Here is a 62,670-nt window from a genome sequence, read left to right as displayed (position 1 = left end):
TAAAGCTCGCCTTATTCGATGGATACTCTTATTACAGGAATTCGATCTCGAAATCCGTGATAAGAAAGGTTGTGAGAATGTGGTTGCTGATCATTTGTCTAGATTAACTGTAGAGTCTATTGATGAATGTGAGCTGATTAGAGAATCATTCCCAGATGAACAGCTGATGTCTATCTCAGACCTTCCTTGGTTTGCTGATATTGTTAACTACCTCGCTACAGGTAGGATGCCCTCACGTTGGTCGAGACAAGACCGCTCTAAATTCCTGGCTGAAGTCGAACATTTCCTTTGGGATGACCCATATTTGTTTAAGTACTGCCCAGACCAAATCATTAGGAGATGTGTCCCCAACACTGAACAGAAAGATGTGATATCTTTCTGTCATGACCAAGCATGTGGAGGCCATTTCAGTGCCAAGAAAACCGCTGCAAAGATCTTGCAGTGTGGATTCTATTGGCCATCATTGTTCAAGGATTGCCATGATTATTGTGTTGCTTGTGAACGCTGTCAAAAGCTAGGAAGCATTTCGAGGAGAAACATGATGCCATTGAACCCCATTTTGATTGTGGAGATTTTTGATGTTTGGGGGATAGACTTCATGGGTCCATTTCCCATGTCTGACAGCAAGTTGTACATCCTAGTCGCAGTTGATTACGTTTCTAAGTGGGTAGAAGCCATAGCAACCAGAACAAATGACCACAAGGTGGTACTTTCATTTCTAAAGGAGAACATATTTGCACGTTTTGGTACCCCTAGAGCTATCATCAGTGACGGCGGTTCACATTTTCTTAACAAGTACTTTGAGTCTTTAGTACGCAAGTATGGCATAACTCACAAGGTTGCTACTCCGTACCACCCTCAGACTAGTGGACAAGTGGAAGTGTCTAATAGAGAAATTAAGCACATTCTGGAGAAGACGGTCAACCAGTCCAGGAAAGATTGGTCATTGAGATTGAATGATGCTTTGTGGGCCTATAGAACAGCTTATAAGACGCCAATTGGCATGTCCCCCTATCGTCTAGTGTATGGAAAGCCGTGCCATCTACCTGTGGAATTAGAACATCGTGCCTACTGGGCAATCAAAGAGCTGAACTTTTCTCTGGACGAAGCTGGAATTCAACGGAAACTTCAACTCAACGAGTTGGAAGAATTGAGAAATGAGGCTTATGACAGTGCCAAGCTGTACAAGCAGAAGATGAAGATGTTTCATGACAAGCGTATTCTACGCAAATCCTTCACTCCTGGTCAGAAAGTCTTGCTGTATGACTCCCGATTACATCTTTTTCCAGGAAAACTGCGTTCCAGATGGAAGGGACCGTACCTAGTACGCACAGTTTTTCCTCATGGAGCTGTAGAGCTGGAGGATGTCTCCAACAAGAACGTTTTCAAAGTCAACGGGCAGAGATTAAAGCCATTCCTTGAGCCATTTCCACCCGACATTGAAACAACCAACCTGGAGGACCCAGTCTATGTGGACTAAACTGGTCCACTCTTTCCCTAAATAACCAAAAAAAAGTTTTCCAACTCTTTCCCTAAAAACCAAAATTTTTCCTTTTCCCATCAAAACCAAAATTTGTCTTTTTCCCAACAAAACCAAATTTTTTCCAAAAAGTCCAATCCCATTAAAAACCAAATTTTCTTGTAGATAATGTGTTAGTTAAATTTCCTTTTGTGTATATTTTGTTCTCATCCATTGTGACTCCTAATATGATGGATTTTTGCCTTGAATAACGGAGTTTTAATCGAGCTTTCGCCGAAATCGGGTATTCTCTCTCCTTTTACTCTACTCAGCATGTCCCTTTCCATATGTTGCATTTTAATTCTTTCCATATTTTGAAACATTGAGGACAATGTTTAGTTTAGGTTTGGGGGTATAGAGTAGATACCATGATAATTTGCCATAATTGAAAACAAAACTCCATCTTTTTGAAAAAAATTGAAAAATTCCAAAAAAATTGAAAAATCAAAATTCAAAAAAATTAAAAAACTAAAAAATCATAAAAATGGAGCTCATTTACCTTGAAATGTTGACTCTTGTGCAAATATGTATTTTTATTAGGAGTCTTAGTCTAGATATTTAGGCACCCTGATTCTAGCACAATTCACATTGTGATAAGAAATTTGCACGCGCACGATCTACCAATACATGTATGGCCTCGATCTTCAAGGTGTTTGATAGGAAGTTACGATTGCCAATCACTTTAGAATACTGAACGAAACTTGACTAGCTTGTTCTTTGGTTGGTTGGGATAGAAGGTGGAGGTTACATTAAGAAAGACAACCATCGAATTTAACTGGGTGCATCAAAAAGGGCTACCTCTTGCAAAGTGTCATGTAATCTTTTGTTTCTTTTTGTTATGTATCAAAAGTGTTTCCTTTTGCAAAAAAAAAAAAAAAAATAAATAAATAAAAAAAAATCAAGTATTCCATCATCTCTTGTTCCAAAAAATAAAAAGAGAATAGTCAATGTAAATAAGAGTCATGTAAAGAGTCATCTTTTGTGTTTTATTGTAATAAGCAAGGAGGGTGTATGCCATTGATGTACAACGCAAGTAATTGTGAAATACCTCCAACTCATTCACAATTCTCGTAAAGTCCGGACAGCTAGCTAGATTTCGACCTTGGTTCTTAGCCTGAGAAACTATCTCTTGGTGATTAGTAGTCATAACTTCAGATCTTTCTTTACACATGTGTAGATACACTTTACACTCTTATCACATGTCTTTTTTTGTTATCAGTGCTAGGATTGTGCCTTCGATAGCTAGATTGACATCTCCATTTTGCTGTGAGCTTAAACTGTTTTGCACATGTCACATTTGATGGAATCTGAGCTTATATTTTGACCTAGAACTTTGTAGGTACGTTCTAAGCAAACCTTCACGAGACTTCAACTCGTCCACTAGGGACACTTAGTGGTTTAAAAGGCTTAGTGCATACGCTAAATGCATTCGAGAGACCAGCGACAGTGGTATAGTTAGGATTTCCTTAGTTTTGTTTTACTTGAGGACAAGTAAAATTCAGGTTTGGGGGTATTTGATGAGTGCCAAATATTGTATATATTTATCCTTTTTTTTGTTGGCATTTAACTCATCTTTTGTGCAGTAATTCTACATTTTATCCCATATTCTGTATTTTCATTGTTTTCAAGAATAAATATTTTTCTTACTTAATTTTATATTTTTAGGTAATAAATAAAGTATGGATGAATTGCGGAGCGGAATAGAGCAGAAAAGTAGTGAAAAGCCGGGAGGAGTTACGCAAGGAAGCCGCGAAGAACGTTGTGCATAAGACCAAGAGGCTAGGAATGGGCTTGAAGAAGAAGAATTGTCCTTAAAGAAGATATGGGATTGGCATACCCAAGGCCCAAAACCCTTTCTCAAACCCATTTCCACTATCCAAGCCCGTCTCGGATTTCAGCCGTCAGATCGAAGCATTTCAGCATCCTACGGTCGCTCCATCATCGCACATCAAACTCCGAAGCTCCCGCTTTACATCGCAACGCCCATCTCCATCTTGGGTCGTCCGTTTTGCTACATCCCTTCATCCGACGGTCGCTCCACGCTTACCTCCGTATCGCCGTTGGATCCACCTACCATCTTCCCATCCATCGCTCCTTGTCGCAGATCATCAAACCTCGCTGAACCCGCCTAACACCCAAGTATCGAACACCCTATACCCCTAGCCAAACGCCCCCTAACCCTAACTCTATCGACTTCTTCTTTCTTCTCCATCTCTTCTTCCTTCCCCCGTCTGCAGAACCCGTACCACCACCATGTCCGCCATCATCACCACCAACTCCACTTCCACAACCACCACTTCCACCAACTGCCAACAAACACCATCATCATCACCCCCAAATCCCTCTAACGTGCCCATCATTTCCTATTCACTGATTTCCCCTAGTCTAGGGTTTTGAAAATTAGGGAAAAAGAATTGATGGACATGGCAGAGAAATTAGGTGAAGCTAGAAAAGAAATCAAGGTATGGGAAAGGCACCAGGAGAAGCAGAGAAGACATGGGTCGATGCTAATTGAGGAGATTTGTCACATCAAGGTAAGAAAAACCCAAACCCTAATTTCAGTTAATTTGGGGATTTTCGAGTAAACTCTAATTACTGTTAGGGAGAAGCATGGAGGAGCATTATAGAAGATATGGGTCTGATTTGTACTGTCAAATTAGGTAGAAATAATTTACCTAATTTCTGTTTGATTTTAGGGATTTTTTGGGAAGAACCCTAACTTGTAATTGGGTATAAATATGATTGTGGGTGTGATGTAAAGGCTTATCTCTGGACTAGCCAGTGTATCCCCATGAGGGCTGGACTAGCCAGTTCCTCTTGGGTAGATTTTTCTTCCCTGTTTTGTATTTGTAGATTTAATTTTAATTTTCAATTTTAATTCCAAATTCAGTTTTAGTTTATCTTGTTTCAATTAAGTTTGTTTTATGTTTTAATTCACATTTCATTCTAGTTCACATGTTAGTTTGTAGTTCTCTGTTTAGTAAATGTTTTTTTTTGTTGCTGTTATGTGAGCTCACATGTGTATGTGTATAGCTAGGCTGAGATGATGCCTTAAGTCACTGTTAGTGGTGGAATGTTAGGTTATAATTCATGTAAATAGAATTGATTGAGAAATGGAGGAAATTAGTGCTCAACTGTGCTTGTGATTGATTGTGCTGTCAAAAGACAGTCAATGCTAGGAGTAAACAGTTGAGCAAGCTTTTTATCTTTCCATTCCATTTATGTACGCCCTGGAACATAGGCAGGCTTGAACCTTAACCTAGATCCATTAAGGACAGGGATTTAACATAGAATTACACTATCTGGCTAGGTCACAAGGTGGATTCATAACCTAGTTGTGTTGTTTCTCTGTTTTGTATCTGTAGTTTTGCTCCCCTGCCATTGCCCTTGGCTTAGGCCTTGGTTTGCAACTGTCTTGATTTATCACTACCACATTGCCACTACCATACCATTGTATATGCCACTGTCACCTTTAACTCACCTTGTATAGGCCCTGTTTTGCTCTCTTTGCTTCATTGTGTCATTGTCACTCATTGCATTTAGATTAACTAGCTTAGGAATGCTTCAATACACCCCAAGTCCCTGTGGAATGACCCTGTCTTGCACACATTACTACAATTTGACCCTGTGCACTTGCAGGTATCACTGTAGGCATCCATTTATTGTCTTATTTTCACATCTTTAAATGCCTACCAAGTTTTTGGCGCCGCTGCCGGGGACTTGGCGCTGTGTGTTGATTTGTTCTTTGTTGTTTTGTTGCATTCACTTTCATCTTCATATTTGCATCATAGTTCATTGCATTTGCATCTTTCCCTGCATTGCATACTCATTTGCATATTGTTCACTTACATTCCTGCATTATAGCTTGCATCTTTACTCACTTTCTGCTTTGAGCCAGCAGGTACCTGCCTATCCTGCTGCTTTTGTTGTGGAGCTGCTGCTGCTGCTGCTCCTGTGCTTGCTGTACTCCTGCTCTCCTGCTCTCCTGCTGAGCTGCTGTGCTTGTGCTGCTGTGGTGCTCCTGCTTGTGCCAGGCCAAGACTGTTGCTGAGCTGCTGTGGCCCATGTTGCTGCCTGTTGCTGCTAACTGCTGCTGCCTTCTACACCTGTTGCTCTGCTGTGGCCCTGTGAACCTGCAAAGCCTGCTGTTGTGCTGTTTCTGCTGCTGCTGATCTGCTCCTGCTGCTAGGCCTGAAGTGGTGCTACTGCCATTCATAAGCCAAGCCCAACTGGGCCTTGAGTATTGAAGCCAAAGCTTAGGATGATCCAAAGCCCAACTGGGCTTTTGCAACCAAACTGAGCAGCTGGGCTGTGCTTAAGCAAGTAAGCCTAAACCCATTAAGAGAACCCAACCTGTGGGCTTCCATTTTTAATTTGTGGGCTTGTAATAATTTTTTCCATTTTTCTGTTGGGTTTGTAATTAATTTCTTGTGGGCTTGTTTGTTTAATTTCTTGTGGGCTTGTGGTTTTAGATTGATTTGGGCCTGTTGTTTGAATTAAAGAAAACTAAACTTTTGGAAGCCCAGTTGGGCCTCATATTTTAGTTAGTAGCTAGCCAAAGCCCAACTAAATTTCTGGGACTGTGGGCTTAACATCCATTTGAAAACAAAACATTTACACTGTGGGCTTGACCCAAAAACAGAAAACGTTTTCAAAAGCCCAGTTGGGCCTCGACCTTTGGCTATTTAAGAGCCCAAATTTCAAATTGTTACCTGGGCTTGTTTCTGAACTGTGGGCCTGAACCAAAGTTCAAGTGGGCCAAAATTTCAAAATTCCAAAAACCAACAGTGAGCTTTACTCGCCAGCAGTGGGCCTGTTTTTCAAAAACGTAGCTGGGCTTCGCAAAACCCAACAGTGGGCTTGGTCTCCTTATCCCATTAAAAACCAAATGTTTTTTTCCCATAAAAACCAAAGTTTTCCAAATGTTTCCCTAAAAACCAAAATTTTTCTTTTTCCCATCAAAACCAAATGTCTCCCGACAAAACCAAATTTTTCCAAAAGTCCAATCCCATTAAAAACCAAATTTTCTTGTAGATAGTTTCTTAGTTAAATCTTTTGTTTCTTTTGTATATATAGTGCTAATCCAATATGATCTCGGCTAAAAAAATGTTGGATTTTTGCCTTGAATAATGGAGTTCTAATTTTGCTTTCGCCGAAATCGGGTATTCTCTTTCCTTTTTCTCTACTCAACATGATCCTCTTCATATGTTGTATTATAATTTTGTTCATATTTTGAAACATTGAGGACAATGTTTAGTTTAGGTTTGGGGGTGAAAAGTATATACTTTGATAATATGCCATAACTGAAAACAAGAACTCCTTCTTTTTGAAAAAAATGAAAAATGAAAATAAAAAATTAAAAATTGAAAAAAAACATAAAAATGGAGCTCATTTACCTTGAAATGTTGACTCTTGTGCAAATATGTAATTATTAGGAGTCTTAGTCTAGATATTTAGGCACCCTGATTCTAGCACAATTCACATAGTGATAAGAAATTTGCACGCGCACGATCTACCAATACATGTATAGCCTCGATCTTCAAGGTGTTTGATAGGAAGTCACGATTGCCAATCACTTTAGAATACTGAACGAAACTTGACTAGCTTGTTCTTTGGTTGGTTGGGATAGAAGGTGGAGGTTACATTAAGAAAGACAACCATCGAATTTAACTGGGTGCATCAAAAAGGGCTACCTCTTGCAAAGTGTCATGTAATCTTTTGTTTCCTTTTGTATATGTATCAAAAGTGTCTCCTTATCAAAAAAAAAAAAAAAAAAATGAAAAAAATGAAAAAATCAATCAAGTATTTATCAATTCCATCCTCTCTTGTTCCAAAAATAAAAGAGAGTAGTCAATGTAAATAAGAGTCATGTAAATAGTCATTTTGTTGTTTCATTGTAATAAGCAAGGAGGGTGTATGCCATTGATGTACAACGCGAGTAATTGTGAAATACCTCCAACTCATTCACAATTCTCGTAAAGTCCGGACAGCTAGCTAGATTTCGACCTTGGTTCTTAGCCTGAGAAACTATCTCTTGGTGATTAGTAGTCATAACATCCGATCTTTCTTTACACATGTGTAGATACACTTTACACTCTTATCACATGTCTTTATTTGTTATCAGTGCTAGGATTGTGCCTTCGATAGCTAGATTGACATCTCCATTTTGCTGGGAGCTTAACTGTTTTGCACATGTCACATTTGATGGAATCTGAGCTTATATTTTGACCTAGAACTTTGTAGGTACGTTCTAAGCAAACCTTCACGAGACTTCAACTCGTCCACTAGGGACACTTAGTGGTTTAAAAGGCTTAGTGCATACGCTAAATGCATTCGAGAGACCAGCGACAGTGGTATAGTTAGGATTTCCTTAGTTTTGTTTTACTTGAGGACAAGTAAAATTCAGGTTTGGGGGTATTTGATGAGTGCCAAATATTGTATATATTTTATCCCTTTTTGTTGGCATTTACTCATCTTTTGTGCATTAATTCTACATTTTATCCCACATTCTGTATTTTCATTGTTTTCAAGAATAAATATTTTTATTAATTAATTTTGCATTTTTAGGTAATAAATAAAGATTGGATGAGTTGCGGAGCAAAAAGAGCAGAAAAGTGGTGAAAAGCCGGGAGAAATTACGCAAGGAAGCCGCAAAGAATGGAGCGCACGTCCAAAAAGCTGGAAATGGGCTCAAGAAGAAGAAAGTTGTTCTTAAAGAAGAAGTGGGCTCAAGGTTTTCCAAGCCCAAACTCATTTCCAAAACCCAAATCCATACCCGCTTGCGTCTTCAGCCGTCAGATCAGTTCTCAGAAGCATCCGACGGTCGCTCCCTTGTTGTGCATCGAAGTTGGATATCTCCGCCTAACACTACAACACCTAACTCCATCTGGCGTCGTTGATTTTGTTGTATTATATAATCCAGCGGTCGTTACAAGCTTCACTTCATCTCCCCGTCCGATTGATCTTTCATCTCCCTATCCCACGGCTTAGTCTCGCTGAACATCAAAAATCGATGCACTCGCCTCACACCCAAGTGTCGAACACCCTAGACCTCAAACAAACGCACCCTTCCCCTTTCTCCATCGAACCCATCTCCTCCATCACCCCCCTCTGCAGAACCACCATACTCCGTACCACCACCATGTCCGTCTCCATCACCACCACCTCACCCCAAATCACTCCACTATTTTCTCCCCAACTCTACTCTACCTAAGCCCATCATCACCATCACGTACCATCTCTTTAGCATCACTAATTTCTCCAATTTCTCATCTCTCTGCTCACTGAAACCCTAGGTGAGAAATTGGGGATATAAGTGATGATTAAAGCAACAATTGGAGCATGAGAGGAACGAGAAGAAGCAGGAGAAGAGTGGGTCGACGAGATGGAGCGAGTATCTCATCAACAGTAGGTAAATCAATTTCACCAAACCCTAGTTCTACTGATTTTGGGGGAAAATTGGGGGAAAACCCTAAATGGGTAATTGGGTATAAATTGGTGTTGTGTGGAGTGTGTGAAAGACACTATGTATCTCTCTGGACTAGCCAGTAGAGAATTTGCTACAAATTTTTATGAATTTCAATTTCAGTGCTTATCAGTTAAAAAGTTGAAAATTGCATATATTTTTAGTTATCTCAAATGTTGCTAGTTGTGTATGAATCATCTGTGTTAATGTATGTATGTTGATACATCATGGTTAGCATGAGCTAATCAGCATCAGGCCAAGACTCAGTGAAGCCTTGTGCACTGTCAAGTGACTAGAAGCTAGGATAGTTACTTCCTTGTATGTTTTGATTGAGCAAATGAGAGATACCAATGCTCATAGAGCCTGTGATTGGCTGTACTGTCAAAAGACAGCCAATGCTAGGGGCAGACTAGTGAGCAAATTGGTATTCTTCCATTTCTAGATGTATGCATAGGAACAAACACAACCTAGAAACATGTCATTTGATTAGGACACAAGGTGGATCCTAAGCCTTGGCTTAACCACCAATCCCTTCTCAGTAACTTGCATTTTCAGTCCTGTGTGCTTTCAACTCAGTTAATTTTCTTGCCTTTTATTTTCTTGCACTTTGTAGCTTCTGTGCACTGAAGTCAGTGCACAATCCTCACTCTGCCCTTGGCTTCCAAGCCTTGGTTCTTTGCTAATTTACCTTGTCTGTTATCTTTCCCTGCTGTGGTTCTTGTCTGTATGCCATATTGCTCTGCCTTGCATCATCACTACACACTTTAGCTAGGAAAACTTCTTGTATGCTCCTCTCCATGTGGACAAACCCCCACTCATCACTATATTATAAATCTTGACCTTGTATACTTGCAAGTGTTTTGTGTGCTCCCCATTTTCACACCAAAAGGCACCCCATGGGAATGTGTTATTCGGACTCCAGCAACGGATAAGGGGAGACCACTGGATAAGGGGTGTCCTTCTTCTAAAATTCAAATTTCATGTTTGGCGGGAAAATTTCCTTCTTCACTGGCAGATTTTTGATTGAAGTTTTGAACGTGTTCTAGGGAGATTCAATGGATGATTTTTGGTAGGAAGTTGTGATATGGCCTAGCAAACACGTTGTGGGCTTTTGGTTCGATCAGAATTAGCTAGAATCGGCTAGGCAATCCACGAGTTGCAAACATGGAAAACACGTAAAGGGAGAAGATATCCACGGGTTCTGGAAGAATTTGTACGTGTTCTGATGATGTGTAATGACTTGAACGACTTGTTGGAGCGTGAAAAAGATAAACATGGATAGTTTTCACGTAATTGGCAGCTGCAGATACGTGATCGAGATAAAAAAAAGGAAAGAAAAATATATCGTTTACTGCCGAGTAATGGGAGAATATTTGGAGTGATTGAGCAAGATTTTATGAGGTTGTTGGGTATAAAAAGGATTATCGAGATTCATAGAAGGCGATGGAGAGTTAGGGGTGAGAGCAGAGTATAGAAATTAGAGTTGCAGAGAGTTGATGCTACTTCCATTAGAGAAGAACACGAAGAACAATAGACTGCAAGTAGCAGTCGTTTTCTAGTGTCTTAAAACCGTTTCGTTTTCTTCCAGAAAAAGACTGTTGCTTCTGCGACTGTTTTGTGCTATAATTTTGTAACAGCTTCTTTGCAACATTTGTAACACCCGTAGACCATTGCAAATCTCTGTTTTATCTTATTTCTCCAATAAAAACACCATTTGAGATATGAGTTATCTTTTTGAGTGTGTTTTCACCATGTGGAGGTAGAACCCATCGCTGGGACGACGGAGGAAGCTGTATTTCATCCTTGGGGTAATTTAATAAATTCCTTATTTACTTTTTGCATAAATTTTAAATGATTTATGATTTCTATTCATCATTAGTTATCTTGTTAGATAGTGTATGCTTAGTCTTAGATGCTTTAGATACACTATGCTTGTAATTTACAATTGATGTTTTACGAAATCTACTTTGGCAAAGAATAGAGTTATTGTTTCGTTTGCTTTGAGCTATAAATGTCTAGGATTAATTTATGAACCCCATGAACATGAAAACCAGTGGAATCCCGAGTCCCGGTCTCTCTTCATCCTGTGACAAATTTCGTATATATATTTTTCCTTATTTTCTTTATTAAATCTTAAAATAAATTCTCAACAAATCTGAGTGAACGAATCATCTTACTACAACATCATTGAAAAATACCATCATTAAACAAGAATGGGAGAAAGTTCAATATGGTTCTTCAGCTATAAAGTTTACTCAGAAACTTAAGCAGGTACAGAGGGGTCTCAGTAAATGGAAGAAGAGACATTTTGGCAATGTTGATGATCGTATTCAGATGGTGCAACATAAATTAAAAGAATCCCAAGCATCTGCAAATGCATCGCAAGACATTATTTTAGAGCTGCAACAAGACCTTCAACACTAGTACAATGTCAAAGCTGATATTAGTTATCATTATTCAAGAGATAAGCTGTTTCGTGGCCAAGATAGGAATACTAAAGTTTTTAATGCTCAGGCTAATCATCGCAGGAAGAGAAATCAGATTGATTCTATTAGAGATGAACAAGGTAAATGGTATTCTTCAAGGGAGAACATTCAGAAGCTTCTTATTCAACATTTTAGTTCTATTACAACTTCATGTCATCCTTCTCAAGAATCAGAGATATTTAACCTGATCACACCTTGTATCTCGTTAGAAGAAAATGAGCAGCTGATTAAGATTCCATCTAGAGAAGAAATAAGACAGGTTGTTAACCAAATTAATGCTTGGGCTGCTCCTGGACCGGATGGATTTCAAGCCGGATTCTATCAACTATGTTGGGATGACATTGCGGAAGAATTGATGGCTATGGTACAAGATTTTTTTCAATCTGGTAAATTACTTCCACAAATCAATTTTACTTACCAGGTTTTAATACCAAAGAAATTGTGCGTAGAAACTTCATCGGATTTTCGACCAATTAGCCTCTGCAATATTTCTTATAAAGTCATTTCAAAATTATTGGCTTATCGGTTAAAGAATTTTCTTCCAAAAATTATTTCTCCTTGGCAGGAAGCTTATGTACCAGGTCGTAACATTCTAGATAATACAATAATATCACATGAAGAGAACCAAGATCTCTTCAGGATCAGTAGCAATTAAATTGGATATGGCGAAGGCCTTCGATCGTATGGAATGGGATTTTATTATCAAAATTATGCAAGGTCTTGGTTTCAGTGACAAATGGTGTTCTTTTATAAAGGAATGTATCAGCACTGCTTCTATTTCAATATTACTTAATGGTTCTCCTACTCTTCCTTTTACGCTAACAAGAGGAATTCATCAAGGTGATTCTCTCACTCCCTACATATTTATCATGTGCATGGAGGCATTTAGCAGAATGCTACAGGCAGCTGAAATGAAGGGGTTAATTATACCATTAAAACCAGCCATAAAAGGTCCAAGTATTTCTCATCTATTTTTCGCAGATGATTGCATTTTATTTTCAGTGGCGTCAAGCAATTCAATTCATAATTTGATGCAGATTATATTTCAATTATGTCTAGTTTCAGGGCAGATGGTTAGTCTCACTAAATCATGTATTCATTTTAGAAATAATCTGTGTGATTTAGCCAAGGAAAATATATCTGCCATGGTTCAGATCCCCAGAATGCCATTAGAAGAGAAATACTTGGGGATTCCTTTATTTGTTGGTCGTAACAAAAATGCTTGTTGTGCAGACACAGTTACTAAAATGGAGAATAGATTGCAATCTTGGCAAGGTAAAATTGTTAATCAAGCAGGTAGAAGCAATCATATTCAAGCTGTCACATGCACAATGGCACAATATCAGATGAGTTGTATGCATTTTCCATAGAAATCAATCAAAAAAATGGAGTCTTTACAGCGTAATTATTGGTGGAATAAGAATTCTAAGCGTGGAGGATACTTTATTGGTTGGAATGACTTAAGCACACCCAAAAGAATGGGAGGCTTGGGCTTTAAAAATCTGCGCATCTTCAATGAAACTATACTTGTTAAGTTGGCATGGCGAATGTTGAATGAACAAGAAGCAAAATGGGTGCAATTTCTTGAAGCCAGGTATTTTCATAATATTGATCCTTTATATGGCAAGATTAAGCGACAAGGCACGTGGATATGGAATGGTATTCAAAGAGGATTAAAATGGATTCGAAGATATCATATATGGCAAATAGGGGATGGGTCGAAAATGAATATTCAAGGTCAGTGGTTTGGCAGAGTTTCTCACCGGGATTCTCAACATCAACCTTTAAATGTTACCAATCCTCAAGCTACGATTTCTGAGTACATTGATCATTCAGAAAGAAGATTGAGAATTGAAAAGCTTCAGCAAGTGTGTTCTACAGATCAACTTCAGCAAATTCAACACATCATATTGCCTCAGCAACCAGACTCAGATCAGATCAGATGGTCACTTACTCGAAATGGTCAATTCACAGTTGCTTTAACTTATATAGCCATTTTAATGCAGCAGAGTAATCATATTATTACAAAGCAACAACAACATATGTGGTTTATGATCTGGCATATTGAGATTCCATATAAGTGCCAGATGTTTCTATGGAAAATTATTAAGAATATATTACTTGTGGAAGATAAATTGGTATCTCAGAGAATCATTCATCCTGAAGCTTCTATGTGTGTTCAGTGTTCTAATGGGAGTGAGTCCATCAAGCATATTTTTTTCCAATGTTCTTTGGATGTGGATATTTGGTCTGCTGTCTCGAATGCCATTCTGCAAGATGCTAATAAATATGAAGATATTATTCAATAGATTCAATCTTGGATGGATAAAAGATCATTACCATCAACAGCAAGGAGAAATCTCAGGAATCTAGCTGTCATAACTATGTGGTTCTTATGAAAAAGTCGATGTTTGAAGATGTTTGAAGGCAAAATTCAGTATCCTGCAAGCATTATCCAACAAATTTTCCAATTCTGTCATTCACATCACATCAGTATCCATAATAGTTGCAGTGCACATAGTTATAATAGCATGCATATAGCCATCAATCCTAGGATTTGCTGGAATCCGCCTCCATTTGATTGGTTTAAATTAAATTTTGATGTATCTATACTTCCAGACTCTAACTTGGCTGGTTTCTCTCTTGTGTTACGGAATTATTTAGGAGAATTCATGGAAGTCGTGTCCTGGACAAGAAATGTAAGAGATATTGATCAGGCAGAAGTTATGGATGTGCTGATAGTCTTACATTGGATTAAGGATAAAGGTATTTGCAGAATTCTGGTAGAAGGCGATAATAAATCAGTTATGGAGGCAGTAAGAAAGTGTCAAAAAGATTTTATTAGATGGGAGGATAAACCAATGATGTCTGAATCTATAAGTATTTCTCAAGCTTTAGTGGATGTAAAATTTAGGTATGTCAAGAGGGTATCCAACAGAGTTGCGGATGCTTTGGATAAGTTTGCTCGTTTGAATAACTGCAACAACAGTTGGGCGAACAATCCACCAGAGGTTCTCTTCCCTTTGCTTCAACAAGAAGTTTTTCAGGGGAAGGATTAATGTCTTAGCTGATGTTGCTTAGTGGTTTGTTGTTGTAAGATACAAAACTAAAGTTGGTCTGGTTCTTGTTGTTTGTGCTCTAGTTTGAGCAAAGTCTGCTTATGTTTGTTGTAGTTAGGTTTTGTTAGGGTTAGTCTTGCTTGATGTATCTGTATGGTGTAAGTTGTTGGTTTCAATAAAAAGTACTTTTTCAAAAAGAAAAAAGAAAAAAAATGTTGCATAGAATCCGATAGGGAAATCAGCGGTCTGTATTTAAGCTTCTCAACATCTCGATCGGTGGTGGGGCACATGGGTCCCACTTAAATTACACTCGGAACAAAATATCGGGAACTTTCTTCGGTCAACATATCATTTCCGTTTATGATATTGGTCCACCTTTTAGGCTAAGACCTATGATGTGCTAATCTAAGCAGCTATATTAGTAGTCCAAGTCAGATAAGCCAATATCCTAAGTCCTACTCAACGATTTTTAGGTAATTTCGGAAGACGATTCGTTAAGAATTTTCGAAAATATAAATCTATCACAAATGTTTAAAATGTGAGTAATGGCGGAGCCATAGAAAATTATCGAGGGGGTGCTAAAAGAATTTTACAGAAATGTGGAGATTTTATTGGACTAGATGTAAATATTTACTGGGCTCAAACAAAAATATTAAGGAGGTATAAAAGGTTTTTTAGCGGTTAATTAGATTTTAGGGAGAGCCACAACCATGGCTAGTCAATTCTTGGCTCCGCCCCTAAGATTATAGCGCAATGATTTCATGCGAGTATCTGTTTAATCTTAGGCTAACCTCTATGGGCTAGATTGAGCTGCTAGATTGGCAGTTAAGTGTTGCAATTAAAAAGAGAAAAAGGTTTAAAAATTAACACTTGCACTTGCTAGATCTCTCTCCTAGCATGTGCTCGCAGTTCAACTAGCAGCGAGATTGAAACATTAAATGATTCGGCGCTGAACGGTTCATCGTCCCGATGGATATCAGCGCTGTTTGGTTCAGCATATGTACATGAAGTCTAAAATGCAAGTGAAATGATAACGTGTTTCTTACATTTCACTTATTAGTCACCTACTGCAAACCTACTCCACATTGTTTGAGAGTGAAACTTTATGATGACGTACTACACAGTACACAGTGCTTGACATTTCACTACATGTTTCTCACATTTCACATAAATTGTGTAAGTCAGATGATAACGTGTAAGCTTTATGATCAATGATCATACTTGAATTTAATTTGAATCACTCACCGCTGAATGAAACAGCGCCCAGCGCGGTACTGTTTAGCGACTAGATTGTTAATCTAACTGCTAGATCAGAATACCGTAGGACTTATCCTTATGTTACATTTTTTTCGTTAAGTTTTGATTACTTCCCAGAGTGCAAAACAATTTACAAAGAAATAACTTCAAAGTTCAAACAGGATGAAGTCCTTATTATTTATTTATTTTTGGCAGAATTATGTCCCCCTCAGCATTCGTTTCTGCTTGCTTCAATTAAAAAAAAAAGGATAATCTCTACTGACAGTAAAAGGTGTAAATGGCGGATGCGGTTGCTATTAAAAATAAACAAATGAGAAGACATCATAATTTGATTTGAAATCCGAACAAATGAAAATCCCCTATGTTGTTATCATGGTTGCACAATTTAGTTACCCATTGTTAACATGGTTAAATGGGGGCATATGCCATTTAGTTGGGGCTTATGGATTTTTTCATCCATCCCATAAAGAATTATAAGGGTTGTCTAAATTTGATGAAATTACCATTTTATCCTCTATCAAATATTAATACTGCTAATTTGTCCCCATCAAATCTTAATCATAAAATTAAAAACTAAAATCAAAATCATAAAACTAAAATCATAAAATTTAAAAACTAAAATCAAAATCAAAATCATAAAACTAAAATCATAAAATTAAAAACTAAAATCAAAATCAAATTCATTTCCATCTCCACTTCAACTGATTCTTCTTCTTTTCTTCTCAACCCAATCTTATAAACTAGGTTTTAGTAACATAAAATTGCTCAAAAATTGAAATTTTGAAATCAAATTTTTCCTGGTTTATCAGAATCGGTTAACGTTAATGTATATGTGATCCGATTGCAAATAGAAACGGTTTATGTTCATTCTCACAAAGACCGATTATCCTTGATATGTTTTTTGGTTCGAGAAATTTGAACCAGAATCGGATTACATTAGCACTTATAAAACCGATTGTTGATGTATAATGTTAGAATCGGATTTTATATGTGTGTCAAGTAAACCGATTGTTGTTCTCAATTTTTCTGTATCTATTTTTTGTTAGAATCGGATTACATGAGCATTCTTATAAACCAGTTCCTGTTGTGCAATGTCAGGAATCGGTTTTTACATATGTATCATGTAAACCGATTCTGGTTAACCCATTTTTTTTCAGTTAATACTCGATCATAAAATGAGTATGAAATCATACTCGATTTCATTTCATTAACTTGGATATAGAATGAATTTTAATTTTATTTGATGTTTAACAACACATAATTCACAGATAAAAAAGAGAAGCTGGAGGTGATCAACATGGTGGTGGGGAAGCTGGAGGAGCTGTCGGTGATGGTTATGGCACTGGAAATGATGGAGGAGCTGGTGGTGGTTCTGGATATGGTCAGTGCGGAACCAGAAATTTGGTTAAGGGCTTGCTTGATAAACTAGCTGGACTGCATCCAATATTTTAGGTCTGGCTTAAGCCTAGTTTTCAGGCCTATATTTCCATTTTAAGCAAATTAGATAGTGAAAAAAATGCTTTTTTGGACTTTTGGGGCTTGCTTGAGCCAGCCTAGGCTAAGCTGTAGATCCTCCCTTGGATATGGTGCCGGAGCTGAACACAGTGGTGGCGCTGTTGGTGGTGTAGGTGCCGGTGGAACTCATGGTGGTGGTTATGGTGCCGGAAATGAAGAAGTTGGTGGTGGCACTGCGTACGGTGCCAGTGGTGCACATGGAGGTGGGTATGGTGGTGGAACTGGAACCGGAAGTGGTGAAGGAGCTGGTCTCCATGGTGGCAGTTAAAAATTGTTGACTTAAATTCGCCATCTCAATATGGGCCACTGGATCGAGTTAAGAGACAAATTAATCTTACTTACTACCAAAATATAATAATATTATGAATAAGAGTTTGAATTACGAGGAGTTTAATGGTGGTTACATCCACCTCCATGTATGGCTAGTTGCTAAACTGGCTTCAGATGTACAAATGTTGTCTATCTAATAAACCGTGCCTTTCTGTTGAAGTTTTATAAACTACAACTGCAATACAGTGTGTCACTTTACAATTTTTAGCCAAACAGCCGCACGAAAGTACCAAAAGCTTTTCATACACTGAGATTTGCCCGAGAACAGTTCAGTTGACGAAACTTTTCTGTTTCTATGTCCAGTCAATGTGAGAATCTCATCCCTGAGTAGTCAACACCATACATCTAGGTTTCCACTAGTGTGAAAAAGACTTCCAAAGTAACTGAGAGAAGTTGAGGATCCAACGTGAATTACTGGGTCAGAAATCGTCAGTGCATGGATCCATGCGTGCAACAAAATTCTGGAGAACAGCGGGCAAAAATCGTACAATATGTTGTTGGTGAAAACTACAGGGAGACTCATTCTCCCAGATTTTTCCACTGAGAAACCCACGGACAGAAAACTGAAGGCGCGCACCCATTTTTTGGGGAAAAATTATTCTCACACTCATAATTTATAAAATTTTGTTTTGTTATTTTTTCAAGCACTGAAATCAGCTGCCATCAACATCAACTGGGAAACGAATTTCTTCTTCCTATCTCTCTTATCTTGTTCTTCATTTTCAGATCTACTAGATTTAGAACAATAATTTCAGAAAAATCTATTTCAAAACAAAGGCTTGTTCTTCAATACAAGTCCGATCTGTTTCAAAATCTTGATAAAAGATGATTTTGGGTTACAAATTTACGATCAGTAGACTTTCCTCTTCAAACCCATTGAAGATTTTTTCACAAAACACTGATAATCTTAGCCTAATTCAGGGCTTTTCTCTTCACGAACGAAATTAATGACAAGGGAAATCATCATCGCTGGATCTATGGGGATTTAAACTACGAAATTGGTGTTGGTGAATGGTAGCTGCATACAGTTCTTGAGATGAGAATGAAGACGGTCTGATGGTCACAGATTTGTTGGATTGAATCTGCTGGTACTCACGATGGCATTTCCTGATATAGTGGTCAAGTTGCTGGAAGAGATTAATGGCAGCATGAGATGAAATTGGCTGAATCGTTACAACATTTATGGTTTGAGTAAGTGAAGAAGAAAGGTTCCCCTGCCATGGATTCATGTGAACATTCGAGTTCGATCGCACAACAAAGAAAAGGTCAGCAACGTCATAAAATTTGAGAAGGCTTGGTACAGATGTGAACTCATTCTACAACTATAAATACAAAGTTAGGTTATAATGGTGGTTGTCAGGGGGATTTGCAGACGTAAATGGAGAACGTGTATTGATTCTCAATAATTTGTTATTTGTGTGTATTTCAAGGGTTTGTGAATGATTTCTGAAGACTAGTTGAACCAGGGAAGATAATGATGTTGATGTTGATAATGGGGATTGAATGGAGTGTGTTTATGGGTTGTGAATGAATGAGGAATTGCATTTACCAGTTTAGGCACACAACACGTTCGAGAAAAGGCCTTCAAGCTCATCTGATGCTAGTTGAGTTTGTCTAAAATGGTTGCTGCTGCAATGGTGCTGGTGGTCTGTTTTACAGGGTTTCTGGTGGGATGATTTTCGCAGACTGAACTGGTTTGGTTAGGAGGAGATACTGCAAGTTGTTGAGCTAATTTTCAGCTGTAGAACGTGTGTTGTTATGGGTCTGTGTTGGTGATATGATGTTCATGGAAGAGATATGAGCTGAGGTCTGAAACTGTAGTGATTTGGTTGAGCTATGGCAGTGAAAGATGTATGCTGCTACTGGCTTCCTTCTAAGGGTTAACAGCTTGTTTTAGATGATGTTTCAGCTGCTAACCAGGGACTGGGATTGAGTTATTGCTGATGGTGTTCGAGTAATTAATGGAAGAGATAAAGTTACAACAATTCCAGTGGGGTTAGAAGGCATGGGCTTACCTGATTGTGTTAGTGCGATGAATTTGGATGAGTCATATTCTTAATTAACCTTGGTTCAGTGACGTTTGGGTCAGTTAATATGTCCAAAATTCTGTTGTGTGTCTAGAGAAATGATTGCATGATTTGTTTTGCAGATACAAAAGTGACTACATAATCTATCATGCAGCTGAAAAAATGGTTGCACAACCTATTATACATCTACAAAATTTGTTGCATAACGTGTTATGCAGTCCGAAAAATGATTGCATAACACGTTATACAACAACATTTTTGTTAGTATTGAAACCAACAAAAAATAAGGTTGCATAACTTGTCATGCACCTACAATAATATCTACATAACATGTTATGCAGTCGTGAAAATGGATGCATAACCTGTTATGCATCCGAAAATATGACTGCATAATGCATTATGCATCGAGAAAATAGATGCATAACATGATATGCATCCGTAAATATGGATATATACTGCATTATGCATCAATTTTTTATACTCAAGAAGGGTGCGAAAACAATGGGTACATGACTTGTTATAGATGCATAACTTTGTTATGCAGATGCATAATTTGTTATGCAGTCGAGAAAATGGTTGCATAATGCGTTATGCGTCTGCATAATGCGTTATGCATCCTTTTTGGTGGTTGCATAATGGTTATGTATCAAGTTTTCGAAAATTTTGCCTAAAACGATGATCACCTCCGATTTTTTCATGAAAAACAAAAATTTGATATTGTTGTTTGTACTCGTTGCATAGCTCTCTGTAAAAGATTTCCAACCATATAAAATTTGTAAATTTCTAAGGTGCGGATTTTTAGATATGTTATGTCCAAGTTGAGTTGCCAATTATACCCCTGATGCATAACTCAGTCATGCAGATGCATAATCCGTCATGCAAAAGTTTTTAATAATTTCATATAATTATGGGTGTCACGGAAATAATTATGGGTGTCACAGTACCCAAAATTAATTATGAGCCTGAGAATGAGAATATTTTTTTTTTGGGTCTCCCCCTAATTTCGCCATGTTGTTGTTGGGATGCGCACAAGAGTAGTGGAGGAACAATGGCATGTCAGTCTTCTATCTTATTAATGGGCTGGTCGCGAAGACTGGAGGAAGAGCCCAAGATCCTCATTTATCTGTCAGTTTCTCGGAACTGACAATACAACCACCAGATGGTGGGCCTTTCCTTTCTGGCATAAATGCCATGCACTAGTCGGAAACAGCGGGTTCGACCATAATGATACAGAATGTATTTACACGCCTGACGCCTCTCCCCAAAACCCTCAATTATTCCATCTATATCTCTAGGTTAGCTTAGGTATCGCGAATCACAGTTTCAAAAGTAAGACGAAGAATAATCTGAGAGCGAGACGAAGAGCGTTCAAAACAGCAACACCACCAATGCTGAATCTCCCAGGTGATACCCTTGACGCCATACTATTGATGTTACCTGCAAAATCAATATGTAGATCCAGGTGCGTTTGCAAACAATGGTACCACTTACTCAATAACCATGATTTTATGGAACGTCGTCTTAAACACAGCTTTGAAACCGTAAATTTCAGTTGTTTTTCAATAGAGCATAATGATACTACACATGAATTTTACATGCACATCCCAAAACCCTCATCATCATTACATACAGTATTTGAAAAAGATCCCCGGTGTGTCAAGATGGATTCTCCATTCAAAGATACAAGTCTAAGGATTAACATTGTGGCTTCTTGTAACGGTTTGATTTTGATGAAAATTTTTAGTATTAATTGGACGGAAAGTAGTCACTGGCTTTGGAATACATATGCTGAAGAGTTTAAAGAAATACTGATTCCACAAGTTGAATTTGGACCTGCGGATCAGCATCATAATATAAATCAAAATAACATATGCAGTACTACATATGGGGTTAGTTATGATTGCGATGCCAATGATTACAAGATTGTCGTAGCTACCTGTTACGATTTTTTTGATAACGAGAGTAATATGATGCAAGTTTTTAATGGTTGTAAAATTCAATTTTATACATTAGAATCGAATTTATGGAAAACCTTAGGCAACATCTTTCCTTGTGATATTTTAGGTCTATGTGGTAAGGCTGAAATAGTTTTTGTTTGTGGAGCATTTCACTGCATAGCGAGACGACTTTTATCCATTAAAACAATATGTATTGTTTCTTTTGATATCCGTAGTGAGAACGTCAGCGAAGTAGCAGTCACCCCACCGGTCGATGAATTATTGAATGATACGAAGTATAATTATAATATGACACTGGGTGTTTTGGGAGGGTGCCTTTGCATGGTACTAAGAGCATTTGGTAGCTGTAAAATCGAAGTTTGGGTGATGAAGGATCATAATGCGACTGAATCATGGACTAAATTGTTCATTGCACAGCTCCCAGCGTTTGTCAACAATGTGAAATTATTATGGGAATTCAAGAATGGTGAAGTTTTTTTTCGTATCAACCGCGCTTTTATATAGCAAGTTTGGTGAGAATTCTCGCTTAGTTTTGTATGACCCGGTGAGTGAGTCAAAAATGTCAAGCTACTGAGATCCAGCATATTGCAAGAAACAAATGGAATTTAGAAGCTTGTGTGAAGAGAAATCTAGTGTTACTTAACTGACTCAACCAACGGGCAGAGCCGCTCCTGAGAGTGTGCAACATGTGTAACTATTTGGAGGACTTTTTTCCCCATTGGGTAGACTGTAATGTTTTTAAATTAGTTCTAAATTCGATCTGGACGATGGATTCTCTTGGATTTCTGTACTTATCTTACAATTAACGTAGTGGCAATATTCCACGAGGAACTCACTTTGAGACTCTAGAGTTGGGATGCATCAGCTTTCCTTGAGAACAATTTATTGTGTGGAGTGTGGACTACCCATGAAGAAAGTTCGCAAGGGTGAACAATGATAGCCCTGCAGTCAGATGAAGTTCAAGAATATGATCATGAGGATCCAAATGAAAGAATCATATTTTACCTTGTTGTGGGATTTGGAGTTCGGGGTTTATTCATTGTTTTGCTAATAAAAAAAGAAAAATGGTGGTTGGAGTATTAGAGAATTATTGATTCTGTTGCCGTTAGAATAGTAGATTATAATTTGTTAAGTTGAAACCTGTAAATGTTTGGTTAATGCCATTCTAATGAATTTTTTCTGAGTTTATATGATTTGCTATGATGAATGTTAGGTTAAGAAATGATGCAGCTCACTGAACTTGCAGCTTGAATAGATCAATGAGATCACATGTCATGTGGCCTTATTTGGTTTGCATGCCGTATGATTTGCTTTATTCAAGTGGTGTTGTACTCGGAATATAAGTTTAGCTTGGTCTCTATCAGTTTAGCATGTATATCAGCACTCAGTAACAACCTCCTTTAACATGTTGCTTCTTTGCAGCCCCGGTAACAACTTCTGACTGCAAAACCTTAGAGCTGCATGTATCTTGGAGCTATTGGTAATTTCCACCACAAATTTTCTGCATGCAGGACTCTTATTCCGGTGGAAAAGCCTCCTTATATTTCTCATACTCGTATATCCTTTTCCTTAGAAACTAGTTTGTTTTAAGAGTTAATGGGGAATTTCCATCATCTCCCAACTGATATTCTACTCGACATTATAACTCGTCTACAAACCGAAACAGTATTAGATTGCAAGTTAGTCTGCAAACCATGGAGAAATCTCGTTTCTCATCATCCATCATTCTCTCGGTTGCATCTAACTCATCTGAACCACTCCATTACTGATTCCGGTAAGCAAAGCTTTCTTGTTAAAGCTGAGAATATGCAGCTTCACTATTTTGAGTATGACAAGAATAATGATGAGGCACCTGTTGGTTGCATTAAAATGATAAAATTCACCGCTCCATTCGAATTTCACTATTCCTTCAACGGTTCCTTTAATGGTGTAGTCTGTCTTTGTGGATACAAAGCTTATCCTGTTTATATTTGCAACCCCATGACCAAACAATATGCTTTGATTCCAGAATTTGATGTGTCAGATCGTGGTGATCAGTTCATTTACTGGTCGAGTGGGTTTGGTTACCTTCCTTCAACCAACGAGTATAAAGTTGTTAAAGTTTTTACGTTCAGTACACAGCTCAATATTGTCGAGGTTTTGGTGTATACTCTTGGCAGTGGCAATGGGTGGAAAAGTGTTGGGAGGTTTGATATTAAGGAGCGCAAACCTATTGTCGAGCATGGTGCTGTCTTTGTGGATGGAGCGCTGCATTGGGTGGATCAAGGAGTGGGAAGTGTTTTTCTTTTTGATTTGATGGAGGAGAAGTTTCGTGAAAAAGTTTCACAACCTCCTTTGCCAACAAACAGCTGTAGCATCTGGTTTGATTATACTATAGGGGAATTGGGTGGGGTTTTATATTATTCTATCAAATATCGCCAAAGAATCACTAAATGTACATGTTTTGATATGTGGTTACTGAAAAAGGACAAGGATATTCCTGACATGAATGAGCAGGTGGAACATGAGCCATCGGATTGGAGTAAAGTGTTTAGCATTCCTGGGAGAGAACCATTAGCCTTTACCAAGGGTGGCGGTGTTTTATGCTTCGATTATTGGTCCCTTGGCATTTATGATTCAATAGCTTCAAACTCGAAAAATCTTGTGGATTTTAATGGATTTAGTCAAATAATCCCTCATAGGAACACCTTATTTTCGTTAAAAGAATTAGGAGAAAAAGATGTATACATAATGGAGTCAGCTGAAACTGAAGAGACAGAAAACCGTGATTTGACGATCGCAAGTAATCTCCGCTGAGCTTCTGAATGTCATTACTCCTGGTTTGTTTTCTATATCACCAGTCATGGCGCGCAGTTTTTTCTTTTCTTTTTTTAGGTGTATTGCTTTTTTAAGTACAATGATTCTAGCAAAATTGTGTTTTTACTTTTTTATGCTCTCTCGCAGTTTAGTACCTAAGATGTTACAAGTTCTTCTGACAAACTGGCGTTGCGACTCAGTCAGGCTACTTGACATGACTCTTGACACTAAATGATGTTCTTTCATAAGCTACTAAATGTAGCAAGAAGTATCTTGAACAAATCAAACAACTGGCTTTCTGATTCATTTTACACCTAGTCATAGTAATACAAAACAAAATAAACAAGGAGAGATATAGAAGAAAAAAAATACTTGATTAACTAGCATCTTAATACTGTTGTTAGTTACATGAAACTTGCTTTAACCTTTAACCATAGAAGAACACACGGCCTTGAGATATCTGACAGAGTTACTGCAGCAATGATTGGTCAGGCTATATTATATACTGAGCACAAGACTAGTCCCTGCAGTTACATATTTAGCCATGACTAAAATTCAATTTCAGCTCATTTCAGCAGAGCTGCCACCCCGAGTCAAATTTCATCTACTGCTATAAACTATGACGGATCTGGTTCTGTTGGAAGAAACCCATGACAGCATCCTCAACTTCCTCTGCTTCATATTTGATGTATAACCCAGGGTGTTTCCCCTTCTCTATCTGGCCTCTATACCGACCTAAAAATGCTTGGTAGGCTGGGACCAATATCTGTGATATAGAAAGGCGAAGTTCCTCATCTGGTATAGACCACGTGACTTGAATTCGGTGCACATAAGCAAAGCTGGAATTGAAACGATTGAACCGTTCTCTTAATAGATTTATGGAAACACCGGAGAAGAATGTTCCTTCCGCACGTAAGCCGGCCTCTGTCAAACTATCTAGAATCATTCCCAAACTATGGCTTCGGTAATCCCTAGCTGAATCCTTAATTTTCACTGACAACTTTTTTAAGCATTTGTCACCAATCATTTCCCTGAGTACCTCTGACCCTTCTTTAACTTTCTTCACAATGTAATGCGTATTACTCATGATGAACAAATGTGACATTGCCAGGTCTAGGGAACGCTGAGATCTAACATCTAGATTCTGAACCAAATTCAATACGATCCAAACCATATGAACTGCTAAAGGTGATTTATTCTCGGTATCCAGTAACCACAAATCAGATCCTATGGGGTGACTTGGTTCTAACTCAATTACAGGGTTTGACACAATTAGCTCAACAAGTGTATCCTTGTAATCTGAGGCCAAACTGATAAAATTCATGACATACCTCGTTAAGGGATGAATTGTGCCACCTAGTACCGGATGCCTCTCCGAATATTCTATAACGCATTTTTCGAACTCAATCAACATCCTTCTAGCAGCATCAGCCAAACTTGTGATAATCTCATTCACGTTTCCCCTTAAGCCTACCCAGAACTGTGAATCAAACACCTCTTCGAAATCAGGTTTAAGCTTTGATGCAGAATCATGCAAGTCCAAAATTTTACAAAACCTTTGAGGATTTTGAAGAAGCCCCTCAGGAGTTCTTATCACATTAACGAACTTCAACAATTCAACGGAAAACGCTTGGACAGTCTCATAAAAACAGCCCTCGTCTGCAGGAACATTCATCCATTCAAAGCCTTTGAAAATCTGCTCAGACAGTGTTTTCTCACTTGCAAACAAAATCTTTATACAGGAATTTGCTGCACGAATCCATATGTCTATGTTGTCATTCAGAACATCCCATTTCAATTCCTGCACCTCAGAAGTACTAAGATTCTGAAAATCCAAATGATGGAGAAATGACTCAATAGCTAATTTCCTAATCTTGGTATACCCTTGGACACATTCCCTGGTATAACCTGCACCAACCATTCTTTCTGTAATACGACGAAGATCGTTTATCGCAGTACTAGTTCCTCTTCCTTTACTTGACTGAGTACTGGACCCTGCGTCGGTTTCTCCTGAGACCAAATAATCAAAGCTTAAGCTTTTATGTAATGATCTTGCAGAACTTTTACCATCTCTTGAATTTACTGAGTTCGTACTGAGAATCCATTCAGTTTCTATGATCTTACTATGCGAATTCAATAAATTCTTGAACTGACCCTCTAATATTGCCATAGCTACCTTAATTGCTTTACTCTGACCACCATTCCGATCAGTACTAATGGACACAGCACAAGATTTCAAGCTCTTCTGAATCTCACCAACAGCTTGTAAGTACTCTTCAGCTTCTTGATGATGATTACCATCAAACAACATCATCTTTTCAAAATCCACACATTGAAATATTACTTTTTCTGCTCCTGCGATGGAACTCTCTTCAGGTGAGGCTTTAAATGTCGGAGAAGACGACATTGCTGGGGAAATACAGTAAGAGAAAACGAAATTGGGAGAAAGAAAGGTTTAGAAAGAAAAGAGATTGACAATTTCTTGGAGCTGGTTTGTTGGACAGAATCAAAGGAATTTGCAGTTCGGTATAAATTTCCCGAGCGGGATTTTCTTCTATATGCGGTGGGCCGGGCTCCCATAACCTCTTCTAGGCACCATAGGGTCATAGCAGCTGGCCTCGGTCTCATAGGTCTTAGTAGGGGTGTAAATTTTGCCCGGCAGCCCATGGTCCAGTACCAACCACCTTGTCCCATGACAACTCATGGTTTCCCGTGGCCCGTTACAGGCTCATCCGACCTATCCCATTTAAATAACAGGATGGGCATAGGCCATGAGTTAAAAAGTCTTGCGCGGCCCAATACCCGTCCCATTAGCCCGTCAACATTGTCCGTCATGTTAGACCATTTAATTTACTGTCTACCCGTCCTAACTGTCCCTTTCTTCTTTGTTTCAATATATTTGTATGCCAGTCTATCTCGAGTATTTTTCTCCATATGTTTCATTCTACTAATTATGGTAAGAAAATATAAGGTTTCCTCTTAAAAGATGATCCAATCTTAGAATAATTGTAGACAATTTTAGTTAAATTAGGTTACAATCTAAGTTATCTTTTTATAGTATTAAATGGTGAGTAAAATTGTTTCATATTTCTTTTTCCGGTTTATAAATATTACTGTATATGCAAGGCCTGACCGATCCTACCCGCCCTAACCCATATTATTTAACAGGCTTGGACAGGTCATGGGTAGTCTATTTTGTAGTACAACCCTGTCCGCCCGGCCTTTTTATTTTGATGGGTAAGAAATACCCTTCCCCCCTGTCCCGTCCCATTTATTAATTAGGCCGGGCAGCCCGGCCCGGCCCAATTTACACCCCTAGGTCTTAGCGAGGTTCCTCTTTCAGGCAGTCGACCAAACAGTTAAGGTGCAGATTGAGTAGAAAAGTTCAGCTTGTGGTTTGGCTCCCTTTTATGGCCCATTTTCCCTGCGAAATCGAAACCTAAACAAACCCAACATTCCTTGACGTACCAGGTCTCTCCAACATTCACAATCATAGCCATTCGTGGCTGTTTTCTGTTGATTTTTCGACACAAATTCGACTCAAATCAGTTGTAACCAAGCTCTTGTTTTGCCGATTACTCGAATTAGAGAAGAACCCAACTCTTCTAATCCTTCTTAAACTCTAACTACCTCTTTTATCACCATTAACGCCCAAATATCAACGGCGCACCAACTTAACCTTTTAGAATCAGGGGAGTGAGTCAAATGCAATTGAGAGAATGATGGATGATGAGATACAAGATTTCGAAAACTAATTGATATCTGGTAGAATGTCTGTTGGAATGAAGATATGAAGTAGTAAATCTTAGGATCAGAATAATTGAGAGTTTTGGTTGTTTGGGAAGTCGTTGCTCTCTGTGTTTTTACTTATGTGCCCGAATACTTACTAATATCACCTAACAAATGGGGTGTTTGTTGTTATGGGTGGCATCCGTGCAGTCTTGGTTAATAACTTAACCGGGACATGACCAGAGGGTCCCTTGTGCACGATGTGAAACAAATGTATTCGGTTTTGTCTCAGATTATTTTTTCTATTATTACATAGAAAGATATGTTACATCATGGTCTATACGAGGGACTAAACCACCATTCCCCACATAAAATATGTTTACGAGCAGCTTTAGTCAAAGCATCAGCTACCTGATTACATTTTCTATTGACAAAATCACACGACTAAATAAAATTAATATTATAAAAGTTTACACACTCCCTAAAAAGAGGAATACTCTGCCAAGGAGATAGAGTAATCTTTTGTTGAAGAAAAGAACTGATATTCAGATTATCAGTTTTAAAAATCCTGATTTAATCCACATTTACTAGCTATTTCCATTGCTTTTGTTAAAGCCCAAGCCTCTGCCTGATGAACATTAATAGCTCTTTTTATTGTTGCTTTATAACTACATATCTTTTTGCATAATCTCGAGTTATAATTCCTATTCCAACTAACAAAGAATGAGGACTAAAAGAGACATCAATATTAATCTTTAACACATTCATATGAGGAGATTTCCAAGTATTGCGCACACTAGATCTGATATTAAATAACTTAGAGAGACAATCAGAGGCAATATCTAAATGATGATGTGTTATGTAATGACTAATTTGATGTATGATTGTGTTTGGATTAGGTGCAAGATTACTAAAAATAACTCTACATCTATATTTCCAAAGGAGATGCATAATGCAACCTAAAATATGTATATAGATAGGAGTATTATAGATGTTGATATTACTGCTCTTGTCTTGCCAAGGCTGAACCCAAGCCAAAATAGTTGAATGATGCTTCATAGAAGAATAACAGTGAGGAACAAAGTATATCCAAATATCCCGAGCAAAAGAACAATGAAGTAATAAGTGATTCAAGTCTTCATTGTTAGTAGTAGTGCACATGACAAAGTTCTGATAAGAAGCATATTGGACAAATTGCATTATGCAGACATTTCCGTGCAAAAATTTGAATTTTATATGGAATTCTAAACTTCCAAAACTTAAGCCAAAATTGAGGTGAAAGATTAAGAGAATAATTGTTGTTGAGATCTTGTTCAAAAAGCATTTTATAAGTGGAAGAGGTTATAAACATACCAGAAGAAGTAAATGGCCAAATCAGGGTGTCTGGTTGATCTATCTGGATTAGAATAGTAAGAATTGAGTTCACCTGATCATTGGTAAAAAGTTTTTGCATAATTGAGACATTAAAACATTCACCTGTATGATCGAGTCAATCAGTTAAGAGGGACTTTTTTCGTCAATCGAGATCTTCTAACCGTCATCATCATCTTCATAGTCTAACAAGTATTCACCTGAATCTAGAGCTTCTGAAGAAGGGATTGCTTATCCAGACCATCCCTCATCCGCGGAGTGAGGTCTCTCTTTTCCCTAGACAAATTTAGCTTTTCTTTTCCATTTTGTAGGCTCCCATTTATAATTACTGAGATGCAGTTCATCTTATTCTTGTAAAGCTGATGACAAAGAAGGAATCCAATCTGAGGTCCAAATATTTATATATTTACCATTACCCACTTGCCACTTAGCATACTTCAAAACTATTTGAAGAGCAATACAAACACTCTGCCAAATCCAACTTTTATTTTTTGTCTCTGGAGGAGGATGACATTGAAGATCATTGTGAGGAAAATATTTACCCTTAAAAATATTTGCCCAAATAGCATCTTGATTGTGTAGAAGCTGCCAAGCTAGTTTAGCTAAAAAAAGGCAAACTATAATTACTTAGAATTTTAAGACCTAGACCGCCAAGTTTTTTAAGCAACCTCATTGTATCCCAAGAAATAAGTTGAGTAGTTCTGTGATCGTTAAAATTTCCCCCAATATTGTCTTTAAAGCTTATCCATTTGTTGGATAGTTGAATCTGGAAGACGAAAAATTTGCATCTGGTGCATACCCATTGTGCTCAAAACATCATTGACCTGATTAATTCTCGCTGCTTGGTTTATAATTTTGTTATTCCATCCTTGGAGTCTGTTACCCATATTATCAAGAATACCCTAACAGTTTTTTTGTATAGATCGGTGCATCAACAGAATCCCCAAATATTTTTCTCCGAGGTCCATGAGATTCATGTTAAGAATACCAACAATGTTATTTTTATGATGCAGAGAAGTGTGTTTTCCAAAGAAGATTGTTGATTTCTGCATATTTATGACTTAACCTGAAGCTTGACCAAATTTATGAAGAATTTGTTGTAAATGAGTCATCTGAGTAGTATTAGCTTGAAAGAACAATAAACAATCATCTTCAAAGAACATATAATTGATTTATGGGCAGTGTCTATTAGTTTTGATTTGAAAAAAACCAGAATCCACATTTTGTTGTAGCGTTCTTGAAAAATCTTGCTTTACAAACAAGAATAAGTAAGGGGACAAGGGGTCCCATAGGCGAATACCTCGAGTTGGAGTAAAAGAAGCACTTGGGATACCATTTATAAGCAAAGATATATTAGCAGTAGAAACACATTGTTCAATTAAATCAATCCAATCAGTACGAAAAACCAACTGTCGAAGAATCAAAAGTAAAAACAACATTATACCCTGTCGAAAGCCTTCGATATATCCAACTTCAACCCAATAAGAGCTTGATTGATCTTTTTAGTCTTCATGGTATCTAACATCTCATGAGTTATTGCCACATTACCATGAATATGTCTACTTGAAACAAAAGATGTCTTAGTAGGAGAAATGACTCTAGGTAAAAAAGGTTTAAACAGTTAGCCAATATTTTCGAAATAATTTTGTAACTAACATTGCAAACATTAATTGGTATGTAGTCTGCAGGGGTTTGAGGATGTGGGATCTTAGGAATTAAAACCTAATAAGTGTGATTGATAGCTTTGAACATCTGTTTATGTTCGAAAAAATGTTAAACCACATAAATTACCTTGGAGTTAATGGTATCCCGGCATTGTTGATAAAAGGCAGTCTGAAAACCATCATTTCCTGGAGAGGCCCAAGGTCAAATATTAAATATCACTTCTTTAATTTCTTGAGCATCAAGCACTTGAATATGATATCAATTCTTTGTATCTAATATACATGGCTGAAATAAATTGAGAATATTTGAATCCACAAGTGGTTTTGAAGTAGCAGTAATAGATTAATACTAAGAAAGCAATATATCTTCAATTTTATTTCTTGACTTATACCAAATACCCAGAGGACCTTGGATAGCGTAAATATTATATCTTATCTTATTAGAATTGTCCATTGAGTGAAAATAAGAAGTGTTTTTATTTGCTTCAAAAAATTTAGTAAGCCAAGCATGTAAAGAGTTACTTAATATTGGACATCAGGATGTGAAGAGAGCATATTATTATCATAACAAAGATGAAGCTGATACTGAACACCATGAATTAAAGCTTCAATATTACCAAAAGATAACCTTTTCCATTGTTGAAGTTGAGTTTTTATAAATTTCTGTTTGCTAGAAAATTGATAAGCAGTGGAGCCCAAAAATTGTAGCTGCCAACTCTGTTGATAGTCTCAGTACAAGAAGGGATTTTAAACCAACATTTGTATACCTTGAAAGGAAAATGTTTACTTGATATAAGAATTGTATGTAGTAAAATTTGACTATGATCAGATGAAATAGGAATAAGGAGTTGAATATGAGAACTAGTACACTTATTAATCCAATAATTATTAACTAAAGTTATATTTAAACGAACCGAGACATGATCATCCCCATTTATATGATTGAACCAAGCAGTAACCTAAATCAATGAGATCAAACTGTTGACTAATTGGTCTAACATGACTATCATGATGAGAATGATTATCCCTACTATGAGTTTCTAAATCATACATAGTAAATTTTAAATCATCTATAAGAACCCAAGGAATATCAACATAGGAATTCGTATTTATCAGATATTGCCATTAATTATTGAAATCTGCAGAATAATGAGCACCATACATAAAGGTTATCAAAAAATCTGTCTTATTATCATGAGTATTAATAATTGCATGAATAGTGTCTAAAGTAGTATGCATAAGTTCCAAGTCCACTGCATTTTTCCAATCAATAGCTATTCCACCAGAAAGACCAATAGCCGGATAAAACCAATAGTTGAGATATTTGTTGTGAGTTGGATATAATTTCATATTACTAGGTTGAGCTTTAGTTTCTGATAAAAAGAACACATCTGGATCATATTGGGTCAAGCAAAATCTAAGGTAATATCTAGTATGAGGATTTCTTATACCCTGACAATTCTAAGAAAAAAAATTCATGTCGACAAAAGACCAAAAATATTCGGATAAAAGTTAATAGATAAAAAATAAAAATAGAAAATGCAAACAATAAGTAAAGAAAGGTAAAGCAAGGAAAAATTAAGAGAGAGAGAGAGACGAAATAACTTGTAACCAAGCATCAGTGTGATTTTGCGCTAGAAACGCTTGATCAGCGGCAATGTCCCATACACTAACATCTTGAAAACACATGATATGAATGATGAGAAAAAGTTGTATCAGAATTGTCTAAGTCATCTATCCCAGAGTTCTGCAAACCATGACCAGAATCAATTGGCTCATTAGAAATAACCAGAGTATTAACATTTCTAGTTCCTTTATTGACACCACTAGTACTTGCAACTTCACTTGCTAAAGTAGATGAAGGTCTTAATTTAGAAGATGGCCTAGAAACAACCAGAGTAGCATTCGAAGAAGATGCAATATCAGGATTTGTTGCCGAGAAAAGAGAAATTCTCATACCATCATAAGGTCTCTTCTATTGTTGCTCAAAAATTTGTCTTAATCTTGATCTCATCTGAGAACCATGTTGAAGAAAGAGTTGAGCTTCTTCTTAAAGATTTCAATATTGAGGATAAATTCGCTCAGCAAAACCTCGAACAAGATCTTCCATTTCAATTCTTCGTTGAGTCATATCAACACAAGGATTAGCTTCATGATTGGACACTTTACAATTAGGACATATGTGATAAGGTTGTTTTTCATAGAAAAAACCCACCCATCTTGTAACTTCAGCAGCATTAGCAGCATATATACCAGTTGTTAAATAAGTAGTTACATCTATCAACACCAAAGCACGATATTTAGATGAAGTAAGATCATTAACACCAGCAGGCTTAACAACTCTGACTTCTCCAACAATATTACCAAACAATCTAAGAATGTATGGATAAGTAAATTCAGGAAGAAGATACTTATATTCAAGCCAAAAAGGAGAGACATCTGAAAAATCTAACATATTAAAGTCCATGGTATGATTCCATCCTTTTAGAACAATCAAGTACCCATCAAAATTCCAAGCCTCGCCAAATAAAATTGCATCCTTATCATCAGCCGAACTAAATTTGATAGAAAATATATTAGGATCCAGAGTTCTTAATTGCAAAAACCATCGATTGTTTTTTTAAGATGAGGCCAAATAAATTTGGCTGCTCATCTAAACTGAATCTCCAATCTCTAATACCAGTGAAAATAGCATCAGCAAAATGACAAACAACCCTTCTAGTAATGGGTTCTTCATCAATCAAAGTTTCTTCCATTTGTTGAGTAATATTTCTAGCCATGAAAGTAATCAAAGAAGATTGAAAATTATGAAGGGTATGCTGAAAAGATACTAGATTAGTTTTATTTATACATATAATGAAAGGAAGACGTGTTGAAAAAATTATGCAGTAAAGGGATGAGGTGTCGATAGATTGTACAATTTAGAATAAAAGGGATAGAAAACAAAGAAGACAATCAATATAAAAGTTACCCATATTGATATCATATATCCATGATGATAAACCCGATGAAGATAAGTGAAAGATTTTAGTTTTTGGTAAGTCGGAATAACTAGAAATTAATGCACCACTGCGATAACCTGTAGCCAACTATAAGTAAGCCAACTCTGAAAATGCCAACTTGATAAACACCAATTGATGTAATGGGACATTACTACAACATTGATATTGAATGAACGGGAATTAAAGATATAGATCTGCCATGGAAAAAACAAATTATTAGAAAAACCAGTAAGAAAAATAAATTGAAAAAAAAACATGAATTAAGGGAAAAAAAAGAGTACCTAGACATCAGCAAAAATTACACAGAAAAAAATTCAGACACAGATGAAGATAGTAAATAAGATGGAAAACAGTTAATGAAGAAATTAAAACGGAGGGAAACAATGGGTCAAAGAAAATATAGTGGGCCTCCACCTAGAATATTTTTATATAATTTACTTAATATAATCTAGGTTTAGTTGAAAGTAATAAGGTGAAAACCAGACAAAATTATCTATTATTGGATATTTATTCACATTTAACATGCCTCATCTCAGTAAAACCTTTATTAAAAAGCAAAGCCAACCCTAAAGTAAAACATTTAAATGCACCTCTTCTTTATTTTTCTTCCTTCTATCCTTTTTTCCATTCACGGCTTTTATTCTGTCAGAGATAAAGTGTTTTAATCTGAACACGGTAAGCATGTACCAGAGGCATATGATACTTATGCGACCCCCTAGGGACCCCAGTTGACTGGGGTGGCCCGAATATGTAATTTTTCTTTATACTAATTGTTGCACTGTGTATTTCATAATTCTTACCAATCAGTCAAATTTTTAACAGTTTTTACACAATACAATTTAAAAAAGAAAGCATTCTTTCTCTTGTAAAATTGACCCGTCAAAATAAAAGATTTGAAGTTTGCACAATTATTTAAGATATAGTATTAACAACTCTGCATATAACATGATGTGAGTCACATTATCACAAAATAAAATTTTCTTGTCGTTAGATACTAGCATCAAATGATATTTATTAGAACAAATCTGCTTCTTTGTTACAAAATTAGAAATATTAGCTTCTACAAAAAGAGAATACTTTAACACAAACAAATTGATAAAAGAAACGTTACTTTTAAATATGTTAATTTTTATTTTTACCTACTAGGTTTCACCCCGTCCTACATCAGGGCTCAACGTTTTTATGGTTAACCGATTTCTATTATGAAGCTGGACAATTAAATCTTTTATTGAACCTATAAAAAAATTTCACTAAAAGTGATTTTAGGGGAAGTGTGCCAAATCATAGAATTTGAATGTTGCCTGACATCTATGTGTATCTCCTGATTATCTATAATCAAAGAATGGGACAACATTCATAGATCGGGAAATGGGATCTTCACACGTAATTACATATTCCTTCAAGTTAAACATTATGATGGTACTTATTTCTTAGTTTTAGTTACATTATACTTAATGACAAGTACCATGACACATTTCTTAGAGATAGTGTAGACAAAATAATGAAGGGAATATATCTGATCCTTCTTTTCGCTAAAAAATATATTATAGATACTCTATTTCTTTCATAAGGTATATATATGGATTTCGCAGTTAACATTTCTTTGGAGATAATATAGTTATAGCCAAGAAAAATGTGCATCATAGTGCTTGACCTAATGCATGTATCTTTTATAATTTTGGGGCTGGTCTAGAGTCAATGTACTTTCACCGCAATTAGATAAATTAAAGTATTCTTTTTTGGAAATAAATATTTTTGTATCATGAAGAAAATACCGGACAAACGGATGATGACTTGATAGATACTATCCTCCTCAATGTTGAGAAATAGATAGTAGTTTCCAATATTTTATCCTACGCTCGACTTATACAAGCAAAACTGATTTCTCGCCATAATATTGAGATTCGCTTGTTTGTTACAGGCATTATATGTGTCGTGCTTTTATTGGCTCACTTTGATAACAAAACCCTCTAATATAATATTTTCTACTCATACTTTTCTTTCTTCTTCGAGAATCAACGAAAGGATAAGAAGATAAAATGGAAGAACTAGATGAAGAATTGTACAAAGTAACTAAATATGTATATGTCCTCTACAAGTGAGTACGTATACAAGTAAGTACGTCTACTGTGAGTTTATAACAGGTTTCATCACCTGAAGCTCGAGTAGTTAATAATATTCGAACATTTCAAGAATGATCAGATGAAGCTGAATCAATATATGTATGTAAAAGATGACATTGATAATCATGTTCGATATCTTCAAGGTCAACTAACACAAGCTCGGCAACGGAAAATTGCAAATGCAATTAGAAAGAACTATCGATGGTTTCTCATATTCTTCAGGTGAAGATGACGAAGAGGATCCAGCAGATGAAGAAAATGATCTGACTCATGGAATACTGAAAATATTAAAAGAATGAGTGCACAACTAGACTCTGAAATACGTTTTTTGATAGTAAGAATCAGGTTTATTTATCTATTCAGTTTTCTTTTTTGATTATGTTGTTAAATTTAGGTTGAAATTTTGAATAAACAAAAATTTGGTACAATTTTCATAATGGAGAGGATTCGTGATCGGACAAAAAAAGTTGAAAAGAAAACATTAAGTTTTTTGAAGAAAAATATCTACCCAATGAAGTTGCATCTGTTGTAAAGGTAATAGGTTTATTCCTATTAAGAATTACAGTTTTCATTGAATTAATGATTGAAATTTCGAAAAAGGGGAATAGGTGTTTACTGTGCTATGGAATTAGATTTAATATTGATAAAGATTATGAAGGTTGAGTGTGTTTTCTCATCAAGAAAGTGGAATTTCAGTTTTGATGGAATTTTCAAGAAATGGAAATTCAGCGGTTACTTTGTTATGGAATTTTGTATTAATCAAATTAGATTTAGTATTAATAATTAATGATTATGAGGGTTGAGTGTGTTTTCTTATGAAGATTTTGGAGTTGGAACCAGAGGAAGATGGGAGTAAGGTAGAAAGGAAGAGGAAGTATGTTATTTTGAAAACATCCAAAGGAAAGATACATGAAGGAAATAATGAATAGATGATTACATTTCCATCTTAATTCAATGTCCTTTTTTGTAGTCATCTTATTTACCTTTTGTTCATTGTTTATTAGGTGCAGATCTTTCTGCCTTTACGAGCATCTGCTGATACTGAGAAGCTTCAACCTGGCGATCAAGTTGTTCTTAGATGAGATAGTTTGCAGATTATGAATCAACTTCCTCCTGATAACTTAAGAGTGCAAAGAATTTGTTTTTCGACAGAGAGGAGTCAGAAGAGGTGTGACATGAGAATTTGTCATCTTCGTCTTTTCCAACGAGTTCAAAACATTAACATACTCTGAGACTTCCTCATCAACCTCTCTATCAATATCTGAATCACCTTCATCAGAAAGTTCATCCAACTGTTCTTCTAGGAGTGTTTCCCAGTTATCAACAGTTTTTACATTAAGAGAATGTTTAGATATTGACATAGATGTGACATTTCTCTCTGGTGAATCCAAGCTTTGAAAAACATCTGGTAATTTCTGACCTGGTATGTTATTTGAGATAGACTTGTCCATAATCAGATCGCTACAAACACAGACTTATGAGGTCTTTAATGTGTTTGCCCGTTCTGATACCAATTGAAAATGCCGGGGTATAACAACCACACCCAACAATTCGTTTGGAAATCTAAGAGGACTTACTCCAATATAATTTCTAGAGAATCAACTAGACATTCAGACTCAATCTAGAGTAAAGTATATCAAAGATTTTAATATCTATAACTCTTAATTCAATCTGCAATCAGCAAATAAAAATCTGCGAGCCAATTGAATAAGAGGAGTAACTTGAACGGTACCAAAGACCAATGTTCAAGTGTCAATCAATGTAAATCAACAACCAAAGGTTGGATATTCTAATTGATTTATCTTAACGCACAACCTGTGACACTTCAATTATATGACAAAATATAATGCGGAAAAGAAATAACACAGACACCTGAATTTTGTTAACGAGGAAACCGCAAATGTAGAAAAACCCTGGGACCTCGTCCAGTTTGAGCACCACACTGTATTAAGCCGCTACAGACACTATCCTACTACCAATTAACTTCATACTGGACTATAGTTGAACCCTAATCAATCTCACACTGATTCAAGGTACATTTGCGCTCTTTACGTCTCTGATCCCAGCAGGATACTACGCACTTGATTCCCTTAGATGATCTCACCCACAACCAAGAGTTGCTACGACCCAAAGTCGAAGACTTGATAAACAAATCTGTTTCACACATAAAAGTCTATAGGATTGAATAAATCTGTCTCCCACATAAATACCCAAGAGTTTTTGTTCCGTCTTTTGATAAATCAATGAGAACAGGAACCAATTGATAAACCGGACTTATATTCCTGAAGAACATCCTAGTATTATCAATCACCTCACAATAATCTTAGTCGACTAGCGAAACAAGATATTGTGGAATCACAAACGATGAGACGAAGATTGTTTGTGACTACTTTTCTATCTTGCCTATCGGAGAAATAAATCTCAAGCCAATTTTATAATTGTACTCGTACGATAGAAACAGCAACATAAGATCACACAACTACAAGAGAAGTGGTATCGGTCTGGCTTCACAATCCCAATGAAGTCTTCAAGTCATTAACCTACAGGGTCTCGAGAAGAAACCTAAGGTTAAAAGAGAATCGACTCTAGACTAGTATCACACAGGAGGTGTAGGGATTAGATTTCTCAGTTGTTATAGTTCTCCTTTATATAGTTTTCAAATCAGGGTTTTCAATCCAAGTTACCTTGGTAACAAGGCATTCAATAATCACCATTAGATGAAAAACCTGATTCAACCAAGATAATATCTCTCAACCATTAGATCGAACTTAGCTTGTTACACACAAATGAAATATACCCACATTTAGGTTTATGTAACCGTACCCAAACGTGTGCACTCATGTTGGCTCAAATAGTTAACCGAGGTTAGCCATATGTTTACTCTCATATTGACCTATATTCATCTTAACCATAACTAGTTCAAATGACTCAAATGAAACTAGTTAAAGAGTTGTTCAATTGCATAGAAGACACAATTGAAACCAAATCAGTTTGATTCACTCGAATCAATCATGAACATTATAGCCACGGTTTGCAAAGATTGCATTCCTTAAGATTTAAATGTTTAAGCTCATGAACAGACCGATTTGACAAAATAACCAGCTTAAGTATGCATACGGGTGTGCGTACTTAAGCAACCGGATTTGAGTTTGTTAAGTTTCCAAACTCAGCAGAAATTCTCAGTTCGAAAACTTCCACCAGTATGCGTATGGGTACGCATACTTAAGGTGACTAGTTTAGGAGTTTGTAATTCCCAAACTCAGCAGATATTTTCGGTTCGAAAACTTCTACCAGTATGCGTACGGGTACGCATACTTATGTTGTCTCCTTCACCAATTTTGTATACACACATATGCATACACTTGGTTCTCGGTTTATGTATTTATACACTAATGTGCGAACACACTATATATGCTTATATCCAAATATGGTTATATCATCACCTCTTAATTTCAATCATTGAAACTTTCTTAGAGGACGTTATATAGTTGTAGTTCACAAACTATTTTTCGTCAAAGAAATTTTCAAGTTATTGAAATTATCATAATGAAACATTCCAAGGCTACACCAAATGAATGTATCACACAAACCACGTTAGATATAACTCGACAATTTTCATATGATCTTATTCGGACTTTCGTCACGAATATAAGATGAATATGGCTAAAGCGAAAGCTTGCCATCACATATTTCAAGAAATATATAAGCGAGATAAACTCAGATCAAAATCTCAAATGTGTATAATAGAAAACTATATCGTAACACGACTTATGTCTCAATATAGGAGATAGAGTAGAAATAGACTTTCCAAGTGATAAATGGGTTTAAGTCTCCACATACGCCTTTTGTTGATGAAGTTCCACAAGCTCCCCTTAGTAGTTATTCGTCTTCAAATGATGAACGCCGAGAGATCTAGGCTCAACTACACTATCTATGTCCTAGTCTGAGATATCTATAAATAGTCTAGATCAAGACTTATAGTTTTGATCACTAACATTGACAAACATGCTTGAGATAGCAACGTATGCGAGTTCGACCGAGCAATGCTATAACAACAATTCATCAGACTCGACGTATGTGCACTATTACTGGGCCAGCAGACAGCTTATGCTAAATCCATGAGTCTCAGAGCATATCACATTCGTCCATTATGCTCGACTCATCAAGGATAGGACTCATGGTCTAGCCAAGTCAACAATTGACCAATTAAATACATGTCTGCCTTGCAGACTCCACATTCATGAGACATCAATCATGTCACATGAGGGGATATTCTTTGGTGTACAATGTACATCACGTGCGCACATCCACGATGAAAAATGTGAGTAAGTCATGCAAGCAGTATGTGAGTAAGTCGTGCTAGCAGTTGAAGAAATTAGCAAAGTAGTGGATAGACAATCAACCAAGTCTCTCGCGCAATGTGGAACTGGTTCAACCACGATTTCCCACTTCCATATTCTTCCACTCCTATGCAACCGTCTTTGCAATATAAGTAGGTTCATCAATCCATGAAGGATAACTTAATCAAAATCATCGGATTTGAACTTACCTGAACTCAACAGTTCACAAAACTTGCATGCAGAAGTCTCGAACACATCCACAATCCTTCAATTATCATTGATCTCACACACTTCTCAGCTTCCCTTCTACAGATCGACTCTCGTCCTTTTTTGTGACCGAATTGACTCTGGAACGACCATTTAATTAATTTAGGTCGGAGTCTTATAGATTGATCTCTCAAACTCAAAACACTCCCGAGCAGTGCATCTATTAAAGTTTTAGGTAATTTGCTCAATTGAGGATCTGCATGTTGCACAACCCTCTAATTTTCCTCAAAAACCAGTAAATCGTTTTCACCCATCAAAAGATTGGCGACCACAGTGGGAGATTAAGCTCTCGATTGCAATCCCAATTCGTCAAAAATGGTTGATCTTAGGTCAGGCTCAGTTACAAATCCTAACCCTAACCCAAACAATGATAGCACTATCAACAGTGGTAGTACTCCAGTCACTCTTCCCATTTCCAACAGCGGTGATACTACCCTTCAAATCAACAATACCGGTGTCCGTGATGAAACTAATACCAGTACATGCAACAATTCTCTCTCTGGGAGGACTCCTGAAGAAGTAATGAATAATCCTTTTCATAGCTGATCTTATGGAGATATGATTGCAGCACAAAAAGAACTTCTCACTTATCTGAAGATTCTGACAGAGCAACTATCATCTGAACAATCACCCCAATCCATGTTCTAGGAGATGATAAAATCTGAAACATTCTGGATAATCCACCAGCAAAGGATCAACCAAGATTCATAACTTGTGAAGATTTGAAATTCCTTTTGGAGGATCGTGGGAAGGATAGGACATCCTCAGTCCATCATCACCAGCCTCCATATCCTTCAACGTGCACAAGTTCCTATTTCCAAAGGTTACACTTCTACGACGTTCACGCTTTATGATGGAACATGCAATGCTTGAGAACATGTTTCACTATTCTTGGAATCATTGGGAGAGCGTGAATACAACCATGTTGTCCGTCTGAAGGAGTTTTCTAAAGTCTCTGACGGGTATAGCATACACATGATACAACACCATCGTATCAGGAAGCATCACCAATTGGGGAGAAATGATTAATGGCTTCTATAGAAAATACTTCTTCGTTTCAGAACAAGTCACCCTCTCTGATTTGACGGCTGGTCAACAAGCAGTACAATCTCCAACCTTCCATAAACGTCGTCGTTGAAGGAAGTAAAAGGAAAGCTGCCGAAACACAAAAGCATGCAACTCCAATATCCCAGGCTCCTTCGAAAGCGCAGAAGAAAGATAATCAAACTCGAAATGCACAAGTGCCGACCCAGCATCAAAATGAATAATCAGAGAGACTCAAATTTCCCTCTTCCCATTGAAGAAGTAATCGAGTTGCTAGAAATATGGATCCAAGATGGTGCAATCAAATTTCCATTTATTAGGAGAAAGCTGACTGAAAAGGTAACAGAGAATCCTAGATATTGTATCTTTCATAGGTTCGTCAATCATCCAACAAGTGACTGCAATATTTTGATGCGTACACTATGGGAAAAATAGTAATCTACAACTGTAGATTGACAACTCGTATTTTTAAAGTTGTAAAAGGTGGCATGTTTTACAACTTTTTTCAAACAAAAAGCTGTCAAAGTAAAAAACGTCCAACTCTTAGGACCAGAGAGGACCAAAGAGTAGTGATGAGAATCAAAACCACAACGTTTTGTGTGAAAAGAGTTGCAAAGAGTAGTGACCACCTTTAGACTTTAACAACTCATATCGTAAAGGTGGTGAATAACTGTATAACAACATTCATAAGTGTTGTTGAAGATAAAAAAAATACCATTTCAAAAAATGAGTTTTGGAGAGATCCAAACACAAGCCTATTATGTGTTAGCACAAGTCATCAACCATCCTTCCTGGTTCACAATATTGTTTGTTTTGTGCATTTTTTTTGTGATCACTGTTCAGAACCTTTATAAGAGTTGTCGTAGAGGTATAAACACTTCTGTTAAATTTTTCTCACTTCTGCTAAAATTTTATTCACTTCTGCTAAAGATTTCTCACTTTTGCTAAAAAATATTTTGGTCTCCGGTTCCGTTAAATTTTTCTCACTTCTGCTAAATATTTTTCACTTTTGCTAAAAACTATTTTCTCTAACACAAACACACCCTCCCACCCCACCCCCGTCCCCGTACCCACCCCCCCTCCACACACACACAGTAAATTCTAGAAATTTAGGCCTTTTGAGATTGGGTAGAAATATACAAAAGAGGGTTTGTTTAATGTTCGGGGAATATTTCGATGGAAACTTACCAATAAATAGTTGGATTCATCGTTCTTACGAAGTTTCCGACTTATAGTAGTCCACTCCTGGACAGGTTTCGAGCTCGGGGACACTTTCTTTCTCGAAGTCGCCAGAATAGGGTTTGTTTAAGGTTTCGGAAAATATTTCGATGGAATCTTACCTATGAATGGTTAGATTCATTGTTCTTACGAAGTTTCCGACTTATAGTAGTCCACTCCCGACCAGGTTTCGACCTCGGAGCCACTTTCTTACTCGAAGTCGCCAGAAAAGGGTTTGTTTAAGGTGTCGGAGAATATTCCGATGAAATCTTACCTACGAATGGTTGGATTCATTGTTTTTACGAAGTTTCCACTTATAGTAGTCCACTCCCGGCCAGGTTTCGAGCTCAAAGCCACTTTCTTTCTCGAAGTCGCCAGAATAAGGTTTGTTTAAGGTTTCATAGAATAATCCGATGGAATCTTACCTATGCAAGGTTGGATTTATCGTTCTTACAAAGTTTCCAACTTATAATAGTCCACTTCCGGCCAGGTTTTGAGCTCGGGGCCATTTTCTTTCTCGAAATCGCCAGAAAAAGGTTTCTTTGATGTTTCAAAGAATATTCCGAAGGAATCTTACCTGTAAATAGATGAATTCATCTTTCTTACCAAGTTTCCGACATATAATAGTCCACTCACGGCCAGGTTTCGATCTCGGAGCCAAGATATGCATACAATATGCCAGAATAGGGTTTGTTTAAGGTTCTGTTGAATATTCCGAAGGAATCTTACCTGTAAATGGATGGATTCATCGTTCTTACCAAGTTTCCGACTTATAATAGTCCACTCACGGGCAAGTTTCGATCTCGGGACCAGGGTATGCATCCAATATGCAAAAATAGGGTTTGTTTAAGGTTTTGGGGAATATTCCGAAGGAATGTTACTTGTGAATGGATGGATTCATCGCTCTTACCAAGTTTCTGACTTATAGTAGTCCATTCCCGACCAGGTTTCGATCTCGGAGCCAGGGTATGCATACAATATGCTAGAATAGGGTTTGTTTAAGGTTTCATCGAATTTTCTGAAGGAATCTTACCTGTAAATGGATGAATTCATCGTTCTTGCCAAGTTTCCGACCTATAGTAGTTCACTCACGGCCAGGTTTCAATCTCGGAGCCACTTTCTTTCTCGAATCGACACTGAGCTTCAAATTTATCGATTTCGATGATGTATCCTGCTAAGTTTGAAGTCGTAACCCTCCCGGAGCTTCTTGGTTCATAGTTTGTATGTTGTTATACCCCATTTGAAGTTCGAATCGACACTGAGTTTCAAATTTATCGATTTATATGATGTATCATGTTAAGTTTGAAGTCTGAACCCTCCCCGAGCTTCTTGATTCATAGTTGTATACCATTATAGCACATTTAAAGTTTGAATCGACACTGAGCTTCATATTTATCAATTTCGATGATATATCATGCTAAGTTTGAAGTCTGAACCCTCCCGGAGTTTCTTGGTTCATAGTTTGTATGTCGTTATAGCACATTTCAAGTTTGAATCGACATTGAGTTTCATATTTACCTATTTCTATGAAGTATCATGTTAAGTTTGAATTCTAAACCCTCCCAGAGCTTCGTGGTTCATAGTTTGTTTGCCGTTATACCACATTTGAAGTTCGAATCGACACTGAGCTTCATATTTATCGATTTCGATGATGTATCCTGCTAACTTTGAAGTCATAACCCTCTCAGAGTTTCTTGGTTCATAGTTTTTATGCCGTTATACCATATTTGAAGTTCGAATCGACACTGAGCTTCATATTTATCGATTTCGATGATGTATTATGCTAAGTTTGAAGTCGGAACCCTCCCGGAGCTTCATATTTATCGATTTCGATAATGTATCATATACTAAAGCTACTTCATGATCTGTATGGCTAGTCAAAATTACTTCATGAACTACGTGACTAGTCTAAATTCAAACCGGAAGCACAAAGAGAAAGCACAAAAGCACAAAGAGAAAGCACAAAGAAAACACACTTGCCTTGATCCGTATGACAGTCTTAAATCAAATCTCTACCGTCCAAAGTATCCCTAATCCGTATGACCATCCTTAAATCAAATCTCTACCGTCCAATTTTTTTATATAAAACATCAAAATAAATTTCTCTTAACTTCCTTTTTCTTCGTTTCTAATCTCTCAAATCTTCCGCCTCCGAAGAAAACCCTAGCTCAAAAAAATTCCCCCCCTCCTCTTCCACTTACAGATCGGCCATGGCTTCAACTGAAATCAGTAGCCGCTTCGTTTTTTTTTTTAATAACCGTAAATCTAGAATTTAAAATTTCAAAACATGTTACCTTATTTCTCAAATTCAGAGAAGAAAGAAAAGAAGCCATGGCTTCTCCATAACTCAGAGAAATCGAGAAGATGAATATTAATCTGCTATTGTGGGTATGGTGATTTTGAGATGCAAGAGACGAAGAAAAGACGATGTAAATTGTTAGAGAGACCAATCTTTCTGTTGATGAAGAAATCAGATCCAGATGAATGGGTTCGACTGAATTTCAAGAGATGAAAGAAGATTAGTGATGGGGTAAATTTGAGTTGTCTGTTGTTGTAATTCAGAAGAGATCAATATGGATTCTTGAACTCAACAGGGTTTTGATGATTGAATCTGGAGAAATTTAGGGTTTGAATGAATTGAAATGTATTTGGGGTTTGTTCAACTGCGTACAAGGGAGAAAGAACTGAATCTGAGATGGGCTTGTGCAAATTGGTTCAAATTTAGGGTTTACAGTTATTCGATTCAAGATGGGTGTGTTGAATTGCTGAATCAGTTGTTATTGATGGAGTTGCAGGTGGATTTGTGAACTGTGATATCTGGTTGATTGGCTAGGGATTGAATAACTGGTGAAGCTATAATCTGGTAGTGATGCTTAGAATAATCGGATAACCATACTCAACTCGACTATGAACATATTGTATCATTTCCATATTCTATTCCGGCTGATGCGTTCACAACTATGAATGACCAGCAAGCTGACGAGCATTTAGGTAACTATGACAGTTAACTTCTCGTCCAACATTACTTGTTTTTTCCTTTTTCAATCCTTAATGGTTCTTTGTTCTTAGTGTTTGGGAAATGAAGTAATTAAGATTCTCATTCAGATTTGCAGAAGAAACTAAAGATATGGACTCGAAAATGTCTATCGGCGAAACTAAATTCATGAACTTGATAGAGAAAGAACTGCCTATTTAATTGAACAACCATATTAAAGATGAAGAAAAAATCTCATCACAACCTTGTGCACGAGCTCTGACAAATGACTGTAATGGGAACAATACTGATTCATATACTTTGGTAGCTAAGAAAGACCAAGCTAGTGAACAATCTGGTAATTTTTATGTCTACAGTTCTTATGGACTGTAGATCTTAGTCCTTTCAAGCACATTGTGGATGACGGGCTCGAGCTAAGAAAGCAGCTTTTGAATGTGTTGACACATTTCTCGATAGTTGTCTCGATCAAGTGAATCCTTCCTTATTCATTGTTCCATACCTTTCGGATGGTGAGTTTTTCTTACTGAAATTCTTCCAGTTGTTGGTTGCGTAGTTAAGATTCTTTCTTCGCGACAAGTGTGTCACTTTATGGTTCAACAATATCTACACTACTTTTTAAACAAGGAAATATCATGAATTCGAAAACAATTGAATGGTTTTAGTAATTTTCCTCTCATTTTCTGCTTTTTCCAGATTATTATAATGTCAAAATGCCTTGCCATCTTATACTCTCGAAGCTTGCAGACAAGTGTCCTGCTGCTGTTCTCGCAGGTTAGTAATACTTGTGGAGTATGATTTAATTTTCCTTCACTGCCATTGGCCTACTGATTATATAATTTATTTTCTTATGTCTCAGTTTTGGATTCTTTGGTTGATCCTCTCCAAAAAACTATCAATTTACAAGCCGAAGCTAGATGTTGCTGTGAAGCAAGTAGTGGATCGAAACGAGGACATGATCAGGAGTGCTCTTCGAGCAATCTCTTCTTTGAGCCGCATAAGGTTGTGCACTTCATACTATACTTACTATCCTTTACATCTGTACATTTCAATATCTAGCTCTAGCTATTGTGTTTGTTCTTGCTTCTGTTTACTTCTTTCTAACAAGTGTTTTCTTTGATCTATTGCTTTTTTGCAGCGGAGGAGACTGCGGTCTTAAGTACAAAAGCCTTATGAGTGACATAATGAAATCAATAGGGTTAAGCGGCAAGTATATGAATAGTGATTGCTTTGTCAGTAAAACATTTCTAAGAGCTGTCTTAGATGAGAATGGTAAGCAACAATCCACCACTCATGAAATCTATGTGAATGTATTACCTACATGCGACATAAACTTGTAAGAGCTGAAGGAAATGGTCAATATCCTGTGTTCCAGTTCTATGTGGATGCATTATGAGAATATATGTGGTGATTAACAACACTGAAAAGAATCTAGTGTATTTGGTGAATGATTACATTGTAAATTGTTGATGAATCAAGTGTTTGAATGCTTTCACATTTTAATGGTTTACATTTTAATGAATGCTGGTATATTTTGAATGTTGTGACCAATTTCATTTTTTTTTTTTCACAAATGAAAAATAACCAAAACTGCTATGAAAAGTTGTCAAAAAAATGACTTACAACTCAAACCAAAGTTGTCAAAGAAATGACATACAACTCTTCCCAGTTGTCAAAGAATTCACATACAACTCTAATAATAGTTGTCAAGGAATTCACACACAACGATCTAACCATAATTGTAAACTAATTTTCTACAACCCCAACAAGTGTAGTGTAGGAGTTCTTTTCACAACCCAAGAAAGAGTTGTGTTAGGCATAAAGAAGAAATTTCGAAAGACATTCACAACTGAGCCAAGCGTGGTATACAATGGAACGACAACTATGTTTGCGATTATTACTGAAGAGTTGCAAATAATTGAGGACCAAGAATTCACATACAACTCTAATAATAGTTGTTAAGGAATTCACATACAACGATCTAACCATAATTGTAAACTAATTTTCTACAACCCCAACAAGTGTAGTGTAGGAGTTCTTTTCACAACCCAAGAAAGAGTTGTGTTGGGCATAAAGAAGAAATTTCGAAAGACATTCACAACTGAGCCAAGCGTGGTATACAATGGAACGACAACTGTGTTTGCGACTATTATTGAAGATTTGCAAATAATTGAGGACCTCCCCCCTCCCTCCCTTGTGCAACCTAATTGTCGTCATATATCATATGACAACTGTTTTCTGGTGTAGTTGATCAATGTTTTTCCCGTAGTGGTATCTTCAAATAAAAGGTTGAGTCATGAGAGCTTCATGTGGGGACTGAGGAGTGCACAGGGACCCTCTCCTAATTCATACATTTACTCTATCTAAACATCATGTCAATGAAGCAGTTCAATCTTTGTTGGACCATATATGTAAAGTTCTCAATCTGTCAAAAGTGCAAAGGAAAGACATGTTTCCATCTCTGAATCATATCATGTCTGGAAGACGTCTGTCCATCATGGAAATGCTCATGAGCCTCCAGCCACAGACAAAGAGATGTACGACTGGGGAATGCTTACCACAATCAATCTCAAGGAAATGAATTCAGGAGAACGTTTATCGATGTTGGTACTGTTGTAAACATTATCACATTGAAGATTCTCAGGGTTGCAGCATCACTCAACAAGAAGCTACTCATGATCCCATCTCGATTAGGGAACATGAAGGAACGCTCAGAGATGTTTATGGCTACATCACTCTCGAGGTGAAGATAGGTTCAACTGGACAAAGACCAAGTTTTATATAATCAGGGAGGATCCAGGATATGACATGATTGTTGGACGAATGTGGATACATGCTGAAAAGATGACCACTGACAAGGTATCTCCAATTGCACATCTCTCCGATGAAGAAAGTTCTGATCCAGAAGATTTAGTAGACACTCCATCATCAAAATACTTGGAGGAGTTTTGAACTCTGATGAGGTTGAAGCAAGAACCCGGAGAAGATGCATTGTCATTCATCAAGAGATTTCGCGCTAGGGCAAGTCTCTTCCTCCTATGTATATGTCATATATTCTCCCACACGTTCTCCTAGCATGGGGACTCAATTTTGCTAGCAACTCTGTTAATGCAAGACAATATGAATGGGTAACTTCACCACAACAATATTTTACCAACAATATTCATTACTGAAATGATGTCCAAACACGACAAAGAATATATTGGGTATTCCCCCTATAACCTTGCATGAGTGTCCACATGTGCCAAAAAATTGGAAAGCTTCGATGTCTGCACAAGTGTGGAATCCCACTGCAGAAAAAATGCCGAACCAACAAAATATATTCATAGTAATAACAATCAAGCCTAACAAATTTCATGAAGGAGATTTAGTTCTCAAAGCAACTAGGCGCAATCTTCATTCTGAAAAAAAAAACTCAAATTGGTAGGACGTTTTATAATTACCAAGTCTGTTAATGTGGATGGAAAGGCAAGTGTGGAAGTAATATAAGAGAACTGGCTCAAAGTATTTGGCGCCTGAGACATTCGACGTTTGAGGTATTGGATGTTTGAAGCACGAACACCCAAACATTTGAACTTTGTATTTAGGATTTTCTTTCACCTGTTTTTTCAATTCCTTCAAAACTTATGCAATACTTGAGTAATTGAATTCCTTTCAACAATTAATCAAAGTTCATTTACTTAAATAAAATCTCTATCAAATCCAAAATAAAATCCCCACAACCGTCGTTCACTTACTTATCCAAAATCAACCAAAAAATCAAAACCGAATAAAACCTCACGTCTCTCAGAAGTTCAAGTTTCAAGAGATCATGGAAACGAAACTAAATAAAGTCGGAAAAATATGGTTTTGGCTCTTCAGAAAGCGTTATCTTCATGCTTTGCAGAGAAGCCTTCTCCAACTCCAGCTCTCTAGTCAGCCTAGCAATTTTAGCCTTTGTCTCCATTACAACATCATTAGAAAGAGGTACATTTTTATGTCGTGTCTCCTTAATGGCATCAATTCTCTAACGAAGCCACCCCACATTGAAATTGTATTCCCAATCAAAGAATACATCTTCAGTGAAGGTACCTTTGTATCTGGTCCGCATGTTATTTATGACACGCAACATGTCTTCTACTTGCATTATCATAAAGTAAGCAAGCTCACACTTCTTGGTGGTTGCAATGTGACCGGATCTCTGCCATATTTCAAGATACACGTAAGAATATCCAGTGGAGACACTAAATCCACCAACTAGTTCATGATACTTGAGCGGATCGCTGAATGAAGGATCGAAAGCAACACCAGCATTAGGATATTCATGCAATACCATACAAGTCTCCATCATTGGATCGATTTTCGTCTCTAAAGCAACATAAAATTGAACTTCGGTCACTTCAAAGGCTTCAGAAACAACATCTTCATGACCCTGAGGTGTAGATATGTATGCATCATCATTCTGGTTCACAAGAATGCTCATAGCATCATTATTAGCCTCGTTTTCCTTTTTCTCGCCGTTTTGCACCTAATACGATAATTATATGAGTTAGAGTGCTTCAATCGTGGAATTCAAATGGAAATCATAAAATTCAGAATACAAGTGAATTAACATCATCAAAATTCTTCATCCAAGGCACAAGAAAACAGTGTAAGGAAAAAAAAAACGTTTTACAACAAGCTCGCCTGAGGCGATTGTACACTGCCCTGTTGTTGATGGTGGTTTTTAGCTTAGGGTTAAAATCGCAAAACCTTACATATGACATGAAGTCACTACAACCACTAGCGCATTTATTGAATCATTCAACATGCCTACGTAAGTATTACCAGGGTACCTTTTTCTTATATACATGTGTCATGTTCCACGGCAGAACCCTTGGTATTGACCGACATCATCTTCGTACATACCAAACCCTAATTCTCATGCTACCGCGTCAAGGCATGCCAACCATGCCAGCCGCACCACTATGCCAATGGAAAACCATGCCAACCACATCTCCGCGCCAAGGCACGCCAACCATGCCAGCCGCACCACTGTGCCAATGGAAAACCATGCCAGCCACATCTCCGCGCCAAGGCATGCCAACCATGCCAGCCACACCACTGTGCCAATGACAAATCATGCCAGACACATCTCCGCGCCAAGGCATGCCAACCATGCCAGCCGCACCACTGTGCCAATGACAAACCATGCCATCCACATCTTCGCGCCAAGGCATGCCAACCATGCCAGCCGCACCACTGTGCCAATGGCAAACCATGCCAGCCACATCTACCGCGCCAAGGCATGCCAACCATGCTAGCTGCACCATGCGCCAATGGCATTCCAAACCCTTGGCCCCACCATGCCAAGCCAACCGCAGCTTGCCTTGGCGCCAACCATGCTAGTCGCACCATGCGCTAATGGCATGCCAAACCCTTGACCCCACCATGCCAATCCAACAGCGCCTTGCCTTGGCCCCAACCATGCTAGCCCCACCATGCCAAGCCAACCGTACCTTGCCTTGGCCCCAACCATGCTAGCCGCACCATACGCCAATGACATGCCAAACCCTTGGCCCCATCATGCCAAGCCAATCGCGCCTTGCCTTGGCCCCAACCATGCTAGCCGCACCATGCGCCAATGGAATGCCAAACCCTTGGCCCCTCCATGCCAAGCCAACCGCACCTTGCCTTGGCCCCACCATGCCAAGTCGTCCGTACCAAACCCTTGACCACACTAACTCAAGGCATCCGCATCATTGGCCTTGGCCGCACCATGCCGGCCTTCCCTATGCGGCTACCAAAACGAAGGCGTGCGACGATCAACGACCACCCTTCCGTCCTAGATGCAAATCCTAACCGTCCAAGGTCGCCAAACAGTACATGGTAACCTTTGGCCCAAAACCCTAGTTTTGGCCACGCCAAACCGCGCCAAGGCATGCCAGTGGCATGCCAACCACCTTGTCGCGCCATACCATGCGGCTACCAAAACGAAGGCGTGCGAAGATCAACGGCCACCCTTCCATTCTGGATGCAAATCCTAGTCGTCCAAGGTCGCCAAACAACGCATGGTAACCTTTGGCCCAAAACCCTAGTTTTGGCCGCGCCAAACCGCGCCAAGGCCTGCCATGCCACATGTGCCAATGTCCTGCCAACCACCTTGCCACGCCACACCATGTCGGCATTCCCTATGCGGATACCAAAATGAAGGCGTGCGACGATCAACGACCACCCATCCATCCTGGATGCAAATCCTAGCCGTCCAAGGTCGCCAAATAACGCATGGTAACCTTTGGCCCAAAACCCTAGTTTTGGCCACGCCAAACCGCGCCAAGGCATGCCATGCCACATGTGCCAATGGAATTCCAACCATCTTGTCGCGCCACACCATGTCGGCCTTCCCTATGCGGCTACCAAAACGAAGGCGTGCGACGATCAACGACCACCCTTCCATCCTAGATGCAAATCCTAGCCGTCCAAGGTCGCCAAACAACGCATGGTAACCTTTTGGCCCTAGTTTGGTCGCGCCTAAACAAAGCCAAAACCCTAACTTTTGGCCGCACCTAAACTGGGACATATTAAAGCCATATTGATCATACTTTCAAACGAAAGGTTGCAATAATCAACGACTACCTTCCTATTAAGATGCAAAATCTCGACCGTTGAAGGTTACCACCGAGCCGGCAAGTCTCCCAAGCTCAACTTTCCATACAACAACAACATGCTACATGTTTTCCACGAAAACACTCAGACATCAACACATTTCACAAACTGGGGGATGCTCATTGGGTATTGGTTTGGCGGTTTCCAGCGTGCGGCGTATACTACGCTCGTTATTAGAAAGTGTCATAAGGATGAGGCAGTTAGTAAATACAGGGATTAATGGTGAAACGCTTTCTTTCATGGAACATCAATTCCAAGCGTTACCGGTTACCTCCTCCTCCCATTTACTCACCCCTTTTCCATTTCTTAATGAGACCAGAGTACGTTTCACTTCGACTTGTATAAATAGGCATTACCTATTTCCATCGAACAACAAGTTCTCGTCAGGAGCATACAACAATCAAAAAACATTTGCTAGATTTCCCATCTGTTAGCTTCCCACTTTCTGATACAAGTCACAAAACAACTACTCTTCCAGAATCAACTATTCTGGTCTCAACACTCTCTTCGCTTCCCTCCCCAAAACCAACCCTTCTCCTCCACTTTGTGACCGAAGCAAGTCTGGAACGACCATTTCTTGGTTTAGGTCGGACTTGTACAGATTGATCTCTTGAATCTAAAGTACTCCCTTGCATTATATTTTTTAGGGTTTATATTTGTTTCTCACCCACATCACACGAAATTACTGAAACCAACAGAAACTGTTTTCACCCTCAAACAATTGGCGACCACAGTGGGAGATTGGTCTTTCGGTTACAATGTCAATTTTGAATCCTCGATCTCATACTTCGACCCAGACGTCAGGACGGTAGAGGCAAACGATCCGCTCAGAGATCGACGACTCAGCTACCAGACGGCCCGATACGATCCGCTCAGGGATCGACGACTCAGTTACCAGACGACCCGATTACCAGTCATGACACGGCAAGGGGCAACTGGGGACTGGTGGGTTTCTAAAAGGTCCTAAAAATTATCCCCGGCCAAAAACTTGGTGGGCCCGGAGATATGTATAAAATTAAGCGCAATAAAAACGGGGGCCTACAGTAATACCGCAAGTGCACGGTTGTCGGTTGTAGCTCGTGCAAATACGGGTCGATCCACAGAGATCGGGTGTGTTTTGGAGTGTTTCTAGCTAATTGGGTTCCTAAATTGCTATTGGGATATGAAGCCTTTTGGCTTAAATTGGGCTTTGAGTACTAATGGGTTTGATAACAATAAAATGAACTGAGCTTGGGCTCAGTTATCTTTGAAGTGTAAATGGGCTTTGGCCTTAAACTTAGGCTTTTGATTAAGCCCACAGTTGATTGAATTGGGCTTTGAGTCTTAAACCTTGTTTTGGGCTTTTGGGCTCAATGGGCTTTGGAAAGGCAAGAGGAAGAAAACAGCAGAAAACAGTAGCAGCATAAGCAATGAATGCAGCAAGCAACAGAATGCACAAGCAATAAGAAGCAGAAAACAGTGCAATCAGCAAGCAACAGAAAACAGTGCAAGATGAATGCACAAGCAACAGAATGCAGCAAGCAGCAGAAAACAGTAGCAGCATAAGCAATTAAGACTGCACAGCAGCTGCAGGGCAAAAGCAACAACAACAGCAGCAGAAGTGGCAGAGAAGGCAATGCAGCAGCTGCACAAGCAGTGCACAACAGCACAAGGCCAAGAAGAAGGAAAGGCAGTTAACAGGAAAAGAAGTAGCAACAGGGGAAGAAAAGGCAGCACAATGCAGCAGTGCAATGCAGCAAGGCAAGTGCACAGCAGCAGTGCAAGGCAAGTGAAAAAGATGGCAGTGAACAAAACAGTGAAGACAATAAAGAAAACAAGCAGAGAACAATGCAAGAACTAAACAAAGCGAATACTAGACAGCAAAGAAAGATAACAAAACAAACCAAGGCCTAAGGCCAAGGGCAAGGATGTGGAGAAGCTAACAGAGCAAAGCTAAGGCATTCTTCTAGAGTGGGAAGAGAACTAGCTTGCTCATTGTCACTAGTGAGCACTAGTTTCTCCCCACTACTCAATCAAATCAGTGCAACCTAAGCATACAAAAGGAATGGCAAGATAATCAGCTTGCTATGAGCACTGATTTCTTCCATTACACAATCAGTTCAATGCTTCAAAGGTATCTAGCCTAGCATTCCATCAAACTAACAGTGAATTAAACATAACAGGAACATTAACAAAGGAAAAAGCAATCAAAGGAACTTATCAACACAATGCATCAAAACAAGCACATTAACAGGGTAAACACTAACAGGATTAACATTAACAGGAACAACTTTAACCTAACATGATAAATTAACACTAACAGGGAACAACAGGATTAACATTAACATTAACAGAACATAGTAAACATGAACATAAATGAAATTGAACTGAAATTAAAAACATTAACAGGACATGAAAGTCCTGGATGCTGGCTATTCCAAGCATACCTTTCTACACCACACCCATTCTCTATTTATACCCACAGACACATTTAGGGTTTTCCCCCAATTTTCCCCCAAAACAGTAGAACTAGGGTTTGGTGAAACTCACCTAATTCCTTGAAATAACAGCTCCATCACGTCGACCCATCCTTCTATTTGTCCTCCTCTACCTCTCCATGTCTTCAATTGCTCCTCACTTTCGACCTAATTTACCAATTTTGCACGCTAGGGTTTCTGATAGAGAACGTGCAGAAATTGAGAAAATAGGTGGCTAAGGAGAAGGGAAACTGATGGTATTGGTTACTTTGATGGACGTGGTGACAGAGAGTTGGTGGCGGAGCAGGTGGTGACAGAGGTGGAGAAGGTGGTGGTGTACGGTGGAAGGGGAAGGCTCTGCAAACAGGGAGGTGATGGAGGAGAGGGGCTCGACTGTTTTGGGAAGAAGGGGGGTGTTTGGTTAGGTGGTAAGGTTCGGTTGCTAGGGTGTTAGGCGGCTTCATCAAATTGGATGAACAGCGAGGATGAGCCGTGGGATGTGGAGCTGGTAGGTAGATCGGACGGTGATGCGGAGGCAAGCGAGGAGCGACCGTCGGATGAATGGATACAACGAAACGAACGGTGCTAGATTAGGTTAGGTGCTGTAGTGTAAGGCGGGGATATCAAACTTTGATGAACAGCAAAGGAGCAACCGTTGGATTCAACTACCATCTAATCTGAAGGCTTGGAATTTCAGCGCTGTGGTGCTCGGCAGAGACTTCAGATTTTGATGCTCTATGAAGGAGCGACCGTCGGATGCTTCTGAGAACTGATCTGATGGCTGAGAACGGAGGCGCTTTTGGGTGTAGAAAATGAGGTTGTGCGCACCATTCTTCGCGGCTTCCTTGCGTAATTTCTCCCGGCTTTTCACTACTTTTCTGCTCTTTTCGCTCCGCGACTCATCCGAACTTTATTTATTACCTAAAAATGCAAAAGTAATTAATAAAAATATTTATTCTTGAAAACAATGAAAATACAGAATATGGGATAAAATGTAGAATTAATGCACAAAAGATGAGTTAAAATGCCAACAAAAAGGGATAAATATATACAATATTTGGCACTCATCAAATACCCCCAAACCTGAATTTTACTTGTCCTCAAGTAAAACAAAACTAAGGAAATCCTAACTATACCACTGTCGCTGGTCTCTCGAATGCATTTAGCGTATGCACTAAGCCTTTTAAACCACTAAGTGTCCCTAGTGGACGAGTTGAAGTCTCGTGAAGGTTTACCAGAGGTGTGCCTACAAAACCTAAGGACAAAATATGAGCTCAGATTCCATCAAATGTGACATGTGCAAAACAGTTAAGCTCACAGCAAAATGGAGATGTCAATCTAGCTATCGAAGGCACAATCCTAACACTGATAACAAATAAGGACATGTGATAAGAGTGTAAAGTGTATCTACACATGTGTAAAGAAAGATTTGAAGTCATGACTACTAATCACCAAGAGATAGTTTCTCAGGCTAAGAACTGAGGTCGAAATCTAGCTAGCTGTCCGGACTTTACGAGAATTGTGAATGAGTTGGAGGTATTTCACAATTACTCGCGTTGTACATCAATGGCATACACCCTCCTTGCTTATTACAATAAAACAACAAAATGACTCTTTACATGACTCTTATTTACATTGACAATTCTCTTTTTATTTTTGGAACAAGAGAGGATGGAATTGAACAATACTTGATTTTTTTGTATTTTTCTGATAGTTTTTTTTTTCTCATATTTTTTTTTTAACAAGGAAACACTTTTGATACATATACAAAAAGAAACAAAAATTACATGACACTTTGCAAGAGGTAGCCCTTTTTGATGCACCCAGTTAAATTCGATGGTTGTCTTTCTTAATGTAACCTCCACCTTCTATCCCAACCAACCAAAGAACAAGCTAGTCAAGTTTCGTTCAGTATTCTAAAGTGATTGGCAATCGTAACTTCCTATCAAACACCTTGAAGATCGAGGCCATACATGTATTGGTAGATCGTGCGCGTGCAAATTTCTTATCACTATGTGAATTGTGCTAGAATCAGGGTGCCTAAATATCTAGACTAAGACTCCTAATAATTACATATTTGCACAAGAGTCAACATTTCAAGGTAAATGAGCTCCATTTTTATGATTTTTTAATTTTTTAATTTTTTTTGAATTTTGATTTTTCAATATTTTTTTTTTTTTTTGGAATTTTTCAATTTTTTCAAAAAGAAGAAGGAGTCCGTTTTCAATTATGGCAAATTATCATGGTATCTACTCTATACCCCCAAACCTAAACTAAACATTGTCCTCAATGTTTCAAAATATGGAAAGAATTAAAATGCAACATATGGAAAGGGACATGTTGAGTAGAGTAAAAGGAGAGAGAATACCCGATTTCGGCGAAAGCAGAATTAAAACTCCGTTATTCAAGGCAAAAATCCAACATATTTCAGCCGAGATCATATTGGATTAGCAAAATATATACAAAAGGAACAAAAGGGTTTTTAAGAAATTTTATCTACTGGATTATATACAAAAAAAATCACCATACACCAAAAGTCTAAAGAGTTGAGGATCAACCCAAAAGAAAAAGTGTAGAGACATGGAAAGTTTCAAAACACTAAAATTGGACTTAAATGGGAGAAAAATAAAACTTTTTTTTTTTTTTTTTTTTTTTAGAAAAAGAAAATAAAATTTGGTTTTTGAATGGGAGCAAGCCCACTGTTTGTCCTCTAATGGAATGGAAGGCTGCGGCTCACGAAACACTAAGTTTTAACTTTGAAAGTTGAATTTGGCCCAGTTGGTTAAGGCCCGACGTTTGTTTTAAAACTTTGGTTTCGAGGTCCACTCTTGAGTGGAAACAAGCCCACAATCAGTTATAAGCTCAGCTGGGTTTAAACCCAGAGTCCAAAATACAAGTCCAATGGAAGAATTTAAACAAGCCCACACAAAATAAATACAAGCCCACAAATTAAACAAACAAGCCCAAAAATAATTAATTACAAACCCAAAATAGAGAAATAAAAAGCCCAAAAAAATTGGGTTAATTATTACAAGCCCACAATTAAAGAAATTTGGAAGCCCACAGGTTGGGTTCTCTTAATGGAATGGGTTTAGGCTTACCTTTTTAGCACAGCCCAGCTGCTCTGATATTGTTGCAAAAACCCAGTTGGGCTTTGGTTCTTTTCCTTGGTGGCGTCCCAGCAGAGGAAAAACAGGTTCAGAACAGCAGGTCCAACAGCAAATGAAGTGAAGCAGATGCAGATGCAAATGCTATGAAATGAAATACAAAATAGCTAAAGAAAAACACAAGAAAAACACAGCACCAATCCCCGGCAGCGGCGCCAAAAACTTGGTAGGCTTCTAAAAGGTCCTAAAAATTATCCCCGGCCAAAAACTTGGTGGGCCCGGAGATATGTATAAAATTAAGCGCAATAAAAACGGGGGCCTACAGTAATACCGCAAGTGCACGGTCGTCAGTTGTAGCTCGTGCAAGTACGGGTCGATCCACAGAGATTGGGAGTGTTTTGAAGTTTCTAGCTAATTGGGTTCCTAAATTTGCTTTGGGCTTAGTGGGTTTGATAACAATAGGCTTTTGATTAAGCCTTTGCTTTCAAAGTAAAAGTAAGATGGGCTTGACCTTTGGCCTTTGGAATGAACTGAGCCTTGTGCTCAGTTGGTCTTAAAATGAATTGAACTGGGCCTTAATAATGAATTTGGGCTTGGAGCCTTAATGAACTGGGCTTTGATTAAGCCCACAGTTGACTGAATTGGGCTTCAGTTTGAAGTGAGCTTTGGGCTCAGTTGGCTTTTGGATTTGGTTCAAACCTGGGCTTGGTCTTGAACTGAGAACTGAGCTTGGGTTTTTTGGATTGCTGTGAGCTTTGGAGCAGCACCAGAAGGGTTGCAGCAGCAGCTGCAGCAGAAGCAACACAGAGAAGGCACCAGCAGCAACACAAGCAATGAATGCAGCAAGCAACAGAATGCACAAGCAATAAGAAGCAGAAAACAGTGCAATCAGCAAGCAACAGAAAACAGTGCAAGATGAATGCACAAGCAACAGAATGCAGCAAGCAGCAGAAAACAGTAGCAGCATAAGCAATTAAGACTGCACAGCAGCTGCAGGGCAAAAGCAACAGCAACAGCAGCAGAAGTGGCAGAGAAGGCAATGCAGCAGCTGCACAAGCAGTGCACAACAGCACAAGGCCAAGAAGAAGGAAAGGCAGTTAACAGGAAAAGAAGTAGCAACAGGGGAAGAAAAGGCAGCACAATGCAGCAGTGCAATGCAGCAAGGCAAGTGCACAGCAGCAGTGCAAGGCAAGTGAAAAAGATGGCAGTGAACAAAACAGTGAAGACAATAAAGAAAACAAGCAGAGAACAATGCAAGAACTAAACAAAGCGAATACTAGACAGCAAAGAAAGATAACAAAACAAACCAAGGCCTAAGGCCAAGGGCAGGGATGTGGAGAAGCTAACAGAGCAAAGCTAAGGCATTCTTCTAGAGTGGGAAGAGAACTAGCTTGCTCATTGTCACTAGTGAGCACTAGTTTCTCCCCACTACTCAATCAAATCAGTGCAACCTAAGCATACAAAAGGAATGGCAAGATAATCAGCTTGCTATGAGCACTGATTTCTTCCATTACACAATCAGTTCAATGCTTCAAAGGTATCTAGCCTAGCATTCCATCAAACTAACAGTGAATTAAACATAACAGGAACATTAACAAAGGAAAAAGCAATCAAAGGAACTTATCAACACAATGCATCAAAACAAGCACATTAACAGGGTAAACACTAACAGGATTAACATTAACAGGAACAACTTTAACCTAACATGATAAATTAACACTAACAGGGAACAACAGGATTAACATTAACATTAACAGAACATAGTAAACATGAACATAAATGAAATTGAACTGAAATTAAAAACATTAACAGGACATGAAAGTCCTGGATGCTGGCTATTCCAAGCATCGTTTTTACATCATACTCACACCCATATATATACCCACAGACAATTAGGGTTCTACCCATTTTCACCCAAAAATTCCCAAACTGACAGAGCTAGGGTTTGTGATTACTCACCCAATTTGACACAACCACTCCATTGTGATGTCGACCCATGCTTCTATTTGTTCTCCTGTATCACCTCCATGCATCAATTGCTTCTCTAGCACACGTTAATCCATCAACCCATAACCTAGGGTTTAGGTTAGGTAATGAGTTGATGGGATAAAGGGCTAGAATGATGGGGGAAGGTGTTCAATCACGTGTAGGATGATGACGGAGGTGGTATGGTGGTGTTTGGTGGCGACAGGGAGAGGTGGCGATGATGGTGGCGACAGTTGCAGGGTGATGGTTCTGCAGAGGAGGGGTGATGGAGGAGATGGCTCGACTGTTTGGGAGAAGGGGGGTGTTTGGTTAGGTGGTAGGGTTCGGTTGCTAGGGTGTTAGGCGGATTCATCGAGTTTGATGTTCTGCGACGCTGAGTCACTGGATGCGAAGCTGGTAGGTAGATCGGACGGTGATGTGAAGTGAAGCTTGTAGCGACCGTCAGATTTTTTGATACAACGAAGTTAACGGCTCTAGATGGGGTTAGGTGTTGTAGTGTAAGGCGGAGATATCAAACGTTGATGAACAGCAAGGGAGCGACCGTTGGATTCAACTACCATCTAATCTGAAGGCTTGGAATTTCAGCGCTGTGGTGCTCGGCAGAGACTTCAGATTTTGATGCTCTATGAAGGAGCGACCGTCGGATGCTTCTGAGAACTGATCTGATGGCTGAGAACGGAGGCGCTTTTGTGTGTAGAAAATGAGGTTGTGCGCACCATCCTTCGCGGCTTCCTTGCGTAATTTCTCCCGGCTTTTCACTACTTTTCTGCTCTTTTCGCTCCGCGACTCATCCGAACTTTATTTATTACCTAAAAATGCAAAATTAATTAATAAAAATATTTATTCTTGAAAACAATGAAAATACAGAATATGGGATAAAATGTAGAATTAATGCACAAAAGATGAGTTAAAAAGCCAACAAAAAGGGATAAATATATACAATATTTGGCACTCATCAAATACCCCCAAACCTGAATTTTACTTGTCCTCAAGTAAAACAAAACTAAGGAAATCCTAACTATACCACTGTCGCTGGTCTCTCGAATGCATTTAGCGTATGCACTAAGCCTTTTAAACCACTAAGTGTCCCTAGTGGACGAGTTGAAGTCTCGTGAAGGTTTGCTTAGAACGTACCTACAAAGTTCTAGGTCAAAATATAAGCTCATATTCCATCAAATGTGACATGTGCAAAACAGTTTAAGCTCACAGCAAAATGGAGATGTCAATCTAGCTATCGAAGGCACAATCCTAGCACTGATAACAAATAAAGACATGTGATAAGAGTGTAAAGTGTATCTACACATGTGTAAAGAAAGATCTGAAGTCATGACTACTAATCACCAAGAGATAGTTTCTCAGGCTAAGAACTGAGGTCGAAATCTAGCTAGCTGTCCGGACTTTACGAGAATTGTGAATGAGTTGGAGGTATTTCACAATTGCTCGCGTTGTACATCAATGGCATACACCCTTCCTTGCTTATTACAATAAAACACAAAAGATGACTCTTTACATGACTCTTATTTACATTGACTACTCTCTTTTATTTTTGGAACAAGAGAGGATGGAATTGATAAATACTTGATTTTTTTTTTTTTTTTTTTTTTTTACTGATAAGGAAACACTTTTGATACATAACAAAAAGAAACAAAAGATTACATGACACTTTGCAAGAGGTAGCCCTTTTTGATGCACCCAGTTAAATTCGATGGTTGTCTTTCTTAATGTAACCTCCACCTTCTATCCCAACCAACCAAAGAACAAGCTAGTCAAGTTTCGTTCAGTATTCTAAAGTGATTGGCAATCGTAACTTCCTATCAAACACCTTGAAGATCGAGGCCATACATGTATTGGTAGATCGTGCGCGTGCAAATTTCTTATCACTATGTGAATTGTGCTAGAATCAGGGTGCCTAAATATCTAGACTAAGACTCCTAATAATTATACATATTTGCACAAGAGTCAACATTTCAAGGTAAATGAGCTCCATTTTTTATGATTTTTCATTTTTTTAATTTTTTTCAATTTTGATTTTTTAATTTTTTTTTGGAATTTTTCAATTTTTTCAAAAAGATGGAGTTTTGTTTTCAATTATGGCATATTATCATGGTATCTACTCTATACCCCCAAACCTAAACTAAACATTGTCCTCAATGTTTCAAAATATGGAAAGAATTAAAATGCAACGTATGGAAAGGGACATGCTGAGTAGAGTAAAAGGAGAGAGAATACCCGATTTCGGCGAAAGCAGAATTAAAACTCCGTTATCCAAGGCAAAACTCCAACATATTCGGAGTCACAATGGATGAGCACAAAATATATACAAAAGGAATTCTAA

At 38.0% G+C, this 62,670-nt stretch overlaps 4 protein-coding genes across 4 annotated transcripts; 3 read left to right on the top strand and 1 right to left on the bottom strand.

The window, feature by feature from the left end:
- Positions 1-17,083: 17,083 nt before the first annotated feature.
- Positions 17,084-17,569, top strand: LOC113334673 (glycine-rich cell wall structural protein 1.8-like). The gene is made up of 2 exons (XM_026580873.1): positions 17,084-17,167; positions 17,339-17,569. Exons 1-2 carry the CDS (start codon positions 17,084-17,086, stop codon positions 17,567-17,569), a joined length of 315 nt encoding a protein of 104 aa, XP_026436658.1.
- A 5,643-nt stretch (positions 17,570-23,212) lies between these two features.
- On the top strand, positions 23,213-24,412 carry LOC113334671 (F-box protein At3g07870-like). Its single transcript, XM_026580872.1, has one exon. The coding sequence runs from the start codon at positions 23,213-23,215 to the stop codon at positions 24,410-24,412; it is 1,200 nt and encodes a 399-aa protein (XP_026436657.1).
- A 610-nt stretch (positions 24,413-25,022) lies between these two features.
- Positions 25,023-26,819, bottom strand: LOC113334670 (exocyst complex component EXO70A1-like). Its single transcript, XM_026580871.1, has one exon. It carries the CDS (start codon positions 26,817-26,819, stop codon positions 25,023-25,025), a length of 1,797 nt encoding a protein of 598 aa, XP_026436656.1.
- Positions 26,820-45,318: 18,499 nt separating this feature from the next.
- LOC113334945 lies at positions 45,319-47,684 on the top strand. The gene is made up of 5 exons (XM_026581165.1): positions 45,319-46,161; positions 46,276-46,674; positions 46,859-46,936; positions 47,022-47,164; positions 47,301-47,684. Exons 2-5 carry the CDS (start codon positions 46,672-46,674, stop codon positions 47,500-47,502), a joined length of 426 nt encoding a protein of 141 aa, XP_026436950.1. The 5' UTR covers positions 45,319-46,161; positions 46,276-46,671; the 3' UTR covers positions 47,503-47,684.
- The last annotated feature ends 14,986 nt before the right edge of the window (positions 47,685-62,670 follow it).

The sequence above is a fragment of the Papaver somniferum genome, unplaced genomic scaffold (assembly GCF_003573695.1).
Source record: "Papaver somniferum cultivar HN1 unplaced genomic scaffold, ASM357369v1 unplaced-scaffold_137, whole genome shotgun sequence".
NCBI lineage: Eukaryota > Viridiplantae > Streptophyta > Magnoliopsida > Ranunculales > Papaveraceae > Papaver > Papaver somniferum.
This window is presented reverse-complemented; position numbering and strand designations above follow the sequence as displayed.

Coding starts and splice junctions, on each gene's coding strand:
- LOC113334670 (XM_026580871.1), bottom strand. CDS start 26,819: ATGTCGTCTTCTCCGACATTTAAAGCCTCACCTGAAGAGAGTTCCATC.
- LOC113334673 (XM_026580873.1), top strand. CDS start 17,084: ATGGTGGTGGGGAAGCTGGAGGAGCTGTCGGTGATGGTTATGGCACTG. Junction 17,168..17,338: donor TGGTGGTGGTTCTGGATATG/GTCAGTGCGGAA, acceptor TGCTTGAGCCAG/CCTAGGCTAAGCTGTAGATC.
- LOC113334671 (XM_026580872.1), top strand. CDS start 23,213: ATGGGGAATTTCCATCATCTCCCAACTGATATTCTACTCGACATTATA.
- LOC113334945 (XM_026581165.1), top strand. Junction 46,937..47,021: donor TCCTGCTGCTGTTCTCGCAG/GTTAGTAATACT, acceptor CTTATGTCTCAG/TTTTGGATTCTTTGGTTGAT. Junction 47,165..47,300: donor TCTTCTTTGAGCCGCATAAG/GTTGTGCACTTC, acceptor GCTTTTTTGCAG/CGGAGGAGACTGCGGTCTTA.